The sequence below is a fragment of the Erinaceus europaeus genome, chromosome 12, assembly GCF_950295315.1.
Source record: "Erinaceus europaeus chromosome 12, mEriEur2.1, whole genome shotgun sequence".
Lineage (NCBI taxonomy): Eukaryota > Metazoa > Chordata > Mammalia > Eulipotyphla > Erinaceidae > Erinaceus > Erinaceus europaeus.
The window spans coordinates 60,993,288-61,065,376 of record NC_080173.1 but is presented as its reverse complement, the minus strand read 5'-3'; the positions used below and the strand labels follow the sequence as shown (position 1 = coordinate 61,065,376).

Sequence of the window (72,089 nt, the reverse complement as noted above, 5' to 3'; positions counted from 1 at the left end):
TCACCCTTCTTCAGGGCTCAAATCCTTTTTCTACCTCTTTCCAGGTGTCCTGCTCTGTATTGGCAGCTACTTGTGTTTGGAAAGCTAAAGGCTGTTTTCCAGGCTGTAGAGCTTCCTTTCCACTTCAGTACCCCATTTCATTCCACAAATATTTCATGAGATGTTTTAATGCCAGTCATTGTGCTTGGTTAATACATGAGGTTATAAAACCTAATGAAGGGTCTTAGTTTGGGAAACTCCATAAGGCCAATTTGTCTGACATTACATGAATATAAATGGCAGAGCCAGAATCGGATTATAGGTTTATTTGGAGTAGAAGAGGCGAGCATGCATATAGCTGCAATTGACAAGACAGAACTCAGGACATCAGTTACCATATAGGAAAAACTTGGCATGTCTTATTTATGATACAGGTTTTCAATTTATCTGACTTTTGCCAAGCTGTGCTTCTCCATCTTCCTGAAAATGATACCCACATCCCCAACACATATCAGGTCATGCCTTGTCATTTCTATTTCTGTTCCTTTTCATATATGGGTGTCTTTGCCTCTAAAAAAACTCAGCTGCCTGCTTGTAGGGGAGCTACACTAACTTCAAGACCCAATATAAGAATTACTTCTCCTGCCCCAGACTGTGTTACATCATATTCTGTATATACCTATAACTTAGTATTCATCATATTTATGTCTTCCTTTTTCTACTTCATAAGCCACGACCAGTAAATCATGAATACTTTAAAGGCAGGGGCGATGGTTAGCTGTCTCCTATAATCTCAAGCCCCAGAAGAGTTCTTTATCCAATGTTACTTGAATAATTAATTAATATTTTAGGGTGAGATTTTATGAACAAATATATTTTTCCAATAAGGTAATTTATTAGTGGGAGTTGGGCGGTAGTACAGCGGGTTAAACGCATGTAGCTCAAAGCGCAAGGACCCGCGTATGGATCCTGGTTCGAGCCCCAAGCTCCCCACCTGCAAGGGAGTCACTTCACAGGTGGTGAAGCAGGTCTACAGGTGTCTATGTTTTTCTCCCTTCTCTGTTTTCCCCTTCTCTCTCCATTTCTCTCTGTCCTATCTAACAACAATGACATTAATAACCACTACATCAAGCAACAAGGACAACAAAGGGGAAAATAAATAAAAAATAAAAAGATAATTTATTATTATTGTTTATATATATTTTATCTGATAGGACAGAGAGAAATTCAGAGGAGATGAAGAGTGAAAGAATCCTGTAGATCTGCTTCACCACATGTAAAGTGCCCCCCAGTGAGAATTCAGGGCTCAAACCTGTGTCCTTTTATATGGTAGCCTGTCTGCTCAGCCAGATGTGCCACTGCCTGTCCCCCAGCCCCACCCCCGTTATTATTATCATCATTATCATCATCAGTTCGGCTCCATTGTTCTGTACCAACCTTTTCAGAGAGGCAGAAAGAGAGAGAGAAGTGGGGGAGGGAAAGAGAGAAAGGGGAGAGAGTGAGAGAGAGAGAGAGAGACCATTCTACTTAAGATTTCTCCCAGGCAGTGGGGGGCAAACTCAAACTTGGTTCCTTGCACAGGTGAGCTATCATACTGGCCCTTCTAGTAGGAGTTTTAAACTACTTTTCTACCAAGGTAATGCAACTATGGCAATTTGTTACTGCCTTCCATTCTTGAGGGACAGACTGAAGACTATAAAATCTGAATTTAAAATAATTAAACTACACATGTATGGTACAAAATACAGCTCAGTCACCAGGCCATCATGAGGCAGAGCTCAGATAATAATCCAACATAGGGCCTTGCCATAAACACAGGACAATAGCAGCCTAATGGTCAACCAAGGATCCATTATCATTGCCAGAGATCACCTTTATATTAAAAAGTATAAGCTCCCCAATTCTTCCACTATTGAACAAAATGATAAATTTCAGATTCCACGCCATCTTGGTGAAAATAGGATAGCTAATAAGAAGAGGCCATTTCTGGCTTACTGTGGCAACTCTTATAGAAAAGATTTCACATAACCATCTCTGTCTCCTTCAAAAGAAGCCTGTGAAGTCAGTACCAGGATGACAATGTGTAACAGCCCCCAAAAGGCTGTTGGCATTAATCCTTGCCAATTTCCCTCTAAACCTTGGCACATCTTATGCTGAAGGCACACATGTTATTGTCATTTAAGCATGAATGCTGAACCACTGAGGCTTTTCTTCTTTCTTCTTTTTCTTTATTTTCTTTCTTTCTTTCTTTTTTAACTGGGCGTTCTGTTAACTCTGTGGTTTTATGAAATATTACTCCAGGTCATTTATCTACCAGAACATACTGTGATCTGTAAGCTCCATCTTTCTTGCAGCTTTCACATTCTATTAAAATAGTTTTTTTTTTTCTTACCAGGAAATTTACTCAGGCAGGGGAGTTCATTTGAGGTTGAAACTAAAGTGGCCAATTATCTCTCAGGCATTAGTTGCATATGATCTTCACCCCAAGTTTTGGAAATAAAGACAACGTTTAACAAACATTCTGCTCCAAAGTTAATGTTTTGGAAAGAATAACAGTATGATGGGAATAAATGACATGCTCTTTAGTGAACTTTAGTGTCATTGTCTGTTAACACACACTGTGGTGTGCCAGCCTAAGCAATCCGTTTCTGAACTGTTGAGCTTATGGTGTTTGTGTTGCATCACTGACCAAGTTGAGAATGCAGGGAGTTGTGTCTGTGGGAACTGACCTAGGCAAAGCGGTGAGTCTTTATTTGCTTTTTCATTCTGATAATACCCAGACCATAATTATTCTCTATGAAATAGCACTTGGGCCTTTTTCATCAGAGACTATCTGGTTTCTCACTTGGTTATATTGATCCTAAAACTATATCATTTAATATAACAAATCCAAGGGATTATTTTAATCTTACTCCAAGATGGACTAGGTATGATGTCTTTTGCTAGATTCTGGAAGAACAGTAGGATGCTCACAAAAGAACCTTGACTCCATTTCTGTGAGAGGCCCAGAATAGACAAATCCATAGAGACAAAATGCCCAGTAGTGGTTTCCTAGAATTGGGAGGATGGGCTAATTGAAAATTACTGTCTTAAAAATTGGGGTTTATTTTGAGAATAATAAAACTGTTCTAAAATTGTGATAGCAATTATATACCTGAATATACTTATAACTCTGAGTATACTTATAGCTCTTTAATTGGAAAATTTTTTTAAAGAAATATTGTTTTATTTATTAATTGTTTTATTTTTAATTTCAATGAGACAGGTATATAGAGATAAAGATAAGGGAGAGAGAGGGAGGGAGAGAGAGAGAGGGAGAAAGGGAGACAAAGAGAGAGGGAGAAAGAGAGAGAGAGAGTCGCTACAGCACTACTCTGGGTCACAGTGGTACAGAAGAATGAACCTGGGACTCTGGAGCCTCAGGCACAAAAGTCTTTTATTCAGTTTCTTTATTGGGAATTACAATTGCTTTACAGTCGACAGTAAATGTAATAGTTTGTACATGCATAATATTGCTCAGTTTTCCACACAAAAATACAACCCCCACTATGTCCTCTGCCATCCTATTCCAGGAATGAAAGTCTTTTTTTTTTTTGCATAACCATTATACTGTCTCTTCAACCCTTGAACTGTACACTTGAATTTTTTTGTTTACTTCTTTATTCTATTTGATAAGATAGAAATTGAGAGGGATGGGGGAGATAGTGAGATACCTGCAGACCTGCTTCATCACTCATGAAGCTTCCCCAGCACCCACCCCATCCCCTGTCCTCAGTAGGAAGGGAACAGGGTCTTGAACCTAGGTCCTTAAACATTGTAAGAATTGCACTCAATCGAGTATACGGCCATGCAGCCACGGCCACACAGCTCCAAACTGTACACTTTCAATGGGCACATTGTATGCACATAAATGATACCTCAATAAAGTTCCATAAAAGCAAAAAATTAACATGTCTTCACAGAGAGGAGGAAAGCTAATAATAATTCCAGGTTGGAAACACTCAGGACTAAAAACAGGTAGCACAGCATGCTAACTAAGCTCCCAAACAACTTAGCTCTGAGACTTGTAGGGTGTCCTTTCTCTTGTAACTTTCACAGTTCCAAGGCATGGAAAATCTTGGATGGAGGAGAAAGAAGATTATACTTATGGCAGCAGAGAGGTCTTTAATTATTGAATGCAAATGAGGAAGACTGCAGAAAATGTCTTGGGAACAGGAACCCCAGGATCTTTTGGTGGAATCCCCATGCAAGTGAATATTCTCTTACAGTTGGTTACAAGCAATGGGCTTTTTAAAAAGGGGCAAGAGAGTGGGATAAGTGTCCTTTAAGTTGAAGGGCTGCTTCTCCTCTTAATGCAGTCTCCATTCTAAAGATGACTTCACTAAGACAGCACTGTCCACACGGGGCAGGTGGTGGCGCACCTGGTTGAGTGCACATGTTACAATGTGTAAGGATCCAGGTTCGATCCCCTGGTTCCCAGCTGTAGGGGGAAAGCCTCACAAGTGGTGAAGCAAGGTTGCAGATGTCTCTCTGTCCTTCTCCCTCCCTGTCATCCCCTTCCCTCTCAATTTCTACCTGTCTCTATCCAATAAATAAAGATAATTTAAATAAATAAATAAATAAAAGACAGCACTGTCCCTAGCCCACTCAGTCTCCCATGCTCCTAGCACAAAGGGTTCTGGAATCATGGATGACTACCAAACAAATCAATAAGAACTAGCCTTGTAGCAATCAGTAAGCTAAAATGTTGTCCCATGCGCAAACCTATTTTTCAGATTATGCAGACTGTCCTAGAATTATTAAGGTTGATGAAGTAATTCTATTTCATGTTTAAATGACTTCTCTTTTATCGTTTTTTTTGGGGGTGGACTTTTTCTATTTAAAACAATTCATTACTGGGGACCAGAAAATAGCTCAAATGATAAAGTATATGCTCCATCATGTAGCATAACCCAGGGTCCAGGCCCCTCAAACCACAGGGGAGCATCATGCAGGGCAGGTAATAGATGACAGGGCAAAGAACCTAACATTTCCTCTTCTCTTAGTGGTGCCTGTGACTGGTTGAGACTTTTGCCTATTAATACTGTAATATATATATATATATATATATATATATATATGGAGAGAGAGAGATGGAGAAAGACAGAGATAGGGACAGAGTGAGAGGCAACAGAAACACGCTTTCTTTCAATGGAGTGAGCGCTTGAATTGAACCTGGGCCACACACATGATAAAGCAGAGCACTAAATAAGAGAGCTATCTCATTAGCCCATACTGCACTTTTTTGAAACTTGTGGGTCAACTAGGCTGAGTGATGTGGTGTCATGGCTTGCTTCTCTAATCCTCACTTCGCTAGGAGAAAGAGTTCCTTTTCCCAGTGCAGCTTGCTCTCCACCTTGCATAACAGTGCAAACTTTGGCTTTCGAAAGTGGCCAAATTCCTGTTATGGAACTTGAACCCGTGGTCTCCCAGGCTAAGATAATGGTGCTACCAGCTGAGTGACTCAGACTTATTTCCTGAGTGAATGACTAAATAGATCCAAAGGTATGCGAAGCATTTTTTTCTCTTTACCTCACCCAGCCTTGGCACTGGCTGCTGGCACTGCCAGAGGATCCCACCCCTAGGAGCCACTGCTGGGTGTTCACCAAAACTCCAGAGCACAGGCTGCTTTGTCAGCTCATCAGTGTGTTTCTTCACCCTCAGCTTTCCTAGCTTGAAAATGACTAGCAGGAGCACTCAAGGTAGTGAACAGTTTTGACTCTTCTCTTCTGTCTTCCAAGAGCTGGTTTGTTTATTTATTTATTTATTTATTTATTTATTTATTTATTTATTTAATGAGAGCTTCCTATAGAGGACAGAGTAGGAAATTCACCTCCATCAATTTGGGTCTTCTTCCCCCTCTAGACTAAGTGCATGTAAGTTTGTACTCCAGAGAAAATTTAAAAAATACCAGGGTTTATCAATGAAAGATGGGAAATAAATAATATACTCAGGTCAACAGAAGATTACTTATCTTCTGAAAAGAAATATGTGGCAAATGGAAGAACATTCACTCTAGTCCATAATTATAGTCACATTACAATAGATAGCATTCAGTGGTGCACACCAGAAATATATAGTATTATAATGCAACACTTTAATACAAAATTGATAGAAAAAATTACAATGTATGAACAAATACTGGCAAAGTTAATAAAAGCGCAAAGAAGAATGTGTCCAACAAATAACACACAAAACAATGTACTTCTTTTTAGTTTAGTATGCTAATAATTGAATAAAAATTATTAATATGCTCCTCTCTTTTCTTCTTCTCCTCCACCTTCTCCTCCTTTCTCTCCTCCTCCTCTTTCTCCTCCTCCTCTCCCCCCACCCCCCTGCCAAGCATGAAATTGTTCTTAATTACTGGGAGTAACTTCACTCTCAGGATTTGCTACCCTCTCCTCTGGGTCTCTTATTGGAAGGATTGATAACCCCCTAGGCTGTATGGCACCAGATTCTTTTCAGGAAGGGGTAAGTATCAGATAGCTCTTAGCTCAGTATTAGGTTGTGAACCTCAAAGGCTTAGAAAAGTCTTCAAATTTTCTCCCAGTTTACTGCTAAGAAGATGGGATCAGATAGAGTTGCTGACCTGATGAAAACATATCTCAGATGAAAATATATCTCAATAAGCTCATCATCTGCCTTGGAGTCTGCGTGCAACCATCCTAAATCAGCCTTAGAATGTGAAAATAACAGTTGAGCATTATGACTTTGGTTGAGTGGCTTCCACTAGTAGTTCTGACAATGTTTTCAGTGCCTGGGTTGCATTTCTCTTAGTGTTCTCCCTGACAATCCATGACAAAAGGGTGGGAGGGGTGGGGGGGTATCCAGGCCATTACTCCTACTTGATATATTTATGTACATCTATGACAACAAGTTATAGTGACAAAATGAACTCCAATCTTGAGGGTCTTATCTGTTCACTTGGACTAAATCTCCAAGAGCACTGTTTTCTTTCTTTGTGATATGAGAGAAATATTAGTAGCTACCTAATATTACTGTGAGGATAAAATGAGACCGAGCTTACAAAGTTTCCCCACAGTTGCTAGTGGATAGTGAGAGCTCAGTAAGCATTAGTAGTGTTATAATCATTCTCTTTATTACATTAACCTCTATTCTTCACTTTATCCACCTCAGAGTGAGCTAAAAGCAACTTGATGTAATGGTTAGACAAAGGAGCCTGAATCAGAATTTCCATATGAAAACTGAGTAATTTTTGACAGTTACCTTGATCATCTCATCTATTTCCATATCTAAAAAATGCAACCAGTGATCTTCACAGGATTGTTGGGACTGTCCAGTGTGGTAAGAAACAAGAAAATGTTTAATACATACTCTGTAGGTAGTGGCTGAATCTAAGTTTAGGTCACTCACCCAGTTTGTCCCCCACTTTTTTTTCTTCTTATGCTTGCAGGTATCCCACCCTCTCCTGTGCTCCTTCCAATAAGAGAAGCAGGACAGGAAGCCAAAGCATTAGCAAGCTTTGGCAGGCACTGGACATGGAGTGAAATCATAAGACCACCGTGCAGAACTTCGACAGCCGAATGTGCAAATGATGATTTCCAAGCTGGAATTTCACCCAAATATGTTTTTGGAGCCACGGTGACCACATCCCAGCTGGACTGGGGAAGAAAAATTGTCCAGCCAAGGCTTTTAAAATTATTTTTATTTAAAAGTATGAATCATCAGGCAAGTGGCTCATTCCAGTCAGGTGCTGGATTTAGATTCTATATCACAGCTGCTTCTTGGCACCTGAGCATAACAAACATTCCTGGGTCAGTGGAGGTCAATGGAGGTCATAGATGAACATCTTTTGTGGCTTAACCGAGGAGACCCTGAGAATATCACTTAAATGTTCCATAACTCAGTTTCTCAGTATACAAAATGGGATAATAGTAATAATAATAAGGAGGAGGAGAAGGAATACTGCACAGAGCATTTGTAGGATTAAATAAGTGTGTAAAACATTTTTGAAGAAAGCATAGCATATAGTAAGTATTAAGAGGCTGCTGGCTATAATGACAATGTTATTATACGAAAGCCTTTAATACTTTTCAAAAGACTCATATTTTCACCTTGACTTAAGTACACTTTTATTCTTTTTTTGAGGAAAAAACTGCCTATGAAATGTGAAATGGTGTTACAGAGTTATTTGAAATACATAAGAGCTGATTCTTAAGAGTTTGGGTGATTTGAAATTATTACTCTATGTTGGAGAAAATGTGAGAGCTAATTATCATAGGACATGTAAGACTCAAATTGTGACCATAACATAAAAAAGCACTATACGGAAGGTTAATAGTTTTGGCAAATACTATCTAGTATGGGGTGGAGACATAGGTTAACTAGAAAAGCAGAGGATTTGTATGCAGCAGTTCCTGGTTTGACCCTTAGTGCTACATGGGCTTGGGTATTATTTTGACTTCTAATTCTCTCTTTCTCAAGTGACTATCTCTTGTATGATTTAAATAATAAAGTAGATTTTTTAAGGATACTTAAAAAAATAACTTGCCATGATGTCTTTATAGAATTCTGACACCCTGGTTGCAACTTTGCATACAGAAGAAATAACCAAGATTTTTCTATTTCTTTCTTTTTTAAAAAATCTTTATTTATTTATTGGATAGAGACAGCCAGAAATTGAGAGGGAGGGGAGATAGAGAGGGAGAAAGAGACAGAGAGACACTTGCAGCCTGGCTTCACTACTTGTGAAGCTTTTCCCCTGCAGGTGGGTACTGGGGTCTTGAACCTGGGTCCTTGTGCACTCTTACATGTGCATCCAACCAGGTGCACCACCACCCAGCCCCAAGATTTTTCTTAAACTATCTGATTTTTACTTGCTTTGTACATCAATCCTATTTTCCAGTCTCCTAGTCTCTCAACCACTAATTCTCATAGTCTAGTTGATGACAACTGACATACCCTAGCCATGTACCGTCGGGTCAAGCTATGGTTTGATTTTCTAATATTTTGACCCATGAAGCCTCTTTTGAAAATATCCTAGTAGGTTGATTCAAGTTCTTTTTCTAAATACTGTATTCATAGAGAATTCCAATATAAATAAAATATGGTTAAACTATCACTGACCTTGTTATGTTTTAGAACGATAAGTAACAGAACTACTCCACTTCTGTAATCAAAGCAGTAAGGGTAATACCATCTCATTAAAATCAAACTCGATGAAAGAGATTCTGAAAAACACAGAATATTTAGCAAGTTGTGTTCTCACACAACCTGTGATACAGCCTGTATGTTATAACATTTTCTAGACTTCTTTCTCATCTATTAAGTTGAGGTTGTGTGGTCCAGGAGATGGTGCAGTGGATAAAGCATTAGACTTTCAAGCATGAGATCTTGAGTTCGATCCCCAGCAGCACATTTACCAGATGTGTCTGGTTCTTTCTCTCTCCTCCTATCTTTCTTCTCTTTTTAAAGATTTTATTTATTTATTAATGTGAAACATAGAAGGAGAGAGAAAGAACCAACATCATCCTGTTATGTGTGCTGCCGGGGATTGAACTCAGGACCTCATGCTTGAGAGTCCAATGCTTTATCCACTGTGCCACCTCCCAGACCACTCCTCCTATCTTTCTCATTAAAAAATAATTTTTAAAAAAAATCTTAAAGTTGTCATATATTTCTCCTACTCTAAGGTAAATTGTTAAGAGATTACAGATGTAAAATTATACCTAGATAACCTTTTCAAAGAAAGAAAAAATAAGACTTGATTGAACTTAATCTTTATTAATAAGGATCAATGTATTTTGATGGGAGGCAAGAAAAATTAAAATGGCCACTGTTTTCAAGAGCATAGGAGGGAAATTCTAGTTTTTTTGGTTTTTTCTTTTTTCTTTTTTGTTGTTGTTTTTCTCCCTACAAGACTTATTTTCTCTTTTGGAGACAGAAGACAAAAGAATAGAGTATTATTTTGTATTTTCTTTCCTGAAAAATGCCCTTTTAGACTCAAGATTTGTGGAGACTAGTGATATACCATTCAGGGTTGGCAAAGTTTCTGTTCTCTTTGCATTAAATCACTGCCTTTCAAATTATTAAAGGGAAACATGTTGGAAAAGTTACTCTATATTGGATTGGCTCAAGTATGTTAGTTTTAGTTGAGTTTTTAGAAACTGCATTAACTGTGCCCTGGGGTGTAGGTAGGAGGCTGGAATATGTTTCTTTGTTGTCTTTGAGGAAGTGCAAGCTTTGGCTCATTCTATGACTGACCTCCCGAGCCTCTTCATGTTCTCTTCTCTTCAGACATCTTTCTAAGGGATATTTTACCCCCTATTATTAAGACTAAGGCTTACTACAATGATGCTAAGAGCTTTGAATACAGATAAAAGATTATTAATTGGCACTTAGACTGAATGATTTGGAATGATGAATGTAGTGACATCTAATTTCTGTGAGCCTTGAGGTTAGTTTGCCATTTCTTTCTTTTTTTTTTCTTTTTGTCATTTTGCACTCCTCAAAATTAAGATAAAATATAAGAAATCTAGTGATCAGTGTGGAAAAATGACCCTCCATCTATTGAGTGCCTGCTACTTGCCAGAATTTTCTATACCTTTTAGTTTAACCCATTTTTATTAGTGATTTACAAAATTAAAAAAATAACAGGGATACAATTCCACACCATTCCCGTCACCAGATTTCTGTGTCCCCATTCCCTCCACTGGAAACTGCAATAGTTCTCCCAATGTCACAGATAGGAGTTAACTATTATTCCTGTAACTCTATATATATATATTTGCCTTTTATTCCCTGTGGTCTTGCCTTCTCTTCCTTTCTAAGTCACACCTATACCTATTACTACTTCCAAATGCCTTTCCTTTCTTCCTCTTCTCTCTCTGGGCCCTGATGGACTTGGAGTACAGAGCCCTCTGGTCATCTTTCTCTAACATTTCTCCTCCTCTGAAGGTATGCACTAAATTCTTCATAGGTACAAAAGGTAGAGTTCTGTAATTGCCTCTCTGTTGGACATGGGTATTGACAGGTAAATCCATACCCCCCAGCCTATTTCTATAATTTCTTAATGGGTTTGGACTCTGGTGAGGTGAAGTTCCAAGACACATTGACATGGTCATCCACCCATAGAGTTCAGGATGGAATCACAGTAACATCTACAACTGGAGTTTAATCCATTTTTAAAAATATTTTACTTTATTTATTTATTCACTTTTGTTACCCTTGTTGTTTTATTGTTGTAGTTATTATTGTTGTTGTCGTTGTTGGATAGGACAGAGAGAAATGGAGAGAGGAGGGGAAGACAAAGAGGAGGAGAGAAAGATAGACACCTGCAGACCTGCTTCACCGCCTGTGAAGCAACTCCCCTGCAGGTGGGGAGCCGGGGTTCGAACCGGGATCCTTATGCTGGTCCTTGTGCTTGGCAACACCTGTACTTAACCCGCTGCGCTACAGCCCGACTCCCGAGTTCAATCCATTTTAAAAAAACCTTTTCTCATGCCTGGGCTTCTCACACATGAAATTCCCCTATTCCCACACTCCGTTTTTCTTTCTTTTGATTTCAGATAGAGGCAGAGAGGAGTTTCCTACTGGTGCCATATCTCAAGTCTGGGACCTTGCATATGGTAAGACTCATACCCTAGCAGGTGAGCTCTCTACCCTGGTTTAACTCATTCATTTTTTTTTTTTTTTTGCAATAACTCCTGAGATAAGTAGTGCTATCTCTTTTTGGTGAATAGGTAAACTTACCTTAAATAACTTGCCTAATATCACATGTAAGAAACTCTAATTCCATCTCAGGTGGTTCACTTTCTAACAAAGTCCCAAAACCTAGATATACACCATTTTCTGTGAGAGAAAGCATATCTTCACACGTATGCATACTACTACAAAATATACACCTGAAAGCAGAGGTACACTAGAGTTTGCAGTGAGTACCTCCCTAACACTTCCTCTCCACTATTCCAAGCTTTGGGTCCATGATTGCTCAACAATTTGTTTGGCTTTGTATGTTAACTCTCTTTTCAGTCACCAGGTTCCAGATGTCATCAGGATGCCGGCCAGGCTCCCCTGGACTGAAGACCCCACCAATGTGTCCTGGAGCTCCGCTTCCCCAGAGACCCACCCTACTAGGGAAAGAGAGAGGCAGACTGGGAGTATGGACCGACCAGTCAATGCCCATGTTCAGCGGGGAAGTAATTACAGAAGCCAGACCTTCCACCTTCTACAATCCACAATGACCCTGGGTCCATGTTCCCAGAGGGATAGAGAATGGGAAAGCTATCAGGGGAGGGGATGGGATATGGAGATTGGGTGGTGGGAGTTGTGTGGAGTTGTACCCCTATGATTTTGTTAATTTATTCTTTCTTAAATAAATAAAAAAAAGAAATGATATTCAGGTGGTCTGGGAGGTGGCACACTGCATAAAACATTGGATTCTCAAGCATAAGGTCCTGAGTTCAGTCCCCAGCAGCACATGTACCAGAGTGATGTCTTGTTCTTTCTCTCTCTCTTCCTATCTTTCTCATTAATAAATAAATAAAATCTTTTAAAAAATGTTTCTCAGAGTGGTCTGGGAGGTAGCACAGAGTGGAGCTTTGGATTCTCATGCATGAGGTCCCGAGTTTGATCCCCCGCAGCACATGTGCCAGAGTGATTTCTGGTTCTTTCTCTCTCTTCCTATCTTTCTCATAAATAAATAAAATATTTTTTTAAAAGTGCTACTCAGGGGGAGTCGGGCTGTAGTACAGCGGGCTAAGCACAGTGGCACAAAGCACAAAGACCGGCATAAGGATCCCGGTTCGAACCCCGGCTCCCCACCTGCAGGGGAGTCGCTTCACAGGCGGTGAAGCAGGTCTGCAGGTGTCTATCTTTCTCTCCTCCTCTCTGTCTTCCCCTCCCTCTCTCCATTTCTCTCTGTCCTATCCAACAGCAACAACAACAATAATAACTACAACAATAAAACAACAAGGGCAACAAAAGGGAAAAAATAAATAAAATAAATATATAAAAAAAAAGTGCTACTCAGGGTGAAGCATTTAAGGAATGCTTCTCAGGAGGAAGTAACCAATTCAAATTTAGATAGAGGGAAGATACAGCAAAAATCTTAAGGAAGCCCATATTACTCATAAGATTTGTCAGTATGGAAGTTCATGATTTAAAAAAAAATGTATGACCAGTTAGTAACCAAAAGAGCCATCATTAAAGTATGCTAGTCGATGCCCATATATAGCTTTTGTAGTCCTTACTTTGTCTGATATGGTTAGCATTGGAGTGATTGAGGGAAGTGAAATAGAAATAGGTGAGGAAAGTATCTAGATCTAGGTAGAAACTATTGGATTAAGTATTTTATCTTGTGGCTGTTGTTTTTTTTTATACTCTTTTAATTTTTTTAATCTTTATTTGTTGGATAGAGACTGTCAGAAATTGAGAGAGAAGGGGGTGATAGAGAAGGAGAGAGACAGAGAGACACCTGCAGCACTGCTTCACCACTTGTGAAGCTTTCCCCCTGCAGGTAGGGACCAGGGGCTTGAACCTGGGTCCGTGCACACTATAACATGTATGATCAACCAGGTGCGCCACTAACTGCCCCCACCCCCGTAATTTAGGTCTTCCTACTTGCTTGTTACACTTACTGGGCCACTGCAAAGGATTTAGTACATTTGTAATTATTATTTATTTAAGAAAGGATAAATTAACAAAACCATAGGGTAGGAGGGGTACAACTCCACACAATTCCCACCACCCTAGCTCCATATCAACCCCCTCCCCTGATAGCTTTCCCATTCTCTATCCCTCTGGGAGCAAGGACACAGGGTCATTGTGGGTTGTAGAAGGTGGAAGGTCTGGTGTCTGTAATTACTTCCCCGCTGAACATAGGCGTTGACTGGTCGGTCCATACTCCCAGTCTGCCTCTCTCTTTCCCTAGAAGGGTGGGTCTCTGGGGAAACTGAGCTCCAGGACACATTGGTGGGGTCTTTAGTCCAGGGAAGCCTGGCCGGCATCCTGATGACATAGAGAACCAGGTGACTGAAAAGAGAGTTAACATACAAAGCCAAACAAATTGTTGAGCAATCATAGACACAAAGCTTGGAATAGTGGAGAGGAAGTGTTAGGGGGATATTCACTGCAAACTCTAGTGTTCCAAAAGACAATTGACAGTTAATGTTATCATCACATTATTTGGTAATTGGGTTAACTTTGAAAAATCTTTTTGTTAGGGTTTATTGTACAGTACCCAGTATCTTGTATATAGCTGTGCTATTGGTTGCTTCTGATCTACTTGGTCTAGGCTTTTGAGAGGGTCCACATATCAAATACAGAGCCTATATATTAAAAACTCAGTTGGTGTTTTAAAAAACTTTGAGACATACAATTAATTTTCCCCCTCTCATATTAATTAACTAGTGATTTATATGACTACATTTGACTAGGAATGTACATAAACACCATTCCCACCACCAAAAGACTGTGACCCATCCCTCCCACACACTCCCACCCCCACTGGCCCAGGAAGCTGCATGTCTACCCCTCACCACAGGGTTTTTACTTTGGTGCCCTACTTACAATTTGCTAAGGTCCTGCTTTTAGTTTCCCTTTCACATCTTCTTACTCAACTTCTGTTGATGAGTGGGATCATCCCATACTCATCTTTATCTTTCTGACTTAGCTCACTTAACATAATTCCTTCTAGCTCTGTCCAAGATGGGTCAGAAAAGGTAGGTTCATTGTTCTTGATAGCTGCATAGTATTCCATTGTGTATATATACCACAGCTTTCTCAGCCACTCATCTGTTGTTGGGCACCTGGGTTGCTTCCAGGTTTTAGCGATTATGAATTATGCTGCTATGAACATAGGAGTACACACCTCTTTTTGGTTGGGTATTATGGAGTCTTTGGAGTATAATCCCAGCAGAGGAATTACTGGATCATATGGAAGGTACATGTCTAGCCTTGTGAGAGTTTTCCAGACTTCTCTCCACAGAGGCTGTACCAATTTACATTCCCACCAGCAATGCAAAAGGGTTCCTCTGTCCCCATAGCCTCTCCAGCATTTGTTGCTGCTGTCCTTTTTGATGTATGCCATTCTTACAGGAGTGAGGTGGTATCTTAGTGTTGTCTTAATTTGCATTTCTCTTGACAATCAGTGACCTAGAGCAGTTTTTCATATGTTTGTTAACCTTTTGGATTTACCCTGAGATGAATGTTTTGTTCATATCCTCTGCCCATTTGTGGATGGGGTCATTTGCTTTTTTGGTGCTAGTATGCTGAGCTCTTTATATATTTTGGTGATTAGTTTCTTGTCTGATGTATGGCATGTGAAGATCTTCTCCCATTCTGTGAGGGGTCTCTTTGTTTGTTTAATAGTTTCTTTGGATGTGCAGAAGCTTTTCAATTTGATGTAGTCCCATTGGTTTGTTTCTGCTTTAGTCTTCCTTGCAATTGGGTTTGATTCATCAAAGATGTCCTTGAGGTGTAGGTGGGAAAGTGTTTTACCAATGTTTTCCTCTAAGTATTTGATTGTTTCTGGTCTGACATCCAGGTCTTTGATTCGTTTGGAGTTGATTTTTGTTTCTCGTGAGATAAAGTGGTTCAATTTCTTTCTTCTGCATGTTACAACCCAGTTTTTCTAGCACCATTTATTGAAGATAACCTCCTTCTTCCATTTAATCCTTTGGGCCCCCTAATCAAAGATTAGGTGTCCATAGGTGTGGGGATTTATTTCTGGGCTTTCAATTCTGTTCCACTTGTCTGTGTGCCTATTTTTGTCCCAGTACCATGCTGTTTTGATGATGATGGATTTATAATATAGTTTAAGGTCTGGGAGTGTCATGCCTCCATTTCTGTTTCTTTTCCTTAAGATGGTTTTGGCAATTCTAGGTGTTTTCAGGTTCCAGATAAATGATTGTAGTGTTTGTTCTATTCTCTTAAAGAAGCTTGGTGGAACTTTGATGAGTATTATATTAAATTTGTATATGGCTCTGGGGAGATATTCATTTTGATGATATTTATTCTTCCAATCCATGAGCATGGGATATCTCTCCATTTCTTGGTATCAGTTTCTATTTCCTTGAGTAGCAACTCATAGTTTTCAGCATACAAGTCTTTCACTTCTTTGGTCAACTTTATTCCTAGGTATTTGATTGATTTTGCTGAAACAGTAAACGGGAGTGATTTCTGGATGTCTTCTTCTTCAGATTTAGTGTTTTCATAAAGAAATGCCACTGATTTTTGTACATTGATTTTGTATCCTGATACCTTGCTATATTGCCTAATAACTTCCAGTAGTTTCCTGCTGGAGTCTTTAGGTTTTTCTATATATACTATCATATCATCTACAAATAGTGAGAGCATGACTTCTTCCCTTCCAATCTGTATTCCTTTGATTTATTTCTCTTGCCTGATTGCTATGGCAAGAAGTTCAAACACTATGTTGAAGATTAATGGTGACAGTGGATAGCCCTCTCTCATCCCTGATCTGAGGGGGAATGCGTTCAGCTTCTGTCCATTCAGTATGATGTTGACTGTAGGTTTGCTATATGTAGATTCCACTATCTTGAGGAATTTCCCATCTATTCCCATTTTTTGTAGAGTTTTGAGCATGAGTGTGTGTTGGATTTTGTCAAAGGCTTTCTCTGCATCTATTGAGATAATCATGTGGTTTTTGGCTTTGCTTTTATTGATGTGGTGAATGATATTGATTGACTTATGGATGTTGAACCCACCTTGCATTCCTAGGATGAATCCCAATGGTCATGATAAACAATCTTTTTGATTGTTGCTGTATCCGGTTGGCCAAGATCTTGTTTAATATTTTGGCATCTATGTTCATCAGAGATATTGGTCTGTAGTTTTCCTTTTTGTTCTGTCCGTATCAGCTTTTGGTATCAGGGTGATGTTGGCTTCATAGAAGGTGGAAGGGAGTATTCCTATTTCTTCAGTCTTATGGAAAAGCTTAAGAAGTATGGGTACTAACTGTTTCCTGAAAGTTTTGTAGAATTCGTTTGTGAAGCCATCTGGTCCAGGACTTTTGTTGTTGGGGAGATTCTTAATAACGGTTTCAATTTCTTTGTCTGTGATTGGTGCATTTAGATTTTGTAGTTCTTCTTGGTTCAGTTTTGGAAGCACATATGTTTCTAGGAATTGTTCCATTTCTTCCAGATTCTCTAGCTTGGTGGCATATAGTTCTTCATAGAAGTTTCGCAGGATTCTCTGGATTTCTGTGGTGTCAGTCATGATATCTCCTCCATCATTTACAATTCTATTAATTTGAATCTTCTCTTTTTTTTGTTTGGTGAGTCTGGCCAGGTGTTTGTCAATTTTGTTTAATCTTTCAAAGAAGCAACGTTTGGCTTCATTGATCTTTTGTATGGTTCTTTTATTTTTGATGTTGTTTATTTCTGCTCTAACTTTAGTGATTTCTGTCCTTCTGGTTGCTTTAGGGTTCCTTTGTTCCTCTTCCTCTAAGTCCTTGAGGTGTACAGTAAGGTCACTCATTTGAGCTTCTTCTTGGTGTTTAATATGTGATTGTTTGGCTATAAGTTTCCCTCTCAGTACTGCTTTAGCTGTGTCCCAAATATTTTGATAGGTTGTGTCTTCATTTTCATTAGTTTCCAGGAACATTTGAATTTCCTGCTTGAGTGAGTCTCTGACCCAGTGGTTCTTAAGGAGCATGTTGTTTAGTTTCCAAATTCTGTGTATTTTAATAATTTTCTGTTTGTTGTTAAATGTTAGTTTTACTCCACCGTGGTCTGAGAAGATACTTGGGATGATTTCAATGCTCTTGAATTTATTGATGCTGTCTTTGTGGCCTTACATGTGATCTATCCTTGAGTATGTGTTAAGTGGATTTGAAAAGAAGGTGTATTCCAGGTTTTTGGGGTGAAGGACTCTGAAAATGTCCAAGAGGTCTAGTCTGTCGATCTCTTTATTCAATTCTCTTGTATCTTTATTGGTTCTCTGCTTTGTTGATCTGTTTAAGTGTGAGAGTGGGGTATTGAAGTCTTCCACTATTATTGTATTACTATTGATGTATTTTTGAAATTCTTTCAGTAGGTGCTTAATGTATTTAGATGGTCCCTCATTGGGTGCATAGATGTCAATAATTGTTAAGTCTTCTTGGCTGATTGATCCTCTAATCATTATGTAATGTCCTTGCTATCTTTTATTACTTTATTTAATTTAAAATCTATCGTGTCTGAGATGAGAATGGCTGTTCCTGCCCTTTTTTGTGGTCCGTTCGCCTGTATGATAGTTTTCCATCCTTTCACTTTAAGTCTGTGTTTATCTTGTTGTGACAGATGGGATTCTTGCAAGCAGCATATGGTTGGGTTATGTTTTCTGATCCATCCCCCCACCCTGTGCCTTTTGATGGGTGAGTTTAAGCCATTGACTTTTATTGATATTATGGATTTAATGTATTGTAGTGCCATTGTTAAAAAAATTTGTTTTCTCTGATTTATTGCAAGTATTATAGTTATGTTCTTGTTTATAAGAGGTCTTTCAGAACCTCTTTCATGGCCGGCTTTGTGATGGTTGCCTCCTTTAACTTTTGTTTATCTAAGAAGGTTTTGATCCCTCCATCTAGCTTGAATGAAAGTCTAGCAGGATATATTATCCTTGGTTGAAACCCTTTTTCATTCAGGATCATTAGATATCTTGCCACTTCCTTCTGGCTTTTAGAGTTTGAGTGGAGAAGTCTGCAGATAATCTTATGGGTTTTCCCTTGTATGTGACTTTTTGTTTCTCTCTTGCATCCTTTAGGATTCTTTCTTTATCCTTACTTCTTCTCATTGTGACTATGATGTGTCTTGGTGTCTTCAGGTCTGGGTTGATTCTGTTTGGTACTCTCTGGGCCTCTTGAATCTTGATGTCCTTTCTGTTATTCAGGTCTGTGAAGTTTTCTTCTATTATTTCCTCTAGAATGTTTGCTTCCCCTTCCTCTCTTTCTTCCTCTGGCAGGCCAATTATATGAATGTTACTTCTTTTGATATCATCCCATATGTCTCTGTTGGTGTTTTCAGTGTCTCTCAATCTCTTTTTAAGCTCTTTCATCTCTTTCTTCGTTTTCTCTAACTCATCCACTGTCTGACTAATTCTGTTTTCTGCTTCTGTTAGTCTGCTTTCCCTTGCCTCAGCTTCTTTCCTCATTACAGCTATTTCAACTTTCAGTTCTCTAATTGCCTCAAGATAATGAGTATTTTCCTTGGGGGGTCTCAACTGTTGTTTCCCTAATACTGCCATTCCTTTCCTCCAATGTTGTTTTCATTTCTGTGATTAATAAGTTTATTATTGCTTGCATACTTTTCTTATCTATGGTTACTTCTGGCTGATTTGTAGTTTCTTCTGGGCTCTTGTCTTCATTCATTGGAGTAGCAGTTTTATTTGTTTTTGATCTACCCATTTTTTTTATTTATGTGTTTCCTTTTTTTATGCTCTGTTGTTCCTCAGATGTTGTGTCTTGAGTACAAGTAACACGGTACTAAATACCTTTATGACAATTGCACTCACCAACCTCAGGAATTACAGTAGCAACTGAAGCAAGTATTGAAGTAGTTTAATCGTTACCAGTTAGCCAATTTCTCCAATCCGTGAAAAAATAGTAACCAAATCCCAGTGATAAAAGAGAAAAAAAAAAAAAAGGATAGCAAGAATTGACAGTTATGCAAATCTACTATCCACTGTATATTCTATTGGTAACAAGAGGGGAATGGGTACTAGAGCAGAGATACACACATTGAGAGTCCACTCTGAGTCAGATTTCTTCCCCAAAATAATTCACAAATTCAGAAAGTCCTAGAAGATGGAAGAAATGTATGACAAGATTTAAAAAAAAGAAAAGAGAGAGAGAGAGAGAGACGAGAGAGAGAAAAGGAAAAAGATAAGAAAAAGAGCTGTAATTAAAGAGCAGTGAAAGGAAATTTCCAAATGTGTATCAGTGAATTCAAAAAAGCACACTGTGGTGTGGGGGCTGGGGGCTGTGACTTTGGAAGCTGTAGGATTAAGGAAGAAGGGATGACAAGAATGAGAAAATGAAAAAAAGAAAAAGAAAGAGAGAGAGAGAAAAAAGAAAAAGATAAGAAAAAGAACAGTCATAAAAGGGCAGTGAAAGGAAAGGGGTTTTTTTGTATTTATTTTTAATAATTTATTTAGCTATGCGGGGTGAAGCGGGGGGGTTGGCTACTTAGAAAGAAAAAAGGCCAGACGTCAGAAGGGTATAGACTTAGAATTAATGATACTCCATGGTGGGGCAGGAATTTGGTAAAGAAAAAGAGTTCCCCTCCCCTGCTAGGAGCTGGTCCCCCGGGACTGGTTATGGGGGGGTGGGGCCGGGAAGGAGGTATGCTTGAAAATTAAAAGGAAGAAAAAAAAATTTTTCCCCTTTTTTCCCTACTCTAATTCTTAACCCAAATTAAGTTATCGTCACCTCCTTGGTGTCACCGCTAGGACCCCTTATTGGCTGGCCTGCTAAAGGCAGAAAATCCTACCATTTCCAGGAGATGTGGTCAGAACTCAGCCACTAGCAGCTTCTCAGTCCGCCATCTTCTGGGAAACCCCCCACCCCCCGAAGCTTTTTTAAAAGATTTCTCAAAAATGAAAACTAGATCCAAGTCCTTTTGATCCAATGAGAGCTGTACTCAACAATGACCTCAGTCCGCCCTCAGGGAATAGACTTAGAATGAATGATACTCCCTGGTGGGACAGGAATCTTAGTAAAGAAAGAAGGTCAGCAGGGGAACCTGCTAGGAGCTGGTCCCCAGGGACTGGTTATAGTGGGGGGAAGGGAGAGGAGGTGCGCTTTGGGAATAATAATTTAAAAGAAAAAATTTTTTTTCCTTTCTTTCTACTCTATTTTTTAACCCAAATTCAGTTATAGTGACCTCCTTGGTGTCACCACTAGGACCCCTTATTGACTGGCCTACTAAAGACAGAAAATCCTACCATTTCCAGGAGATGTGGTCAGAGCTCAAGCCACTAGCAGCTTCTTAGTCCGCCATCTTCCGGGAACCCCCTCCCCCGGTGTACTTTTTTTTAAGGTATACATTTTCTCCTAACTTATGGATACAAGTGCACATGTGCTCTGTCTCTTGGGCCTTGGTCCATATCTAGGGGCTATAGCTGTGTTAGGAAGTGTACCACCTGAAATGGAATTACAGAGTCATATAAGCTAGGAATGGTTTCACCAGAGTACTGAAGCTGAAGGGTTGACATGGAAGGCCTGTCCTCTATAACATAGTCTGAAGTGAACATGTTGAGGTAGTACTGCTGGTACTGATCAGCAGATACAGTATCAATTGGTATGAGTCGAGAAAAGACTGCTGAAAAACAAACCTCACTGCTGAGGTTCTAGAACTGGGAGGAATATAGGTTTTCAGAGTCCTGGGATTCCCACACAGATATGATGGGCCTAGACCTCTAACAGATCCTTCTCCACTGTCACTGGTCATCTCCATAAGGAACAACATAATGGACCTTCTTGTGGGCCCCTATATGACTTTGTCCTCAATGTGGTTCAGCAATGGTAGGGACTGCCCCTTTCTCTGAAGGGAGGTTGGACCAAAATACTACTTGAGGAAGATAGGTCTGGCAATGGGTACAGCCTAGAATGCTCCTAGCTATGACCACAGAATATGAGCTCAGACCTACAAGGATGCAGAGGCTACACAGGCTCCTGCACTGAATATAGACCCCAGATCAAATCAATGGGGTTTATAGTTAATGGTATTTATAGACCTTCCCCATATTTGGGAGCTACTCTCTTCCCTCATACAGCTTTCTTGTCCTGTTTCCAACTCTGACACCATCTCCCCAGACAACACCTTTGGTCCACCTGCATGTTGGCTGTCAGGCTCAAGCAAAAATTAATAAAGTCATGGGTCTCTTGGAATATACCTAACATAGACCTACTAGCTTTTACCAAAATGGAGACCCCAAATCTCATCTGCTATATTCTTGCCTTTAGGTTCGTGATTATCGAACAAATTTTAACATTTATTTATAAAATAAAGTATTTAAAATATGTACTTCTTTATAGCTTAATGCTTTTTCAAACACTAAGTTATAGATGCTACCATGATGCCAACCTGACTTACCCATGCAGACAACCTCACCAGTGTACCCTGGAACCCCATCTCTCTGTAGCTCTGTGATACTAGGGGAAGACAGAAACAGGCTGGGAGTATTGACCAACCTGCTAATGCCCATGTTCAGCCAAAAAGCAATTATAGAAGCCAGACATTCCACTTTCTGCACACCATAATGATCCTGGGTCCATGCTTCCAGAGAGATAAAGAATAGGAAAGCTTTCAAGGGAGGGGATGGGATGTGGAATGCTGGTGGTGGGAGTTGTGTGGAATTTTACCCCTCCTATCGTATGGTCTTCTCGATATGTTTTTTATTTAACAAATAAATTTTTAAAATGCATGGCCAGAGCAACAACAAGGGCAACAAAAAGGGGGCAAAATGGCCTCCAGGAGCGGTGGATTCATGGTGCAGGCACCGAGCCCAGCAATAACCCTGGAGGGAAAAAAAAATGCATGGCCAGAAAACACATCACTTAAATTCCAATGGTGATAAGACTTAGGTTCAGTGTTTATTCTGATATGAACGGATGGTGTGTTTTTGAATAAATCACTTCTCATGGGGTCAGCTGAGTGGCAATTCATCTGGTAGAGAACATATGATCCCACGCAAGAGGACCCAGGTTCAAGTGTCCAGTTCCCACTGGGAGTGGGGCCTTTCCACAAGTGGTGAGGCAGTGCTGCAGGTGTCTCTCCTTCTCTTTCTCTCAAAAAGAAGGCCACAGGGAACAGTGGATATTTTCAGGCACCATGCCTCAGCAATAACGCTGGTGGCAAAATAATATTAATAAATAATTTTGCATGTCTGAGTTTTAGCTCTATATTCTTAACATTGTTAGAGATATTAAATGATATAAAATATTAAGGAAGCTATAAAAACAGAAAATAAGAAGCACAAGATTAAATTGTAATTAGCGTCATCAATGTTCCTATCATTATTAAAACCTTTCCATTTTACCAACACTGTAAGTATCATTATCAGCAATATCTGCTTTATTTACTCTTAGTATTTTATGAGGTTATAATGAGATAATTGACACGAAAATGCTTTGTATAGAAAAACTAGAAGCACTTTAAACGTACTAAAATTTTAAAGTCAGGTAGAGCCAAAAAACACAGTTTTCAAATGCAAGAAGCTGCATTCCAGGTAATTATAGTGTGCATTGCAACTGTTTTTGACTCTAGTCTACTTTAGGGACTTCACTCCTGAAAATTCTAAATAAATATTTTAAATTACAAAAGCAAACATGCTTCACAAATGTATGCAGTCTAGGATGTTTGAATTTGTAATGGTCAGTGCTGTATATATATATATATATATATATATATATATATATATATATATATATATGAAATAATCATTTGAAATTTTAACCAGGTCAGTCAAATCTCCTGCACTGAATTCTATCAAAAAGGAAGGTGTGTTGGTCATAGATTTACTATCATATAAAAGGCATGGGAGTACTATATCAATGTATAGAGAGGAAAAACAATAAAGACCCAAGGATTCTTTGTGCTCAGAAGAGATGACTAGAGCCTATCCTCAGCCTAAAGTGTACATATGGTTCTGATATGTATGTCTGTCTTGCCAAGTCATATGGGAGAAGGAGCAGAGACCAAGACATCCCAGAATACTGGTGACTAGTTTCTGCCAGTAGTCATCTATGAGCTGTATTAGTCACGTAAACACTGCTCTTAATGAACACAGCTGCTGCAATCTCAGTGGTTTCCAACTAACAGTTCGGGTGATGATACTGGTGATAAAAAAAAAATCACCATAACCCATCAGCATGATTTTATTGTCTCAAGGAATACACTGTCTTTAACAGTTCATTTTTGTAGACTCTAACATGGCCTGAATTCTTCATAGAAGGGGAATTATGGAAATTAAAAAGATCCTGCCATCATCAAAGTAACTATACCCCATAACTACTCCTTGTATGTTCTGAAAAACTCTTTTTAAAATTTTTTATACTTATTTAATTATTATCCCTTTTTGTTGACTTGTTGTTTTTCATAGTTGCTGTAGTTGTTATTGATGTCATCGTCGTTGGATAGAAGAGAAATGGAGAGAGGAGGGGAAGACAGAGAGGGGGAGACCTGCAGACCTGCTTCACTGCCTGTGAAGTGACCCCTCTGCAGGTGGGGAGCTGGGGGCTTGAACCAGGATCTTTATGCAGGTCCTTGTCCTTTGCACCATGTGAGCTTAATCCGCTGCTACTGCCTGACTCCCTAAAAAACTCTTAAAGAGAAAAAATATATATATATATATAGATATTTGTTACAGAGAAACAAAGATGCAGAGAGAGTAAAAGAAATCACAGAAACTTAGCTTCCTTCAGACCTGGGCTGTGTATATGACAAAGCAGCACATTATCCAACTGAGCTATTTCCTAGCCCCTGATATCCTCTTAATATATATATATATATATATACACACACAATATATATACAATACACATTATAATTAAACATAATTTAATTTGTGTACATAATATAGTTATATATAATATACACACATATATGTAATGCATAAAAGATTTTATTATCGAGGCCAGCAAAATAGCTCACTTGGATAGTGCACTGCTTTGCCATGTACATGACTGAGGTTTGGACTCAGGCCACCACTACATTATAGGAAACTACAATGCTGTGATCTCTCTCTCTCTCTATCTCCCTCTCTCCCTGTCTGCTTCTTAATAAAAAGTTTTCATATTCAATATAGGGAAAGTGCACCAACTGCATTCTGAATAATTTACAGGCTAACAATTATCCATGACCTCTTCTGGATCTTTGGAATACAAGAGACCAATACTTCTCAGGACTCAAATGGAGAACCCTTACTTCTTACACAAACCCAGGGTGTGTGTGTGTGTGTGTGTGTGTGTGTGTGTGTAACAGACATTTTCTTGGTCTTTAAAATATGTGAAGTGAAAACTATTTTATATTACTTATACGCACACAAACATTAAAATGGGGATATCCATACTTCATCTCACATTCACACTATGTTAATATGGTCCCATCCAGTCCCAGATTTTGGTAGAATATTTCCTTCTTGGTCTCCACTATCCTAATTAAGGGAACATGGATTCCCTTGAGGCATGAAGACATCTCTCTCAATAAGGCAAGCTGAGGTCCAGGCAGTGGCACACCTGGTGAAGGGCACACATCATAACCAGGGAACTGGTTCAAGCTCCCAGCTCCCACCTGAAGAGGGAGAACTTCATGAGAAGTGAAGCAGCATTACAGGTGTGTCTCTCCATCTCTCCTGTTTTCTGTCTCCCTACCTCTCAATTTTTCTCTGTCCTATAAAATAGATAAAGTTAAAAAATTAAAAAGAATATACAAGGCAAGGTGGTGTTTGCTACCTTTTACAGAACAGACTAATAGATCAGAATGCAGTCTGGGCACAGGTAGAAAGAGGTTTCCAACTACATAGTGATTTAATAAAATGTAGCTAAAATTCAGTGGAAGAGTAAGCTTTACCAAAAGGCAATGTTTCCCATATAGAACAAAAACTAATAAATAGTTGTTAGACTGAAACAGGTGTGTTTTTTGTGGGCCTCTGCAGTTCCTGGGGGTTAAAATGGTAGTTCTCAGGCAGTAATATACTGGGAAATGTTTATTATTGTTATCATTATCATTCTTATTTAGCTAGAACACTGCTCATCTCTGACTTATCGTAGAGCTGGTGATTGAATCTGGGTTCTGGGAGTCTCAGGCATAAAAACTTTTTGCATAACTATTATATTATGCTATTTCTCTCTCCCTACTGGTAAATGTTTATCAGTCTCCATTAGTAATATTTTTCAATTTGTGTGGTATAAATATTCTTACTAGATGTGATTTCTTTTTTAATCATCAGAGTCATTTTACTGAAGGTAGGGTTGGGGGGGAAAAAACCACAAAGGGTCTTATGAGCCTACAGGAGCTGGGAGTTGAAACACAACACTGCAATAAAGCTCTTCTGGTGCACTAGCTCGGGCACTCTCCTTTGGGGACCACTTTCAAGTATGAGGCACAGATGTCCAGATTTTTAAGTCTAGGTCCTCTTTTTACTCTTTTCCTGAGTGCCTTTCTGAACACATAGTCTTTATTCTGTTTTCATTTACTTTTTTATTGTTGTTATTTTTTCTTTAAAATTTATTTGTTAGCTTTGTTTATTTACTAGATAGAGACAGCCAGATATTGAGAAGAAAGGAGAGCTAGAGAGAGATGGAGATGGAGTGCTAGAGAAATACCTGCAGCACTGCTTCACCACTCCTGAAGCTTTCCTCCTGCAGGTGGGGTCTTTGTGTATTGTAACATGTGTGCTCAGCCAGATGCACCACCACTCTGTGGCCCCTTTATTTATTTTTGTTATTGTATAGAGACAGAGAAAAATTGAGAGGGGTGGGGGAAAGAGGGAAAGAGACAGACAGACACCAGCTGTTCTGCTTTACCACTCATGAAACTTTCGCCTTGCAGGTGGAGACTAGGGGCTTGAACCGCAGACCTTGTGCACTAAAATGTGTGCACTTAACCATGTGCACCACCACCAGGCCCTTTCATATTCTAAAATGGTCTATTTTAAATAATTAATGACAATTTGAAAAGGAAAACAGGCACTTGACTTACTTATTTATCATTCCAGGAAGCTAAGGAGAAACCATGCCCTAGAAACACAATAGCTTCTTTCTTTTTATTTTAAAGAGTATAAAATGCTTGTTTTTAAAGGGTGTATTACTGTCTCCCAAGAAAGAATAAATGTGAAATTTTTCTATATAGAGACAGAGAGTCACAGAGAAAGGGAGATAAATACACTTCATATATAGAGACAGCAGCTTATGACCTTGTCCTCTTTCTAGAGAAATATTCAAGTGGCATTTGTCACTACTCAGTGCTTGAAAAAAAAAAAACTTTATTAGTAATTCGTCTTGAGGTTTATTCTGTATGACATTGCTATAAGCATGATATCTTTATCTAGGATTTTGCTTTCAATATACCTGTATTTAACTTGTGTATTCTAAGATATATATATATATATATATATATATATATATATATATATATATCTGAATTTCTTTTTTTGGTCAAAAATTCTTTGTCTGTTAGTTTGAAAATGAAATATGCTTACACTGCAAATGACTATTGATGCGTTCAGAATTAAATAGATTTCTATGTCCTTTTTCCTTTCTCTTTTTTCTCTCTCCCTTTTTCTCTCTCTCTTTTGTCTTTTCTTTCTTCCTTTCTTTCTCTGTTACACTGGGGCATCCTGCATGCATATTTTCACCACTTCCATACTGATTTTTTTGTTATTTTAATTTCAGGCATATATGGAAATATTAAGCAACCCCACAACACTGTAGCTTTCCTCTTTGTTGTGACATTTTCATGGGATGTCTGTGCTCATACACACACAGGGTACAAGCCATATGATAACCAGGTGAGTTGTCTTCCAATTTCTAAATTTTATCACTTTAAATCAGTGCAAAAGAATATTAACTCTTATGTTAACTTCTGTGCTAGTGTTGTAATTTATTGTCATTATCTAGACATATTTTAAACTTCAAATGGCAAAACTACTGTTGCTTTATACAATCAACACTCATTTACAGCTAAACAAAAAGTATACTTTTTTAATTAAAAATTTTTTAAAACTAAGTACTTATTTTCCTTTAACTGCTTTTCATATTTTATTTTGTTTCATCAATTAATAAGTTTTTTTTTTTTTTGGGCTTGGCATTTGTAATGCTTCTTTAACCTGTGGTACAGGGCTCTTTGGAAAATTCTGAGCTTTTTTTTTTTTTTTTTTTGCCTCCAGGGTTATCGCTGGGGCTTGGTGCCTGCAACACGTATCCACTGCCTTTTTTTTTCCTTCCCATTTTTGTTGTCTTTGTTATTGTTGCCACTGCTGTTGTTGTTGGAAAGGACAGAGAGAAACCAAGAGAGGAGCGGAAAACAGAGGTCCTCCTGAAAGACACTTGCAGACCTGCTTCATGACCTATGAAGGGAACCCCATGCAGGTAGGGAGCGGGGGGGGGGGGGGGGGGGGGGGGGGGGGGGGGGGGGGGCTCGAACTGTGATCCTTACACTGGTCCTTGCACTTCATGCCATGTGTGCTTGACCCGCTGCGCAACAGCCCAGCTCCCAAATTCTGAAAAATTTAAGTCATCATCTCTTGTTGCTTCTTTTTTATTTATCGCTACTCACTTACACTCCAACTAAATGTATTAATTTATAACATACATATCTTAGACTCTTCTCTATATTTTCCTTTTTATTCTTCCTTTTTGGTTCTATCTTTATATTTTCAACCAATGTACTCATTAACCCCCATTCTGTTTCTGTTTAGTCTATTAGCCTCAAAAACTGAGTTTCTTAATTTCAGGATTTTTCATTTTTGAGTGATTTTTTTTTGGGGGGAGGGGGATTCTAGTAGGAGACCATAGCTACTCAGATTTCCTTGACTGAAGACTGATCTATCTCTATTCTAGGAATCTTGTCCTCTTTATTAAATAGAAGTCTGGTAGTTTCAGGAGGGATATACATGGAACAGAGAGGAAGATAGGAGATGCTCTCGTAGTCAGCACGATCAACCGAGTCAACCCTGGCAATCAACAGGGTAACAAATGTTGCAGCTAAGTAGCGTTCACATCTGAGGTTTTACGTTTTTATACTCTTACTTACTTTAAAATATACTTGTGTTTCAGATCCAATCTTGGCTTATTATAGACTTCAGGTCTGAATAACTTTTCCATGTTGAGCAATGAGTTTGTTTTGTTTTGTTTTCCTTCTCTATCTTTATTTTCCTCTGTTGCTTTAAAAGCATATTAAACCTTCCAATCAAATACACTTGTGTTTAACTTTTATAATTATCGAACAAAAATTTTTATGTGTTCAGAAAATATTTTGAACATATATATCCCAATATTAAGAAGTTTACACCTCAGGGGCCCAAAGGTGGACCAGCAGGTTAAGTGCACCCCCCACCCCATCCGCCGCTCCCCACCTGCAGGGGGCGTTACTTCACAAGTGGTGAAGCCACTCTGCAGGTGTCTCTCTTTCCTCTCTCTGTCTCCCCCCTCCTCTCTTGATTTCTCTCTGTCCTATCCAACAATGACAGCAGTAACAATAATAATACCAACAACAATAAACAACGAGGGCAACAAAAGGGAAAAAACAGCCTCCTGGAGCAGTGGATTTCTGGTGTAGGCACTAGCCCCAGTGATAACCCTGGAGGAAAAAAAATGTTTATGTTTCAAGAATTCATTATTTGTATCTCCTTCAGGTCTAGTTCTCTTGTCTGCATTTATTCTTATTTAATTATTGTTATTTAGTCATTATATATTGTAACCTTGCATGCATGGTCAACTTTAATTGGAAGGCATAGTGTTCATGATGGTATGAGTTCCCAGATGTTATTTTCTTCCTCCAGAATGGATGCAATTTTGCTTCTATCAGGCAGCTATGTAAGGACAGATCACAAGACAATTTTTCTGATTTCTCTATTTTTTAAGGTAATCTGTGTAATAAACGATTGATCTTTATCACATACAGCTCACCCTTTAGGTGTTCCAAAATATTCAGGACTATATAATACAATTATATATACTACATAATATAATATTCAGGATATATAATATAATTATCTAATATGCAGGTGCATCCTAAAATTTTGTACCTTACATGCCTAATCTGCTTCACTAACACTCTGGTCCTGGTACCAACTAAAATCTGTGATGTTAACTAGGCATCTTTTTAAAGTCTTTTCTTTGGCAGGTATTTAATTCAGTATTTTGCTTCGCAGACTCCATAGGATTCCATAGGGCTCATTTGGACTTCTCAGATTCTTCAACTTCATCTCTAAATTGCCAAGCAAATAAAAAGTCCTCAAAAATAATAAAAAGCGGGCGCCGGGTGGTAGCGCAGTGGGTTAAGCGCACATGGAGCACAAGGACCTGCATCAGGATCCCAGTTTGAGCCGCTGGCTCCTGACCTGCAGGCTGGTGGCTTCATAGGCAGTGAAGCAAGTCTGCAGATGTCTCTCTTTTTCTCCTCCTCTCTGTCTTCCTCTCCTCTCTCCATTTTTCTCTGTGCTAACATCGACGACGACATCAATAACAATAACAACAATAATAACTACAACAACAATAAAAAGGGCAACTAAACAGAAAATAAATGATAAAATAATAATAATAATAATAAATGAGGACCACTTTGTAGCTCAGTAACAGAGCACTTAAGCAAGACACTGAGTTCTATCTCTAAAACCACATTTAAACAAAATCTATGAGACTCACTGTGCTTACAAAATACTGTAAAACCTCAGTGAATAAGTACATAGGATAGTATATAATTTTATTACTGTGGGAAATGTCAGATTCATTCACCAACATTGAGAAAGTACTCTGATCTATAATGGTAACAATTTCTATAATCAGAAGATCTTTCATATCTCTTCCCATTCTCTATCTGCTTACTTAATCCCTACATACTCTTGTTTTTTTTCTAAACTTGTCTTGGCAAAAATATCTGATCCTTTCTTTGCATCTCCAAAACACATGTATTCCAACTTTAATATAGAACATAACATTCTAATTTGTATCATTATAATTGTTTAGACATATGTCTGGGAGACCATTTCAGGTAATAACAGTACCTTCATTCAATGTGAAACCCCTAAATGGTGCTCAGTTAATCTGTGTTAAGAGAACAAATAGAGCAGGCAGTTGTGCTTTCTCTTTGGAAATAGTGACAAGATTGGTCTCTTCTTCCTATTTCATTTCCAGCTCAATATTTTAAATGATCTGTTATGTTTAATTCAAGTAACATCATGACAGAGATCTGAAATTTTTGCCAAAGTATTACACTGTATGTAAAGTAACAGGAATTAAAGGAGAACCACTTTAAGTAGCTTTAACACAAACATTTCAATCTGTCATGCTCCCTTCCATGGGTGAAGGAACTGTAAATGAAGTAGTTGGCTCTTAGAGAGCTATGGCACAATTCTTGGCTCACTTTGATAAATATTGATCTTGTATAAATTACTCAGAAGAGGCAGTCGATGGTTCTGGGAGCAACATACATAACTCCCATTCCCCTTTATGCAAAGACATAAATCATTTATGAATAGAGCCCCACATGCTCCATGAATAAGTTCCTTAGATTCCAAGATGACTGATACTCAAGTATTTTTCTCATTTGAGTGCCGACCTAAATTTACGCAAGCATTCAGACTACATGAAGTTACAATGCCTTTTTGTTCACTGTAAGGTGAGAGATGCATAATAGGGTTTCATGGGTAAACATCGCATGCTTCAAAATAAACACCATTAAATGCAACTGCACATTTGTGCCTTTAATATAGCTGATGGCAAGAGGATAGATTTTTAGAAATATCTCATGTCATGTTCATTTAATTTTAAGTTATAGTTGCCGGTGGAACTAGGAGGGTTAATGTGTGTGTGTTTGTGTTTGTGTGTCTGTGTGGAATTGTAGAGAATTTGTTTTCTCTGACTGCAGTTGAATTAATCCTTTGGTTTCATCTGGTAAATTGTGAATAGCACAATAAGGGGTCTGTGTGTGGTGAGGAGTCATTAAAATAAAGAACCAAAGGGCAGCAAACATTGGTTTTCAGGGATTCTTGTAGTAAGATTAATAATGAGTGTTTTACCTCTGGGGACTTCATGACTGAAGGGACAAGAGGAAAGATAAAGAGACAGACTGACAAATAGCTTGTGGTCTCTTGGAAGGAGCTGGAATGTATCATTAGAGCTCATACAAAGGGTCAAAATGCTGAGACTTCTTGGGAAAAAACAAAGAAATGTGACATGTTTTTTGGCACCTTTTGTTTTTTTTCTGTGACTTTCCCCACCTTGCAGCTTTTTTGCTCTCCAGTTTGAACTTTTTCACATTCCATGCATTATGGATGTTTGTTTCATAATTTAAATTGTATATGATCCATGACACAAGAAATACATTTTTTAAGATTGACAGACAGCAAATCTTTAATGAAGACTCAGAGACATATATACAGGAAAAAATACTACCAAATTATTAATCAAAGAAGAATGGAAAGCCAAGTAAATACCTGCTATGAAAGATTTATTAAACAAGATGTGGAATACTACTACAAAGAATAAAACATGTACATTAAATATAAACATACCAGATATAAGGTTATCAAAATTTTATTGAGGGTTAAGGGAAGGAAAAGAAGGCTGCAGGACAGACTTTATAATATGAAAACAAAATCACACCACATATATATAGTTTACGATGGTGATATCTTGAGAATGCAAAGAGCGTCAGAGGACGGTAGACTTCTTATGTTGAGTATGTCTGGGTTTCTTGAATTTACTGTAGTGCACAAGAGTCGCTTCTTGGTTTGATTTTGGCCATTGAAAATAATTTTTATTATTTTATTATTATTATTATTTAGTTATTATTTATTATCAGAAAGTTCATTGTCTTTCAGATCCATGATCAGCTGTCGTCAATAAGTCTTTTACTATACATGGTATGTGAGTAAATAGTCAAAATGAGCACACGCTCTTAATTGTGGCTACATAATACGAATGAAAGCTAAGCATGAAAGTAAGCATTTAAATCAGTTGACTATCTCCCTCATTTCAGGAAAGAAGAAACTGAGTTCTGAGGATGATAAACTGCAATCATTCACCACTTTAGGCATACAGAAATTGTCCCACCAAATGTATACTGGTGTTTCCAGTCCAAAGAATATGGTTATTAAAAGATGGAAGTATGGTTTTCTCCAGCTGTATGGTATTCACCACCTCGTGCTCACCTATGTAAGCCAATGTGAGATCTGATGTAGTTAGTGGAGCATCATGAATGAAAGATAGAGGAAAGAATTCAGAGGATTTTCACAGCAGTATATAGTATTGAATTCACTCTTGATTGAGACATGGACCATTAGCAAGTTATAAGGAGAAAGATAACATTGTAGACAGGGCAATCAGGACACACAAACAATAGAAAGCACAATATGTTGAGATGGGAATTGCCAATAAAGCATTTACAACATAACGGAAAATATAGACCACCTGTTCAGGATAGGAGTGGCACTTCCTTAACATTCATCTTACCTGTAACAAAAAAGGAAACTTGAAGTTTATGGATGAATTCATATCCTCTGTTATAGAATTTGCTACATCAAAGAATCTAATAATGTGCTATGGATTTAACTTTCTAAGATATTTAATGTCCTGAAGATTTGTTTGGCCCTAAAGAATAAATAAATAAATAAATAAATAAATAAAACAAAATACCAAAAAAGAAGAAAAAAACGAAAGAAAGAATTTATTTTTTAAAAGGTAAGAGAAAATAGCATGACTGAAGTCAGAATTATATGGAGGGAAATAAGAGCTATGTGTATGGTAGATAAGTGGATAAAATATTGGAAAAGTGTTAAGACATGTTTAAAATATGCTAAGAAATTATGCATAGACATAATTTTATTTCATTTTCACAATGTGAGGCATGAATATGATTTACTTCTCCTTCAGGAATTAGAAAGGCTCAGAAACATTAAGTGGCACATTTTGGGGCACAGAGCCAGCAGTGCTAGGTGTGGGTTTGAGAGCTAATCCTTTTCTGATGCTGGAGTTATTTCTATTGTGTTAGAATTTCTCACAAGATGTCTGGGAGAAAGAGGATGTGGTATCCAGAAAGTCATAAAAAAAAATAAATTAAAACAATCTAAAGAGTTTAAGGGACTGGGTAGTGGCACACTTGGTTGAACTGATACGTTTTTATTTTATTTTATTATTTATTTATTCCTTTTTGTTGCCTTTGTTGTAGTTATTATTGTTGTTATTACTGATGTCATATTGGATAGGACAGAGAGAAATGAAGAGAGGAGGGGAAGACAGAGAGGGGGAGAGAACGATAGACACCTGCAGACCTGCTTTATCACTTGTGAAGCAATGCCCACCACCCCGCAGATGGAGAGCTGGGGGCTTGAACCAGGATCCTTACGTCAGTCCTTGTGCTTTGTGCCCCCTGTACTTAACCCGCTGCACTATTGCCCAACACCCTGAACTGTTACATTACAGTGCACAAGGACTCTGGTTTAAGCCCCTGTCTGCAAGCAGCGCTCCAGGTGTCTGTCTCTCTCTTTCCCACTCTATGTCCCTTTCCAACTCAATTTCTCTCTGTTCTGTCAAATAAATAAGTAAAAGTTTAAGAGGGGCTTGGAAGTGACTTGCACACTGAGAAGAGTGTACATGTTACAGTACACAAGGACTCATATTCAATCTCCTGGCACCTATCTGCAAGGGGAAGCTTCACGAGCAGTGAAGCAGTACTGTAGGTGTCTCTTTCTCCCTGCATCTCCCCCTCTTCTCTCAATTTCTCTCTGTCTCTGTCCAAAGTGAATGAATGAGTAAATACAAACAGGAACAAATTTAAAGGGTGCTTAAAAAATAAAATTGATATGTACGGTCCCATGACTGAGAACAATAAGATATACCAATTGTGGAGAATAGGAAAATTTCCCTCAGCACTTTATTATGGAAAATGTAAAGGAAAATTAAAGAACTGTACATGGAAAACTCTTTACCACCACCCGGATATCATGATTAATATTGTGTTGTTTGTGCTTTATCAAGAGCTGTATTTAAAAAATAATAATAATTAAAATTCTGACTAGGTAATCACTGACAATTATACATAAAATAAATAATTTACAAATAATTATTAAAATACTTCTATAGTGTAAGTTTTTTTTGTTTTGTTTTGTTTTTATTTTTTTATTTAAGAAAGGATTAATTAATAAAACCATAGGGTAGGAGGGGTACAACTCCACCTGAAATGGAATGGGAGTATTATAGTGTAAGTTTTATGAGGTCAAGGACAACCATGTCTGGCTTGGCTCTCAGCACAGTGTTGAGCACAGATAAATAGTTATTGAATGAATGAATAACATAATACCAGTTTGTAAAGAAAATGTGCTTATAGTGAAAAAAGGAACACAGTATATTCTCCAGTGAATTAATAATTAGGAAAACAACCTTCTATGCATAGAAGAAACCATAAATGACTAGTATCAAACCAGAAGATTGTCAATTTAAACTGTTAAACCTTTATGTGCTACACATTCAAATATACACTACAAAAATATATAAAGAGTTGAAACCACCAAAATTTTATTTTAGTTAATGATCATGTACATTAGTAAAAGGCTTGTCTCAAGTGGCCTCCCCCAGGGCTCTGTTCTGGCTCCTACGCTATTTAATATTTACATCAATGACCTCCCAGAAACTTCTTCAAGGAAGTTCATCTACGCCGATGACATCTGCTGTGCAACTCAGGCATCCAAGTTCGACATCCTTGAGGAAACACTCACGAAAGACATGTCTCTGATATCTGATTACTGTAAAAAATGGCAACTAATCCCTAGCACTGCAAAAACGGTATCATCTGTTTTCCATCTACACCATGCCTCGGCCTCACATGAGCTTAATGTGCAGCTTGGCGATACGAGAACCCGGCATGAAGCCCAGCCAGTCTATCTTGGCGTTACTCTCGATCGCACTCTGTCATTTCACAAACATCTCATAAAAACTGCAGCAAAGGTGGACGCGAGGAATAACATCATTGCAAGACTGGCCAGCTCCTCATGGGGTGCGAGCGCTTCCACACTACGATCATCATCTCTGGCATTATTCTATTCTACTGCAGAATACTGTGCCCCAGTATGGTTCCATAGCCCCCATGTCTACTTGGTCGATTCCAAATTATATGCCTCCATGAGGATCATTTCTGGAACCATCCGTTCCACCCCCGTTCCGTGGCTGCCAGTTCTTAGCAACATCGCCCCGCCAGATATTTGTCGGGATGCGGCATCATCTAAGTTCATTTCCCACGTCTACGCTCTACCGGACCTGCCAATATATGCGGATATCTTCGCCCACCCTGTCCAATGCTTGGCGTCTTGTCACCCAATCTGGTCCCCTATGCCTACACTGAACTTCTCTGTTCCAGACTCTTGGAAACAGAGTTGGCAGTCAGCTGAGGTAAAGAACAAACACCTCATCACAGACCTCTGTAAGCGTCAACCCGGCTTTGACCTAGCACGTTATGAATGGGCCCTCCTCAATCGCTATCAAACAGGCCATGGCCGGTGTGCTGCTATGTTTCATCGCTGGGGAGCCAGAGACGACCCGAACTGCCCCTGCGGCTACAGACAGACTATGTCCCACATAGTCAATGACTGCCACCTCTCCAGATTCAAAGGAGGTCTCGAAACTTTACATCAGGCTCAACCTGACACTGTTGACTGGCTACAGAAGAAGGGCAAACGCTAGAAGAAAAAGAAGTAAAAGGCAAGTTGTTGCTAAGTAAATCTGAAGAGTAGATGAGAGGTGGAAAGAACATAGATTGTTATGAACCAGTGGGCTAAGTATTTCATTAAAAAAAAAAAAAAAGAAGCCAAAGCATTCAAATCCTTAGTCTCTACCTGCAGGGGGAAAGCTTCATGAATGGTTGAGCAGACTACAGATGTCTCTATTTCCTCTCTCTCTCTCTCTTCTGTCTCTATCATAATCAAAATGTAAAATGAAATAAAAAGTACAAATTCTTAAAAATGTGGAGGTAACAGATATAGATAGCATTATGGCAGAATAAAAAGTGGGTGGGTTAGAAGTAATGGCCTCACTCCACTATAGTTTACTGAGCAAACTCTCACTGAGGCAACCAAAACAGAGGAGACAGTTTATTTTGATAAGTGAGCCCACGATTACTGTAGACAACAATTATTTAAGGACTAGAGGGGAGGCTGAACTAAGGAAGGAAAACAAAGGGGAATATAATTATATTTAAAAACATTTCAATGATTAACGAAAAAAAGAAGCAGAAATCATGGTTTTAAGGTGGAAGTTAAGGTGATTGTATATACATATATGCATATAAAGTGTAAACATACACTGGTCAATACACTTAATTACAACATAAAGATTATAACGTAAGAATTGGTACACTCTGAGGTCCAGAAACAAATAGAAAATAGGTTAGTTAAAATTCTAAAGAAAGTGGAGGTCAGAACTCATGTGGGAGAATGCAGTTTTAATGCCTGAGGCCAAAAATAATCTATGTTCAGTGGGATTTCAGCTATGGAATATCTGGTAAGAGAAAACAATATCAAAGTCAAATAACCAACACTTACCTTCCTCCCACCCTCACATGAAACATAAACCAGAGGCAGTTATTCTGCCTTGAGATGAAAAGGGAAGTCATCTAATGAGTGTATAACTATAAGTAGTGAATATTTCTTTTTTTAAAGCTTTTTTAAAGATTTTTTTCTTACATTTATTTATTTTCCCTTTTGTTGCCCTTGTTGTTTTAGTAGTGAATATTTCTATGAAGAAAATATGGATAGTTAAAGAGAAAGATAAAGTTTTTGATTGTTTTATTTTGAAGAGAAAACTGCTTCAGTGTAGGAGACATTTAAGTAGTGATGTAATTAAAGGAAAACTGTTTTTTTATTAGTTATTTATCAATTTATAACAAAACACCCTAGGATTTGACTTAAAACAACAATTATTGGGGCAGGACAGTTCACATGTGGAATGACAACCTTTCAGCTTTATTACTCGGGTGAGACCTTTCCTTTCATAGTATACTCTAATTCCATCCCAGGTGTTTCACTTTCTAACAAAGTCCCAAAACCTAGATATACACCAGTTTCTGTGAGAGAGAGCATATGTTCACTACAAAACATATACCTGAAAGCAGAAGTACACTAGAGTTTGCAGTGAGTACCCCCCTAACACTTCCTCTCCACTATTCCAAGCTTTGGGTCCATGATTGCTCAACAATTTGTTTGGCTTTGCATGTTAACTCTCTTTTCATTCACCAGGTTCCAGATGTCATCAGGATGCCGGCCAGGCTTTCCTGGACTGAAGACCCCACCATTGTGTCCTGGAGCTCAGCTTCCCCAGAGACCCACCCTACTAGGGAAAGAGAGAGGCAGACTGGGAGTATGGACTGACCAGTCAACGCCCATGTTCAGCGGGGAAGCAATTACAGAAGCCAGACCTTCCACCTTTTGCAACCCACAATGACCCTGGGTCCATGCTCCCAGAGGGATAGAGAATGGGAAAGCTATCAGGGGAGGGGGTTGGATATGGAGATATCAGGGGGTGGTGGGAATTGTGTGGACTTGTACCCCTCCTACCCTATGGTTTTGTTAATTTATCCTTTCTTAAATTAAAAAAAAAGAATAAAATAAAAAAATAAAAAGGGAAGTCATCTAATAAATGAATGTATAACTGTAAGTAGTGAATATTTCTTTTTAAACTTTTTTAAAGATGTTTTTCTTATATTTATTTATTTTCCCTTTTGTTGCCCTTGTTGTTTTAGTAGTGAATGTTTCTATGAAGAAAATATGGATGGTTAAAGAGAAAGATAAAGTTTTTGCTTGTTTTATTTTGAAGAGAAAACTGCTTCAGAGTAGGAGACATTTAAGTAGTGATGGAATTAAAGGAAAACTGTTTTTTATTAGTTATTTGTCAGTTTATAACAAAACACCCTAGGATTTGACTTAAAACAACTATTATTGGGGCAGGACAGTGGCATTCCCAGTAAAGAACACATTTCTCCATACTTGAGGATCTGTGTTCAAACCCACAGTCCTCAACTACAAGGGGGAATCTTCAAGACAGTAGAGTAGCTGACTCTCTCTCTCTCTCTCTCTCTAGCTCTCCCTCCCTCTCCCTCCATACCTCTCTCAGAAAAAGAAAGGAAAAAGGAAAAGCAAACAAATAGACAAAGGCTGGTGGACTTGTCCAGCAGGTACTGAGCCTTAGTAGTTGATTTTGGTGTGTCTAGATCCTGGCTTAAATTGTCCCAACATTTCTGGCCCAGCATGTCAACAAGAAGGCAATCAAGGTGTCCTCTGGGACTGTGGTCATTGCAAAACCTAACAGAACCTGCTTCCAATATCACTCAGAACATTCTTGGCAGAACTGAATCCCTCTCAGATTGCTAGGGGACTCAGTTCCTCACTTTCCACTGACCAGAAATTAACCCCCAGTTCTTTGACACATCAGCTTCTCTGCAAAGCAATCACAAAAAACAAACTCATCATCTGAACAAGCAAATGAGAAGAGCCAGGAGAGAAGGTAATTAAGAACAAAATCACAGTCTTTTAGAACATAGTCTTAGATGTGCTATATTGCTATATTCTATCCTTTAGAAGCAAGTCACTTGTCCAGCCCACACATAGAGGAGATTACATCAGGCTGTGGATTCCCATAGAAACTATCATCTGAAGTCATGTCAGAAAGCTGTTTAATTCTAGGTAGTGTACTATATGCATACAGACTTAAGGGGTGGGCATTCCATATGTTAAGAACAGCAAATATCAACACCAAGGTATGTTGGAAGAACAGAGGGAGAAGACTGCAAAGGAATAATCCAAGTTGGAGGTAGAGCATGAAAAGTAAGCACAGGCCAGATCCTAGACCATATGGAATGTTTTAGGTCCTAATAGTTTGGATTTAATTATAGTTTTGAAGAAAAGCTCTTGGAAAGTTTTAAGCAGATGAAGTGTTTTTTTGTTTTTTTTTCATGGTTGGTTTTGTTTTGTTTTAAGAGGCAAAGAAGGCAGAGAGAGAAAGAATGAAAGAGACCATAGCACCAAAACTTCTTTTAATGCTGTGGTGGCCAGGCTCAAATCTGGGTCATTCATATGACAAAGCAGCACACTCTCCAAATGAGCTATTTCACTAGTATGGGCAGAGAACATTAAATCAAACTCCTTTATAAAATCATAGTGATAATGATATATTCTTTCACCGCCCCCTATTGTTGCCCTTATTGGTGTAGCCTTGTTGTGATTATTATTGTTGTTGAAGCCATTCGCTGTTGGATAGGATAGAGAGAAATGGAGAGAGGAGGGGAAGACAGAGAGGGGGAGAGAAAGATAGACACTTACAGACCTGCTTCACTGCTTGTGAAGTGACTCCAATGCAGGGGGTGAGCTGGAGGCTCAAACCAGGATACTTACAATGATCCTTTCGCTTTGCGCCACGTGCGTTTAACCCGCTGCACTACCACCCGATCCCCAATAATGATATATTCTGTTTTAATTCATGACCTTTCTAAGGCGAAGTTGGTAATTCCTTCTCAATTTTTCTCTGTATTAAAAAAATTATTTTGTCTTACCAGTTCTTAAGATCCTGAATTTGATAAACTGGTAGCCATAAAAAGACTATTCAAATATAAATGGGGCTATTGGAAAAGTCAAATGCACTTTTCTATATATATATTAAATTATTTTCTTTATTTATTAAATAGAGAAAGCCAGAAATCGAGAAGGAAGGGAGTGGTAGAGAGGGAGAGAGACAGAGAGACACTTGGCACACTGCTTCACCACTCACAACTCAAGAAGCTTTTCCCCTGCAGGTGGGGACCAAGGACCTGAACCCAGGTCCTTGTGCATTGTAACTGGTGTGCTCAACTATGTGTGCCACCACCTGGCCCCTCTTTCTTTATTTTTCTATGCAAATACACATCTTGACTATTCTGACAACTACAACATATAAATTTTGAATTCCCATTTGCTGTCTGGAGAAGAAATTTGAGTTGATTTGTTATTGTGATTATTACTTTAATATTCATTGTAATCAGTTGAGTTTGTACCACTTTAACCTCAAGAAAAAGTTGAAGAGAACAAGGAGTTGGGGTGAGAATTGGTGGTACATCACTATCTTCTAACCATGTGTGTGGAGTCAGTGGTATCCTATCAACCATGGTTTTGTGGGGTCTAGTGTCTACTTCCTCCTGGAGAATAAACATGCTAAAACCGCTGATTCCTTCTCCCTAGTTATCTGGGTCAGTTAATCCCAGCACATAGCTGCCAGCTGAGCTCCGCTTTGGCCAAGTTGCTCTGCTTTGAAATTCTCCCCAGGTTACCTCGCCCAATGATGTCAGCCTGGGTGAGTGCTCCACCAGCCCTCTCTCTCACAAGATGATGTGCAAGGGGAAATGCTGGTTGTCTCTGCTCAGGAAACATCTGGTTGATCCGCTAGTTCTCAAGCGGGCAACTGGCTATTTTATAAGTTAGTGGAATAGAGTAGGATGGGGGAAGACACAGAGATTCAGCGATTACTCAGCCTGGCCAACAAGTCACAAACTGAAGTGAGACTTGAGGAAACAGCCTCCCTGGCAGCCCTCCCCAGGGACCCAGGCTACTGCTGCACTGTCACATTTCCTAGCTTGTAATGGAAAATGAATGCTGTTTACAAGAGCTTAAAGTAGCTGAAATGGGAACATGAGCCAAGCAGTGTAGTGGAGGGCAAACTCCTACTTAGAAGCTTTCAGTAATTACTCAATAGCAGGTCTGAAATACAGCCTCCTAATGAAGAATGTTATTCACTTTCCCTTGGAAAATGTAAAATCTACACTCACTGGTAAACAGAACCCATGACCACTTAAAAACAGATTCTGTCCCTCATAAGCTATTTGACACAGAACAAAAAATGCTGTATGTCCTTCAATATCATTTTTGTCCTATATGAACCAGTAGAAAGGAACCTGGGAGAACAGATAAGAGAAACTAGATTTGCTGTGCTGCCCTAGTCCCCACTAACCTCTTTATCTGTTACAGGGAGATTCTGGTCTGCAAATGAAAAGTTCTTCTCTTCTGTCCCAGCCCTGCCTCCTTTCTTTACTCCTTCAGTTAAATATCTTTCTGGTGTGTAGACTTTTCTGGTGTGAAGTCATTTTTGACTGACTTACTACATTATTCAGGATTTTCTAGATAAAAAGAGCCACAGAATGTGCACATGGTGTGTATGTGTATGCATATACATACTTATATAGAAAGAATACAAGAAATTGGCTCACATAATCATGCAAGCTGATCATTTCAAGGTCTTCCGTTAATGAACTGGAGACCCAAGAGAATCTACGGTATGGTTTCAGCCTCAGGACCAGTGCATTAAAAACAAATAGCCACCTGTGTTTGTTTCTTTTTCTTTTTCTTTTTTACCAGAGCACTGCTCAGTTCTGGCTTATGGTGGTTCAGGGGATTGAACCTGGGACCTTGGAGCCTCAGGCATGAGAATCTGTTTGTATAATCATTATGCTATCTACCACTGCCCTCCACCTGTGTTTCTGCTCAGATCTGAATGAAGGTAGGTTAAGACTGATAGCTCAGCTAGCAGCCAGGCAGAGAGAGTTCCTGCTTACCTACAGAATGGCCAGCCTTTGTCTTCTCTTTGGATTTCCATCTAACTGACTGAGGCCTACTCCCATGAGGCAGCACCATCTGATTGACTCATTCTACTAAATCAAATGTTGGTTTCAAATACACCTAATAGGCAAACTCAGAATGTTTGATCAAATAAGTGAATACATGAGCCCATTAAGTTGACACACAATATTAACAATAACATTTGTTGAAATTCTAATGACAAAACAAAAAAGAAAGAAATTGACCTAACATTAGGAAATGCCCATTGAGTACCAAAGGGTTTATTATTATTGTTGTTGTTGTCTAACTTTATTTTACTTGATAGAGGAAAACTGAGAGAGAAGGGGATTAGAGAAAGAGACAGAGAGACACATGCACCACTGCTTTACCACATGTGAAGCTTTCCTCTTGCAGGTAGAGACTGGGGATTTGAACCTAGGTCGTTATGCATGGCGATTCATACACTTAACCATGTGTGCCTTATCATCTCCAGTTTGTTGATTGTGAGTTTGAGGCCTAGAGAGGCAAATAACCTGCCTTTAGTAGTCCTCCAATGAGGGAGGTTGGGAATTCAAAACTAATCTTTGATCTCCAATTTATGTTTTTCTCTCTTTAGTTGTTCTCTTCTGGTTCCTGAGAGCCTTTTAAGATATTGAGTTCGGCCATCAACACGGCATAATTTCCTGACTGCATCATTTATGTATATGTCTCTCCTTATAATGCCTTCTCCACATGTGTCTGTGCTGAAATCCTACCCCACCCCTACAGAATTAGCTCCAATGTCTCCTCCTCTATAAACTTTTGACCCACTAGTCCAAAGGAACACTTCTCTTTGAACTATTCATTAGTTGCTACTGGTCAAACTGATTTTTAAAAAATCTTATAACTATATTAAGAAGTTTACTTCCTTTTTCCTGAAACAGGGTGGTCAAGATATTTCATCATCTCTAATCTCAGCTTTCATCATTGAATCCAAGGCAGTTAGTTATATCCCAGCTGCATTGAAGGGAATGAGGAGAAGACAGTTTGTAACTTTTCTTATTCATGTCTTGTGCTGTAAGGGCAATATACTATTCAAGCTCATATGACCTTGGCCGGAATTTAGCCTCACTGCCATACCACACTGCAAGGGAAACTGAGAAGTCATGCATTTTCTTCACCCTCAACTACTCTGAAATTAGGAAAATTAGGAACTTTGCAGAACAATTATCCCTTAGCCACAAACTCCAAAACAATATATCTTTTCCTTCCATATAATGATAATCACATTGTCTCGCACAGCTATATACAAGATACTGGGTACTGTCCAGCAAACCATAACAAAGGGACTTTTCAAAGTTAACCCAATTAACAAATAATGTGATGATAATATTAACTATTGATTGTCTTTTTGAACCCTAAGACAGCAGGAACCTCACATCTTCACTATAGAGCCCCTACTTCCCCCAGTCCTGGAACCCTTGGATAGGGCCCACTTTCCCGTATGCATCTCCCAATCCAAACCAAATAACATTGCATCTGCCGATTACAACCTAACCAAAGCAACGATTGCTACCTCAACATGCTTTACCTCAGAATGTATCCAGAGACTTCACGTGTGGAATGACAACCCTTCAGCTTCGTTACTCGGGTGAGACCTTTCCTTTAATAGTACACTCTAATTTCATCTCAGGTAGTTCACTTTCTAACAAAGTCCCATAACCTAGATATACACCAGTTTCTGTGAGAGAGAGCTTATGTGCACACGTATCTATAAACTACTGCAAAATATATACCTGAAAGCAGGACTACACTAGAGTTTGCAGTGAGTACCTCCCTAACACTTCCTCTCCAGTATTCCAAGCTTGGGATCCATGATTGCTCAACAAATTGTTTGGCTTCATATGTTAACTCTCTTTTCAATCACCAGGTTCCAGATGCCACCAGGATGCTGGCTAGGCTTCCCTGGATTGAAGACCCCACCAATGTGTCCTGGAGCTCAGCTTCCCCAGAGTCACACCCTACTAGGGAAAGAGAGAGGCAGACTGGGGGTATGGACCGACCAGTCAACGCCCTTGTTCAGCGGGGAAGCAATTACAGAAGCCAGACCTTCTACCTTCTGCAACCCTCAACGACCCTGGGTCCATGCTCCCAGAGGGCTAGAGAATGGGAAAGCTACCATGGGAGGGGGTGGGTTATGGGGATTGGGTGTTGGGAATTGTGTGGAGTTGTACCCCTCCTACCTTATGCTTTTGTTCACTAATCCTTTCTTAAATAAAAAATTAAAAAAAAAAAAGATGCTGAAAGTGAAAAAAAAAAAATCACATTGTCTCATTAGTATATACTGTGTATGTACTCCATGTCCTCACTAGACTTATTCCCCAGGGGATGAATCCACCTCACCTTTCTGTAGTCACTGTCTACCACTAGTCCTGGCATATTATCCAGAGAACTTAGAGAGTCACTCTCCTGTTGCTTAGTTATTGCTTCATTTTTCAGTTTGTGAAATAAAGCACAGAGTACATCTATCTGAGTATGTACACACAAATATACATTCATATATTAGTAGTATAATTTTTCTGAAGCCCTCTCATTTTGTTGGCTTGAGACTCTGTAAACCTGAGTAACACGATTCTTTTTCTCAAATACAATATATTCTCTTTTTATAGTCAGGAATTAAAGCAGAAAAAAATACTTTGGAGAAAGAAGTTTTTTCAAAAAAATTATTTATAAAAAAGAAACATTGACAAAACCATAAGACAAGAGGGGTACAAATCCACACAATTCCCACCACCAGCTCTCTGTAACCCATCCCCTCCTATGATAGCTTTCCTATTCTTTAACCCTCTGGGAGTATGGACCCAAGGTCATTGTGGGATGCAGAAGGTGGAAGGTCTGGCTTTTGTCAGATTTTTTTTTATGTCTTTCCTTTTTTCTTTCCTTCTCTGGCCCCTGAAGAGAAACTGCTTGACACAGATACATTAGAAAGCATGATCAAAGAGTCGGGCGGCAGTGCACCGGGATAAGCGCAGGTGGCACAAAGCTCAAGTACCTGTGTAAGGATCCTGGTTTGAGCCCCTGGCTTCCCACCTGCAGGGGAGTCGCTTCACAAGCATGAAGCAGGTCTGCAGATGTCTCTTTCTCTCCCCCTCTCTGTCTTCCCCTCCTCTCTCCATTTCTCTCTGTCCTAACAATGATGACATCAATAACAACAACAACAATAAAAAAACAAGGGCAACAAAAGGGAGAATAGATATAAGTTTTTTAAAATCTTTTTTAAAAAAGCAAGCATGTTCAATGAGAAATGGGTAACAGTAAAGAGATGTTCTCTGTCCTCCCTTCTTTCTGATTAAATTTCAGAGACTGATGCTTCACTGTGGAACTTAAATGTGAGTGTAGGATACTCTGCATCCTACCTGACTTTGGGATTGGGTGTGTATGCGGGAGGGGGGTGGATAATGGGAGGCTATAGATGTTAAGAATGAATAAAACTTTTCAGGTCATTCCTCAACCTAAAATCCTTCGAAATCCAAATTCCTTGCCTTGGCTCTCAGACTCCCCCAGGGATGCCCACTTCTCTCTCCACAGATTAGCTGTCACTCCTTCACTGTCACTGCTCCAGCCACTCTCTTTTGGTAGTTCTTTAGCACCACTGCTATTCTCTATGTCAGGGTGATTTTTTGTGAATCCCCCCTCCCCAGCCTTCATTCAGATATCTCCAGGACATTTTTCTCTGACTGCCCTCACCCAAACTTGGCTAGGACTTGCAGTGTTACACCCTCTACCACCCTCTGACTTTTCGGAAACTCTTGCCCCTCCAACAGCTTGTTCCACTGTGTTTGCTTCACTAGACCATTAGCTCCTTGAGAGCTGGAACCAGAGGTTTCATTCACCTCAGGATTCACGGTGGTGTCCAGCCTTTTGTCAGGCAGAAGCCAGACTCATAAGAAGCACCAGATAGGGGCTGGGCAGTGGCACACCAGTAGAGAGCACACATTGGCATGCTCAAAGACCTGGTTTCAAACCCCCACTCCCCACCTACAAAAGGGATGTTTCATGAGTAGTGAAGCAAGGCTGCAGGTGTCTCTCTTTTTCTCTTATTTCCTCCTTCTCTCTCAGTCTCTCTTTGTCTTATCACAGAAAACAGCAACAATAACAAGAAACTGAAGGGTGAATGCATATTCTAAAGCTTTTAAAAATGTTGCCTCAAGTCAAGTGAGTGATGAGAACTAAATAAGCTTTTCTTGCTTCGTCTTGCTTAAGTCCAGCTTGGAAGCAGGTTTGATAGGTAGGCAGTTGAAATGGGGATTCTGGGTGAGGAATCTCAGTCAAGGAAGTAGGCCAAGACTTGCACTGTGAATAAGAACACATTTAAGGGAAGTGATCCTCTACTGGAACTGCTTACCTCACTAACTTTAAATTAATCAGTGTGAATAACTTACCTGTAGAAAAAACTTGGTGCTTCTTCTGTCTTAAAATCCTGAGTTTTCAGGACTAGTGAGGTAACGCACCTGGTGGGTGGCATTGCTATACATTTACCCTCCAATCCTGACTCAGTACACTGAGTACTACAGTACTTAGGGAATCTTTATTGCCACAGTCTCTCTCCCTTGCTACAGTCAGCCTGGAACATTTGCCCTGTTGAAAACAAAAACACATCTGCTGTACACATTACTAGCGGCCACACCATGACAGTCACCCCTTAATAAGGAAATACTCTAGTGTTTTCAGGAAGGGCCAGTGGGGACCTACAGACATCTATAACCATCAAAAATGATGAACTAAGGTAATGATTTGGCTTATGTTAAATACTACAATATTATTTAATGTAACCAAACTGTACCTCTTTATTTGGACATGTTTAATCTTCTGGGTGTGTCAATAGGAAGATCATACCTAGTAATCTTGTACTTATTCATTTAGCTGCTATTTGAGTAGCTACTAAACATTATCCTAGGGCCAGTAAGCAAAGTGAAACAGCTATTTCTGTACTCAAAGATCTTATTGTCTATCCAGAAATCTAGAGGTAGGGAAAGTAAGTGAAACAACTGTTAGAAGAGTGCTACTGTATTAGTAAGTTCCAAATGGTGCCTCCATCCCTGTGGAAAAATATACCTTGAGGAGTCATGTGTAACTTCTAAAGCACTAGTTCTACATTGTTGTCCCTGGAGTGTCTACTGTTGGCTCAGTAGTTCTGTTTCCCACATGCCCTTTAATTTCAGTATTATATAGGATCATCTTCTTTTCCAAATCAGCAAGCATAAGCCAAAAAAAAAACCAAAAAACAATTATAACTCTAACAATTAAAGCAAGCTTTGTTTCTTCCCTCACCCCCCAACCCCCTTGCCTAGGAACTTACATTGCTGGCATTCTCAGAGTTCTTAGCAAATTGTTAAATGACACAGTTTGCATGGCATCCTTGCACAGGGATTCTCTAAAGACTCTATCATCTTAGCACTTGTGTTTTCATGACTTTATACACAAAGTTTTAACTCCACTTTTATTGCAGGAGACCTTTAGACTTCACTTATCCAGTGCTAAATTTTAGCTACTCTACTGATAGTATTATAATAAACTGATGAGGTATTTGATCATCTACATAATTCTATTCATATGACAGTGACTGGAACTTTCATGTTTAGAGATGCCATGGGTTAGTATGGAATTTACTTGAAGATAACATTTTCTTTCTCTTCATGTGATCCTAGGAAAATATAGGTCTCTATATTTTTGTCTGCCCCCAAATACAGCTTAACATCAAAGATAATTTGTAAAAGAACAGAAATTAGTTCTAATTAGTTTAAATACCTATATTGAACCTTCCTAAGACTACATTGCACTTGGTTCTACATTGAGTGTGCCTAGAATTCTATTTTATAGTCAAGTCCATGAATTAGGTTGGTGGAGACTTGCAAATAAAAGAGACCTGGAAGCCACAAACCACAAACAGACCCAGTGTAAGTCATTCAGCATTTATTAAATATACAACACACATTTCTTTTATAGAGAGAAAACATAATCTGAAGCAACTCATTTTTTTACAAAAAAACCATTATTTTAATTTGATAGGACAGAGTAAAATTATAAGATAAATTTAGATAGAGAAGGGGGAGAAGTAGGGGGGAAGAGAGAGAGGGAGAGAGGGAGAGATAGAGAGAGAAAGAGAGAGAGACACTTGCAACACTGCTTCCCTGCTTATAAAGCCTCTGCAGGTAAGGACTTGAGCCTGGGCTTGTGCCTGGCAATGTGCTTACTGAATGAAGTACACCACTGCCCAGTGGTCGCTGAGATATCCCGTTTTATTTGATTTTCCTTTCTATCTTCATTTGACAGGACAGAGAAATATTGAGATAGGAAGGGAGAAAGACAGACACCTGCAGGTCTGCTTCACTGCTCATGAAGTATTCTCCTTGCAGGTGTGGAGCGGGGGCTCAAACTCAGGTCTAGATGTGTCACTGCAAGGCCCCTGGAGTATCCCATTTTAATAAATCATGTACTTCTTGTTTTTCTATGCTTATTAATCAAGTCTTAGAATTGTCATTACAAACAGAGTAGTTAAATAATTTTCTCTGAGATTACAAAGGCTCTTTCTTTGGCCACAAAGCATCTTGCCATACCAAAATTTAGAAGAAAACATACGAAACTAGATATAATTCGTAGTGGAAGGGTCAGGCAACTTAGGTAAAATTCCTGAGAAAAAGGTACACGGTCAACTAAGTTATAAATTCATAATTCCCTGCCTATGAGTGGTTATCATTTCAATGTCTCCAGACACTGTGGAGAGGAAATTTGTATTATTGCATAGAAAGAAAGACACCTGATTATGGTACAATGCACCAAGAAGCTGTGCTTTGGCTAAGTGCCAGAGTCATCACGATCTCTTAGTTTGCAGTAAAGTGCAGAGCTAGTGAGGTATGGGCAGCCTTTCTTTAGTAGAAGGTAGGCAAAACAAAAACCTAGACATAGGTTAAGAAAAATCAGTCATTACATTATGAGCTCATTCAGACCTGCAATAGTTTGCAAAAATGGTATGCTATCATAACAGTTAGTGGTCCTTCAAAGTAGGAGTGGGAGAAAGCTTGCTGGATTATCACCTAAAATCCCAGCCCAATCAAGTCACCAAGGCAAAGCCCAAGGCAAGTGGATACTGCATCTATCTTTCAGTCTTGTTACACACTGAGAGTCAATTCTGAAGGAGCGCAACTTCAAGTGAGACTATCTTTGCTGGTAAGAAATCACATTCTGGGAAGGAGCCAGCTTGCCAGGGATCAGCCAGTCTATGTTTTGTTGTTGTCCCTTCACCCGCCCCCCATTCCCTTAAAATAGCACAATGGAATGATTGTGTTCCCTATTGAGGACTTCCCTTTTTAAAAATAAATAAGCAAAGGTTTTCCCAATCTGACCCATAGTCAATAGTGCAAGAAGGCAGCCTGTCCCCAGGCAGGGAGATTGGGAAAGGAAGCAGGAGGGCGAGTCGTGCAAACACACACAGGAACGACGTGCTGTATCATGTGCAGGCCTCTGAGTGTGGGAGGGAGTGGCTGTGGCGCTTCTGAAGATATCATTCCACAGATACAGGTTTGGAAGTCCTTTTCTTAGGTTTTCTTGCGGTAATTACGACAGGCTTTTTCCACCTCATTTATAAAGGTGGTAACATCATGCTGCAAAGCAAAAGAGATGGTCACAACTAGAAGTAATAAACTCTCCCTAAGCCTTTGTGAGAATTATGGTGGTTATCCTTTAAAGTGGTGGGTGTGATGTGGAAATTTACCTTGTAATCTTATAAACTTGTAAACCACTATAAATTACAAATTTAAGAAAATGGCAAAAAAGTGTTACTGTATAACATGCTGACAATAGTTGATAACATTGTTTTGCATAATAAAAAAATAAGAGTAAAAGTTATATGATCTTGCAAAAAAAAAAGATATATGAGAAAGACATTTCTCTGCTCACAGAAGAACTACTTATGATTCTCTGAGATGTGGCAATAGGTAAATAAAGATGATTTGGGGAATAATGAAATAGAGCCTTTGACCCAATTACAAAAGAGTATTGCCACAGATAAAGACAAAATTAAGATCCAAGCTATAGGTGAATCCAAACTGTAAGTCGGTGTGTTATATTTTTGTCTTTTGCTCATAAAAATTAAAGACATGTCTGAGACACTGTTTTTTGAAAAGAGAAAGAAAACATTTTTCCTGTGGGATGTAGGTAGGATTGGGATGTGCTGTGGGATTCTTCCAAAGAAATGGGAAGTGAAGGGGATGAGACAATATTCTATTTGTCTTACTGAATTCAAAAGTGGTAAGGATTTGGAGGCAAGAAAGGGGTATATTATCACTTAGTAATAAGCACTATGTATGATTTTCTCCCAAAACTATCTAATTTATTCCTATTCTATGAGATAACTAATACCCCTCCTAATTTTAAGAATGGAAGAAGAATTAATGGTAATACAGGCAGTTAGAAGCAGGCCAGGATACAAAATTTTGTGTGTTTGATTCCCTGGGGATGTAGTGAGGCCTCCAATCAGTAAATAGGTAGGACTTGGACAAAGCAGTTCCCCAGGCAATCAGTCTCCTATGACCCAAGATACCACTGCAGGTCTTTTTCCATGCATATGCTTGCACGCATTTGTGCTCTCACACACACCAAAACAAACAAACACACACACACAAATAAGCCATGATAAACAATAGGTATCTACCAGGCATGGATTCATCTGCTATTCCCTAAGCCAGTTCAATCTGTTTTACTCCACATAAGCAGATACATGGTCCAAAGGCATCATTGTTCCTAGGAGGAGCGGACAATTGTTAGATCACTACAGAGAGTGATCCTGGCAGGGTCTCTAGGCATTAGCAGGGAGGGGCTGGCATTCCAGCTAAGAATTCTTTGTCTTTTGTCCCAGCCTCCATCCTGGGTGTTGGCAACCCCAACCCTTACTATAGTCACTCAGTCAAGCTGTTTCATAAAAGAGTCTCATTAGGCCTGTGACAGCCTGCGTCTTCAGCCTGAAAGCCCTGTGGCCTAAGTCAACATATATCAAACACACTTCCCCTCCTACCTCTAGGGATCTCACCTTAGTAAGATAGGTAATGTTCGGGGACGACGGAATACCCGGATAACCCGGGATATTGGAGTAATGTATGAAAACTAGAGGGAAAAAGAAAGGGCAATTTAGAAAGAGGAAAAATGTTAAAAGATTGAACAAAAAACTCTGAACTTTCAGAAGACCCAGAAAATAAGACTCTAACATATAATTCAAGTGGTCTTTCCTTAGTAACTTAACGTGTATATTTTTAAAAATATAGCTATCAACACATTTTGCTATTTATTAAAGAACAAGCAAGTGCTACTTGAGAGTTTTCTAGAAAAACAAGTGGTTATATGTTCTTCTCTCAGAATTTCTCAGGGTGGGGGAGAGTAGGGGTGGAAATCAAGGCAGACAGATTCTCAATCTCTGGATTTATAGTGAGTCAAATCAGTGTCCTCACAAATAATCAAATCTATTCTCTCATCCACCCTCACCTGAAGTGAATTTCTAACCCCCCTGATTCACTGAGCTGTCCTGGTTTCATTTGAACAATGTAAGAGTCTGTAAAGATGAGGCTAAGTTGGATTGAAATACCCATCTTACAACAAAAGTTCTGGACCAGAGGGCTTCCCAAACAAATTCTACAAAACCTTCAGGTAACAGCTAATACTATACTTCTAAAGCTCTTCCACAAGATCGAAGAAACAGGAACACTCCCTTCCAACTTCTATGAAGCCAACATCACCCTGATACCAAAAACAAATAGGGACACAACAAAAAAGGAAAACTACAGACAAATTTCTCTGATGATCATAGATGCCAAAACATTAAACAAGATCCTGGCCAACCGGATACAGCAGTATATCAAAGAGACTGTTTATCACAACCAAGTGGAATGCAAGGCTGGTTCAACATACGTAAATCAATCAATGTCATTCACCACATCAATAAAAGCAAAACCAAACACCATATGATTATCTCAATAGATGCAGAGAAAGCCTTTGACAAAATCCAACACCAATTCATGCTCAAAACCCTACAAAAATGGGAATAGATGGGAAATTACTCAAGATAGTGGAGTCCATATATAGCAAACATACAGCCAACATCATACTCAATGGACAGAAGCTGAAAACATTCACCTTCAGATACAGGACTAGACAGGGCTGTCCATTATCACCATTACTCTTCAACATACTATTGGAAGTACTTGCCATAGCAATCAGGCAAGAGAAAGAAATCAAAGAAATACAGATTGGAAGGGAAGAACTCAAGCTCTCACTATTTGCAGATGATATGATAGTATACATAGAAAAACCTAAAGAATCCAGCAGGAAACTACTGGAAGTTATTAGGCAATATAGCAAGGTAACAGGCTACAAATCAATGTATAAAAATCAGTGGCATTTCCTAATGCAAACACTGTATCTGAAGAAGAAGACATCCAGAAATCACTCCCATTTACTGTTGCAGCAAAATCAATAAAATACCTAGGATTAAAGCTGATTAAAGAAGTGAAAGACTTATATACTGACAACTATGAGTCACTATTCAAGGAAATAGAAACTGATACCAAGAAATGGAAAGACATTCTATGCTCATGGATTGGAAGAATATCAACAAATTGAATATTCTCCCCAGAGCCATATACATATGTAATGCAATATCCATCAAAGTTCCACCAAGCTTCTTTAAGAGAATAGAACAAACACTACAATCATTTATCTGGAACCATAAAACACCTAGAATTGCCAAAACCATCTTGAGGAAAAGAAACAGAAATGGAGGCATCATATTCCCAGACCTCAAACTATATTTTAAGGCCATTATCATCAAAACAGCCTGGTGATGTTGGGTATGATACACCAAATCCTAACAAAGGCCCCAGATCACATCAAATTGATTGGGTTTACAGTTAACTATTTATATACCTTTCTTACATTTGGGACCTACTGTCTCCACTGATACAGCTTTCTGGTCCTTCTGGTACTGGAACAAAAATAGGCACACAGTCCAGTGGAACAGAATTGAAAGCCCAGAACTAAACCCCCACACCGATGGACATTTAATCTTTGATAAGGGGGCCCAAAGTATTAAATGGAGAAAGGAAACTCTCTTCAATAAATGGTGCTGGGAAAACTGGGTTGAAACATGCGTAAGAATGAAACTGAACCACTTTATCTCACCAGAAACAAAAATCAGCTCCAGATGGATCAAGGACATGGATGTTAGACCAGAAACTAACAAATACTTAGAGGAAAACATTGGTGGAACCCTTCCCACCTACACCTCAAGGACACCTTTGATGAAACAAACCCAGTTGCAAGGAAGAGTAAAGCAGAAATAAACCAATGGGACTACATCAAATTGAAAAGCTTCTGCACAGCCAAAGAAACTATCACACAAACAAAGAGACCTCTCAGAGAATGGGAGAATATCTTCACATTCATACATCAGGCAAGAGACTAATAACCAAAATATACAAAGAGCTCAGCAAACTTAGCAACAAAAACGCAAATGACCCCATCCAGAAATGGGCAGAGAATATGAACAGAACATTCACTACAGAAGAGATCCAAAAGGCTAACAAACACATAAAAAATAGCTCCAGGTCGCTGATTATCAGACAAATGCAAATAAAGACAACATTGAGATGCTACCTCACCCCTATGAGAATGGCATACATCTAAAAGGACAGCAGCAATGAATGCTGGAGAGGCTGTGGGGACAGAGGAACCCTTCTGCACAGCTTGTGGGAATGTAAATTAGTCCAGTATCTGTGGAGAGCAGTCTGGAGAATTCTCACAAGGCTAGACATGGACCTTCCATAGGACCCAGTAATTCCTCTCCTAGGGATATACCTCAAGGACTCCATGACACCCAACCAAAGAGATATGTGTACACCTATGTTCATAGCAGCACAATTCATAATAGCTAAAACATTGAAGGAACCCAGGTGCCCAACAACAGATGAGTGGCTGAGGAAGCTGTGGTATATATACACAATGGAATACTATGCAGCTATTAAGAGCAGTGAACACACCTTCTCTGACCCATCTTGGACAGAGCTAGAAGAAATTATGTTAAGTGAGCTAAGTCAGAAAGATAAAGATGAGTATGGGACGATCCTACTCATCAGTAGAAGCTGAGAAAGTAGACAGAAAGGGAAACTATAAGAAAGATTTGACTAAATCTGGAGTAGGACATCAAAGTAAAAACCCTGGGGTGAGGGTGAGGGTGGATATTCGGCTTCCTGGGGCAGCAGAGGGGTATAGGGGTGGGATGGGACACAGTCATTTGGTGGTGGGAATGGTGTTTATGTACATTCCTATTATTTTGTAGTCACATGAATCACTAATTAATATGAGAAGGAAAAAATTTATTGTATGTCTCAAATTTTTTAAAGCAAAGACTGAGTCTTTTTAATACATAGGCTGAGGCTATGATATGTTGACTCTGTCAAAAGCCTAGACCAGGGAGAACAGAAGCAACCAGTGGCACAGCTATATACAAATAATGTCAAAGGACAAATTATGGTGATGTTGGGTATGATACACCAAATCCTAACGAAGGCCCCAGATCACATCAAATTGATTGGGTTTACAGTTAACAATATTTATATACCTTTCTTACATTTGGGACCTACTGTCTCCATTGATACAGCTTTCTGGTCCTTCTGACAGCCATGACATCATTTCCCCAGACAATAACTTGGATCCACCTGCATATCTGATTTCAGGTTCATAAAAACAAACGAACAAACAAAACCCCACAAAAAGTATAGCCACAGGCCCTTTGGAATATAACTAAAATATGCCTACTAGCTCTCTACAAAATGGAGGTACCCTACCCCCCATCTCTTCATCTACACTATTCAAGCCTTTAGGTCCATGATTCCTCAACAATTTGTTTGGCTTTGTATGCTAACTCTCTTTTCAGACACCAAGTTCCAGATTCTAGTATGATGCCGACCAGACTTCCCTGGACAGACAACCCCACCAATGTGTCCTGGACCTCCGCTTCCCTGAGCCCCACCATACTAGGGGAAGAGAGAGGCAGGCTGGGAGTATGGATCAACCAGTCAACACCAGTGTTCAGTGGGGAAGCAATTACAGAAGCCAGACCTCCCACCTTCTGCATCCCACAATGACCTTGAGTCTATATTCCCAGAGTGATAAAGAATAGGAAAGTTATCAGGGGAGGGGATGGGATACGGAGATCTGGTTGTGGGAATTGTGTGGAGTTGTACCCCATTTATCCTAAGGTTTTGTCAAAGTCTCCTTTTTATAAATAAAAAAGAAAAAATTAAGAAAAGAAATACCCACCTTGCTCTCCAGCTAAGTTTCTGGGAGATGAAATAAGACCCTTCCTAGGTATTCACTGGTTTATGTTGTGCCCCATACCCATTCTTTGATCTCTGGGATAAGCTTCAGATATTGAACATGCTTCAGAGTTAACAAAGCCTTCAAGGGAATAGCCTTGACTTACCTCTGCTCCCCTTCTTGCCATCACTCACAAGTGCCAAGCTCTGCTTATACTGCTTCACCCTGACCACACCTGATTTCTCTGGAAACTGTGGCATCTCAACGCTCTTTGCCAGGACCACATAAACCTTCTGTCCGTCCCAGTCCAGCTCTCGACGCTCCCGCATGTAGACATACTGCATGGCTAGTCAAGGACATCACCAGCAACGTTGCATGCCCCCAGAAGGAAAGATGCTCCTATCAGGAGCAGAGGGAGGTGGTTCAATAAAGTTTTCTTTGCACCTACTCCCTTACTCACCATCCCAATGTCCTCACCTCACACTGCCAGGTATTGTCAATATGAATTATGCCTAAATTATGAGTCTCTGATGCTTTTAGTCATGCGAAAGAAACCATTATTCCCCCAGACCCCATCATTCTTTCTCTCTCTCTCTTCTCCCACCACTCCTCTTTCACTCTCTCTCACAAAAGATTTATTAAGGCACACCATACATACATTTGCTTGTATATTACTCCAGGCTGAATTTTATAGACAGAAGGACAGAAATAGAGAAAGAACTTGGGTCACACTTGTGGTAAAGGAATTCCACAATCCAAGTGAGTTATCTTGCCAACCAGGAATTCCAGTTAGTGCCCTAATAGGTTGAGCTGTCACTCCTGCTTCTTTCTCCTTGGAGGCTCTACTGCATATTGCATAGTTGGTCATTAATCAGCTGGGTGACACATGCTAGTTAATCACCCAAGGATATTTTCCCTACCTAGGAGGGAAGCGACACTACATACTAGACAGGTTTAGAAGGACTATGAAAGAAAGCCTGAAGCAGAATAAGTATTTAAGAAGCATGAAACTCCTTTCATTTTGTTCTGCCCTCACCCCAATTTCTAAATACTAACATCTGGGCAGAGGTCTTGTTTGTTACATGGAAGCCATAAGCCATGAGAAGACAAATGCGTACTTGATTAAATAGGACTAGGGTAGTTCAAAGTTAGAGCACACGGTTTTCATGCTTGAGGGACCAGAGGCCCCAGATTCCAACTCTGGCACCATGGTAAGGCAGAGCCAAGTGGTTGTTCTAGTGAGCTGTCTTATCTCGCAGAGCAACTGAAGTGAAGGAATCTCTTCATTCCATTCAACTACTTCATTTGATAAGTTTGAAACTGAGAAGAAATATATACTCCTTGTGAAGAGCTGGTAGTCAAGAAAGGATTGCTTTTAAGCCAAAGGAGGGGTTGACTAAAACTTAGTGGCAGGGGGGTGGTGGTAAAAGGTGTAAAAGTGGGATTCTTGAGTTCCACTTCTCCCTATCTCAACATTCTCTATCATAGTCACTTTTGGGGTCCACATTTATCCCTCTAAAGATTTTGAGTATATAGTAAATGTCTTTTATAAAGATTCTTCATAGACCACCCCAATTCAGTGACCCAGCAATTCCAAAATCTAGAAGATATCTCAGAAAAGTAAGAGCTCTCCTCCAGTGGCCAACATGTTCACAGACTCTCCGTATGGGGCTAGTTTAGAAAAAGCACTCTGACATCTCATAAAGTCACATAAGAAGCAACAGATTTTATCAGATTCTTCTGCAAGACTCAAATACCTATATGGACAGTCCAGTCCAGTCCTGCTGGAAGTCCAGTTCTATTGCATTAGTGATATCTGGGAAAGGATACATCTCTATTGGACATGGGAAATGGGTAATTGACTTCCCAGTAGACCACATTCTTTCCATCACATTCTTCTTCATAGAGTTCTAAGGAGGACAAAAACAGTTAGTGAATCTGAAATGCTTTTGCTTCAATTAACAAGAAGTCTAGTGACCTCTAGGGAAATTACTAACTCCTAAGGCACAGGATTCAAGGAAAAGTTAGGTGGGTTTTGTAAGTATCAAAAGCTAGATGCCCAGAGGTGAGTATAGTAGTTATAAGAAAACAATAAAAATGAAAGAAGTCATCAAATCTTCTCCATCATATAGCACAAACAAAACTTTCACATAAAATGCAATGAGGTGAAATCAGGCAGGAGAAAATACATTTTTTCAGAGGTTTTTTAAAATCAAGGTGGCCACCAGATGGCACTACAGTACCAATAGTTGTGTTGCCTAACTCTTAAGATTTCTTCCTTGAGACAATATTTGTTCTAAGGAAGGGCAGGAAGAAGGGAGGGAGGGTGGGTGGGAGGGAGTGAGAGCTTGGTGAGTCACTTCACCAGCTACTAAGTTTCTTGACACATTGATATTTCACAGCTACCTTTAGATTTCAGTTACCTAGTACTACACACTCAGGTGGGAATGAAGGTTTCAGAGAGGGGGGTAAGCTTTCTAAACCCTAGAACACGTCATAACTGTAGCATACTCTGTTTCTTCCTTCTTTCCCATGTTTAATTTCTTTTTTTTTTTTTTATCATTATTGGACAAAGACAGAAAAAAAGGGAAGAGGGAGAGATAGGGAGAGTGACACAGAGAGAACTGCAGCCCTGCTTCAACACTCATGAAGCTTTCCTCCTGCAGGTGGGGATCAGGGGCTTAAACCCAGGTCCTTGTGCACTGTAATGTCAATGCTTAACCAGGTGCACCACGACCTGCCCCTCTCTCCCATGTTTCTTTATACCAGACCATAGCTACAGCGACCAAATTTCCTTCATCATGTTATAATATACAAATAATAGCCAAACTCTTAGAGAGGTGGGGGGTGGGTGGTGAGGAAGATAGCAAAGAAATTCAATGACAAGCACACCCTCTAATGTTGAGCTGTGCAGAAAGTTTCTGCATGGTCATTTAAGGGATTTGACAAGGCTCAAACAACCAATAGAGTTCTGAGGAGATATTATGGGACCAATGTACTATTTAGTTAGGCTTTGAAAGAAATTCTATTAAAAGCAGATCGTGAGTAACTAAACTGGCCAGTCTACTGGTGCCTGCCACAGGAGGCTGGAGACAGTCTTTGAAAGGAAGGAAGGAAGGAAGGAAGGAAGGAAGGAAGGAAGGAAGGAAGGAAGGAAGGAAGGAAGGAAGGAAGGAATTGAGGAATGGAGGGAAGAAAAGAGGGAGGAAGGAGTGAGTACTTCCGTTCAACACTGAATCTCTAGTTCTCAAACCAGAATCTCAATGTTTTTGAGAATCCCACCCACCCCCAGACCCTCCATCCTTCCCTCTTCTTTACTGCATGCTAGGAGAAGATGAGCTCAGCATGAATTTCAGGATGGAGCAAATGAGCAGAGCAGGGCCATGGTGACTAGTTCTGGAATAGCTCTGGCATGGTGTATCTGGACACTTTAGAAGTTTAGACTGAAAAGTGGTTCAGTAAAGACTCTCAAGGAACTCAAAGAACATACAACAGTAGAGTTAGCTTTAGAACATCTGTTCTGTTTTATAAAAGCCAAACTGTGGTTGCCACTGGGCTAGCCACCCACCACAGGTTGGAGTCAAGCACAACTCACCAGAAACCCTGTAAGTACCCCCACGCCCCAAAGTCAGATGCCTTAGCCATGACTGTGACTGGAAAAGGGATGTTTAGGCTGCCTGCTTCCTCACATTACTCTCTCCCAAATAAAAGCCACATGTGTAGCTAGCGGGCAACATCTGTATCTCATGACAGAACCAAGGCCCTCCTCACTAAGGAAGGTGTCACCATCCTCCTAGATGGGAAAGATATTCAGAATTACCAACATGGCCCCAACTTATGAAAGACATCCATGAGAAGTGTCCAGATACCACTGACTTTACTGCTATGAACCTCTGCATTCTTTTTCCTTTTCCTATTTTAGCATTGGTTTACTCCATCTTGTGCCTACAAATTCTGGTACAGTAGGGGTTCTTCAGAGTGTATGTAACCCTTTGATAGCTCTGCAGTTTGATTTCACTAGGGCTGAGGTCGCTGAGGTCACATGCAGCTTAAGAGGTTCAAGGATCCACTACTTAATGCCCTCACTTACAGCATGATGACTACAGTTTGATAGTCATTCCAGTCCCAAGGGAGCTGGGTATTCCTTCCATTCTAACTTCAGATAACAAACCAGCAACACTAAATCACTAACAGTTCATCTTTGTTTTGTGTTAGCGTATTATTCCAGTCTATGTGTTTTGACTCTATTCATGATATTTCCCCAGTCTAGAATGCTTTTGAGTTGCTTCTGACACCCAACATAAATGTGTTCTTGCTGGAGCTAGGTAGTGGTGCACCCGGTGAAGAACTCACATTACAATGCACAAGATCCCAGGTTCAAGCCCCCAGTTCCCACCTACAGGGAAGAAGCTTCTTGAGTGGTGAAGCAGGTGTGCAGGTATCTCTCTCCTTCTCTACCCCACCTTCCCTCTGAATTTCTGTTTCAGTGAATAAATAAAAATAAAGTTAAAAAAACACATATTTGTCTTGCTAAAACTTTGACCCAATTTCCCAAATAAAGCTTCCACACTACTTTCAAGGAGTCTTCCATGATCCCCTAGGTGCATGGGGTAAGAATCAACTTATAGGGAGAACAAAATAGACCTCACCTAAACAGAAGAGTAGATTTAAGAGTAAATATAGAAGGAGCTAACCCTAGAAATAGCAGAGACAGTCTCTCAGACAAATATTAAAGATGTTTTTGGCACATTTAAAAATAAAATGTAATGTATGAGAAATTAAACAACACTCTATAGAACTAATAGCAGACTCTACTTTCTGATGGATTTTGTAAAAATCATAGATATCATTTACCTTTAACACATGGGTCCTACTGTTTTCTGTAGTTTAAGTCCATGTAGACATCTGCTAGCACATCAGGACGGCAATCTTCCAGAACACCACAGACTTTACAGTCATAAAGTCCAGACTGTTGTAAAAAAAAAAAAAAAGAAAAGAAAAAAACAGGCAGAAAGAACCTATGAATCTTCCCACTGAAAGAAAGCTGACTCCCACAGCCTATGAAAAAACAACTGGGGTTCTGATGGATGCACTACCACCCACTGAGTAGTTTTGGTGACACAGGAAGAAAAAGCAAATGAAATTTGCCACCAGGGTTCTCGTTGGGGCGTGGTGCCCGCAATGTGTTTCCACTGCTCCTGGAGGCCATCTTTATCATTTTGTTGCCCTTGTTGTTACTGTTAGTTGTTGGATAGGACAGAGAGAAATTGGGAGAGGAGGGGAAGACAGAAAGGTGGAGGTCTTACATTTGGCTGTAGGCATCAGTGGTAGTGACAGAAATGTTATCCAGTATTTAAGTAGGATAAAGGAAGGGCTGTATGTAGACCAGCAAAATAGCTCACTTCAGTAGTGTACCACTGCCGGTAGGATAGCAACCCAGGTTCAAGTCCTGCCCCCACTATATTAAAGGAGGCTCTGGTACTGTAGTTTATTTCCCTCTCTCTCTGCTTCACTGTTTTTCTCTAAAACTGCCATCCAGGAACAGTGAAGTCTCAGAGATAACTTCACTCCTATCAAGATAAATAAATAAATAAATTGTAGAAGCTGAGCTGAAAAATAAATGTAAAATGGTGATTAAAAGATAGGTAATAGGTCTGATTGTCAGAGAAATGCTAATTAAGACAACACTAAGATACCACCTCACTCCTGTAAGAATGGCATACATCAAAAAGGACAGCAGCAACAAATGCTGGAGAGGTTGTGGGGACAGAGGAACCCTTTAACATTGCTGGTGGGAATGTAAATTGGCACAGCCTCTGTGGAGATAGGTCTGGAAAACTCTCAGAAGGCTAGACATGGACCTTCCATATGATCCAGTAATTCCTCTCCTGGGGTTATACCCCAAGGACTCCATAACACCCAACCAAAAAGAGGTGTGTACTCCTATGTTCATAGCAGCACAATTCATAATAGCTAAAACCTGGAAGCAACCCAGGTGCCCAACAACAGATGAGTGGCTGAGAAAGCTGTGGTATATATACACAATGGAATACTATGCAGCTATCAAGAACAATGAACCCACCTTCTCTGACCCATCTTGGACAGAGCTAGAAGGAATTATGTTAAGTGAGCTAAGTCAGAAAGATAAAGATGAGTATGGGATGATCCCACTCATCAACAGAAGTTGAGTAAGAAGATCTGAAAGGGAAACTTAAAGCAGGACCTGACCAAATTGTAAGTAGGGCACCAAAGTAAAAACCCTGTGGTGAGGGGTAGACATGCAGCTTCCTGGGCCAGTGGGGGGTGGGAGTGGGTGGGAGGGATGGGTCACAGTCTTTTGGTGGTGGGAATGGTGTTTATGTACACTCCTAGTAAAATGTAGTCATATAAATCACTAGTTAATTAATATGAGAGGGGGGAAATTAATTGTATGTCTCGAAGTTTTTTACAACACAAACTGAATCTTTTCAATATATAGGCTGTGTAATTGATATGCAGACTCTCTCAAAAGCCTAGACCAAGTAGATCAGAAGCAACCAATAGCACAGCTATATACAAGATACTGGGTACTGTACAGCAAACCCTTACAAAAGGACTTTTCAAAGTTAACCCAATTACCAAATAATGTGATGATAACATTAACTATCGATTGTCTTTTGGAACCCTAAGACAGCAGGAAACTCACATCTCCACTATAGAGCCTCTACTTCCCCAGTCCTGGAACCCTGGGATAGGGCCCACTTTCCTGTAAGCCTCTCCCAATCTATATCAAATAATATTGCATCTGCCGATCGCAACCTAATCAATGCAACGATGGCCACCTCAACATGCTTCACTTCAGACTGTGTCCAGAGACTTCACATGTGGAATGACAACCTTTCAGCTTTATTACTCGGGTGAGACCTTTCCTTTCATAGTATACTCTAATTCCATCCCAGGTGTTTCACTTTCTAACAAAGTTCCAAAACCTAGATATACACCAGTTTCTGTGAGAGAGAGCATATTTTCACACATATCCATAAACTACTGCAAGATACATACCTGAAAGCAGAAGTACACTAGAGTTTGCAGTGAGTACCCCCCTAACACTTCCTCTCCACTATTCCAAGCTTTGGGTCCATGATTGCTCAACAATTTGTTTGGCTTTGTATGTTAACTCTCTTTTCAGTCACCAGGTTCCAGATGTCATCAGGATGCCAGCCAGGCTTCCCTGGACTGAAGACCCCACCAATGTGTCCTGGAGCTCTGCTTCCTCAGAGACCCACCCTACTAGGGAAAGAGAGAGGCAGACTGGGAGTATGGACTGACCAGTCAACTCCCCTGTTCAGCGGGGAAGCAATTACAGAAGCCAGACCTTCCACCTTCTACAACCCACAATGACACTGGGTCAATGCTCCCAGAGGGATAGAGAGTGAGAAAGCTATCAGGGGAGGGGGTAGGATATGGAGATTGGTTGGTGGGAATTGTGTGGAGTTGTACCCTTCCTACCCTTTGGTTTTGTTAATTAATCCTTTCTTAAAAAAAAAAAAAAAAAAAGATAGGTAAGCCTAGACTCTAGTAACTCAAGGGTTAAGTAAGCAATTACAAGACAGACTCTGAGCCTGGGGAGAAAGAGATAACCACAGGACCAGATGGTGGAAAAAAAAAAAAAAAACCTCCCCAGAGCCTGAAGTCAAGAAGAGAGATAATCACAATACCCTGAAAAAAACCTCCCATACTTCCCCCATATGCAGGTAACCACAACTGTAAAACTATCATGCAGTTACTTTGTAGACCTGAGCTTTGTCACTTAGACTATTCATTCTGATCCCTATATAAGCCTTAACAGAGCTGCTGCATCGGCCACTCAGTCTTTTCAGCCCTAGCCTGGCTAGAACAATAAAGGCTCTTTGTATTTTTACATCACTCTGGTCTCTTGGTGTCTTCCTTGGATTCCAGAACCTAACAAAATGAGTTATGTGAGGAAAATGCTGGAAGTGAGGAGAGAGTTTGTATATAATCAGGTGGTCAGGAAAGGTCTCTTGTTGAATCCAACATTTATTAGAACATTTTTCTCTAAATTTTAGGAGAAGCTAGTTATGGGAAAGTGAGAAAAGCCTATTTCTGGTATTGGAAAATTCCCAGCTTGCTAGATTAGCATGTTCTAAGAACAGAAAACCAGGGGGTCCACAGATCTGTGTATAGAGTGAATGGAGTGGTGGGAACTGAGGTCACAGAGGGCATTGCAGCTGGACTCCAAAGAGCTCTCTTAAACAGGATAAATGGTACAGAATTTATTCCAACTGCTATAGAAAAATCAATGAATAAACTTAAACAAGTAAGATATTTAAACCAGGCACAACTTTTAAGAGACAGTGTGCTTTTCTGGTAGAAACTAATTGTATGACGGAAATGAAATAAGTCAAAAGGTCAGAGCAATAGTCCAAATAAAAGATGATAGTGGAAGATAAATATGAAATCAAACTCAATAGATCTATCATCTAAAACTAGCCAGTTCTAAAATTATGACTATTCTAAAGATTTTCAACCAGCAAATGACAATATAGTAGAACTGAATCCCTTATTAAGGACATGCAGTGGGTGTCTCAATGAGTGGACAAAACTTGGCACAAACATCTCCTTATAGAAAGGAAATTGTGAGGGTTATTTATACCCATATATTTACATTGATCTGTTTTAGTCCTTTTGGAAGAAATCTAATTAGCTCCCTATTCACAAATATTGGGGCTCTATTTTTTAAACACACCAAGCAAAAGGGATCATTATTTGTTAAGATAATCACCCTACCCTTAGCCTTCCAAGAAGTAGCGTTGGCTATCCAGATACACTAAGATAAACCAGTTCCTCAAACTGGTTCCCTTTTCTTCCTGATTGTAGTTAAAAGCCTTAGTGGCCTCAGCCCTATTCATGTCACAGGAAAGAAAGACAGAAAACCCTCTAGGAAAAGAAAAATAGAACTGTGTCTCAAGTGAATGTAGAAAAATGAACTATTGTGACAACTTCCTTTAAGTACATTCTCCATGGCAGGACTAAGAAATGCCAGAACTCCAGCTGAACAAAATGCTGGGTAACACCTTTCCTAGCTTATCAATAACATGTTCTTTTCAGGTACTGAGAAGTCCCACCCAAATTCTTGGATCAAATAGTTTTTTTTCCTGTTATTTTTCTGTAAAAAAGATCTTTGCAAATATTTACATGTATTGTTTGAAAAAAAAAGTGATTTTTTTGCAATTAAGAAATTGTAGTCAAGGGGGGTCGGGCGGTGGTGGAGTGTTTAAGCGCATGTGGTGCAATGCGCAAGGACCAGCATAAGAATCCCGGTTCGAGCCCCGGCTCCCCACCTGCAGGGGAGTCGTTTCACAGGCGGTGAAGCAGGTCTGTAGGTGTCTATCTTTCTCTCCCCCTCTGTCTTCCCCTCCTCTCTCCATTTCTCTCTGTCCTATCCAACAACGAACAACATCAACAATGGCAATAATAATATCCACAAGGAGGCTACAACAAGTGCAGCAAAAGGGGAAAAAAATGACCTCCAGGAGCAGTGGATTCATGGTGCAGGCACTGAACCCAGCAATAACCCTGGAGGAAAATAAATAAATCAATTAACTAATTAAAAAAATTGTAGTCACTATAAAAAATTAGAAAATTCCAAAAAGAATAGAGAATGACATATGCCCTCATGATCCATAAATACCTGCTGGTAGTATGTAGTAAATATTTTTTTCCAGTAAATAGTCTCTTTTATATGTTATAAAATGGAAATAGTATGATAAAAATTTACATGCTTACAATATTATACTGAAGCTATGGAAATATCACACCTCATCTAGTTATTCTCATTGTGTTATTACACCATCCAAATATTTTGATAAGTCTGAGGAGTTTTGAAATAATATATCACTTCATGTATTTCTGTGGGTCTAATGTGTGTTTGAGCATGGATTGCTGACCCCCAGGAAGTTCGTCTATCAGGCTCCCCTTGGTAGGCCAGCCTTGTGGTCGAGCAAGATGTGGCCAGAGTATGCCAGGGAATTCCAACCTTCCTATCAGCCAAACCGCATTGCCCCTCCTCCCTCTGGTGGGCTTCATCTTCCTTAAATTTCTATTTCCCTGTTCTTGCATCACCATCCATACCTTCTCACTGCCTTTCTCTCTTTTCCCTTAGAAGGAGATATTGGTCTCACTGGCAGCTTGGCTACTTCCCCTGCACAGCTACCCCTTTATAAACTTGTAACTGTGTTAATAAAAGGTCCTGTCCCCTGCCACTGTACCCTAAGGAGGTTTGTATATCATTCTCTGCCACGGTACGCTGGAAGACCCCTTAGCTAACTCATTCCTGCCTCTGCTAGCCTGAGATTCCCCGCTCTCCACCTGTCTCCTGGTGGCCAACAAGCCAGAGAGAGAAGTGGGAGCCAGTATGGCTCGTTCCTGCAAAGAAACCCTGACGTATTTCAATTTGGTCCATACTTTAAACTCGTCAAAAAAAAATCCCTTCAAGGAATTTCAGAGTAAAGGGTACTAATAGTTTAAAGGTCTTTTTTTTTTTTTTTTTTTTTGCTTCCAGGGTTATTGCTGGGGCTCAGTGCTAGCACTATGAATCCACTGCTGCTGGAGGCTATTTTTCCCATTTTGTTTCCCTTATTGTGGTTGTTGTAGCTGTGTTGTTGGATAGGACAGAGAAACTGAGAGAGGAGGGGAAGACAGAGAAGAGGGGAGAAAGATAGACACCTGCAGACCTGCTTCTCCTCTCATGAAGCAACCTCCCCTGCAGGTGGGGAGCCGGGGACTCAAACCTGGATCCTTACTCTGGTCCTTGCTCCAGTCCTTGCACTTTGCACCATGTGTGCTTAGCCCGCTGTGCTACCGCCCAGCCCCCAGGTCTATTTTTAATATACCCTATAAAATTTATGTATTGACTTATACTCTTATGAGGAATAAAGAAACTTCTCACCAGGATTGGGTAGTTGGTTGGCTTATATAAATACTTTGATAAAATAAAGCCCAAATATAAGTTTGATTTGAGCAATATTTTATTATCTTTATGTAGAATCTATTCAACATTAGAAATATAAGCTCTGCAATATTTCTTTCAGATGTGCTCTGAAATTAACATGTTGTTTACTTTTTTGGTTTTTTAATTTATTTAATTTATTTTGGATAGTGACACAGAGACAAATTGAGAGGGTCAGGGGACATAAAAAAGTGAGAGAGGAAGAGAAACACTGAAACATTGCTTCATTATTTATGAAGCATCCCCCCTCCCCTGCAGGTGGGGTCTGGGGCTTGAGCAGTGGTCCTTGAACATTATAAAATGTGCACTCTAAATGGTGTGCCACCACCCAGCCCCTGAACCTAACATTTTAATAAATGATTTCAATCATTGTTCTAAACTACAAAGGTAAAGGAGACCCATTACAAGTGATCTTAGAGTTAGAAGGGACTCTGGGTCCTCTATGTAAAAGGTATCAGCAATTTAGATTCATCTGCTGATGATTTTCATGACAAAACCTGGATTAGAACATATTCCTTCTGGACCGTAACCTTGTGTTCCTATCTAGACTAATCAGGATCTACTTCCCACTGAGATTCTTCCCTGAATCTCTTAAATCTTGTGTGTTTCTCCAAGAGGTCACCAAACATTTAGACTAAATATTTTTTACATGTTATTTTGGGGATTTCTGACAAAAACCAGAGGAAAGGCAGAGATGGCAAAAGAATGAATATTATTATTTTCAATGGACTAAGTGTTGTGCTATCTTTCCTATTATTGTTATTTTATTTATTTATTGGATAGAGATAGCCTGAAATCGAGAGGGAAGGGGGTGATAGAGAGGAAAAGAGACACAGAGAGACACCTGCAGCCCTGCTTCACCACTCGTGAAGCTTCCCCCCTGCAGGTGGGGTTCAGGGGCTTGAACCTGGGTGTTTGTGCACTGTAATGTGAGCACATAACCAGGTGTGCCACCACCTGGCCCCCATCGTTCCTATTATTCTAAAGAGTCACTTTAAATATCCCGTGTACAGGAAATACAGCATGGTGGTTACAGCATAAGCTCAGAGTCACATTCTGAGCTGGAACTGGGCCCATCTACCACTAGCTGCAAACTGGGCCTAATGAGAATTTATACCTCAAAGTTATTATGAGTATTTAGTCAGATAATGCATCTAAAGTTCCCACTTTGGTCAAAACTACACAAGTACTTAAATATAATTTTCATTGACAAGTATGATGATCTTCACCCCCCCCCCAAAAAAAAAAATAGAGTAAAGAAGTCAGAATCACTCTGGGGCAGGGCGGTGGGGGCTTGGTGGGAGTAGTGAGAGTGTTCATGTCCTGGAACATGATGGCAGAGCAGGTCCTAGGTGTGGGGAGGGGGTGTTAAGTGTTATGTGGAAAACTGAAAAATGTTCATATGTATCAACTACTGTATTTTACTGTCAAATGTAAACCATTAATCCCCCTCCAATAAAGGAAAAACTAAAAGGAAAAGAAAAGAACCACAACATACTGCACACTTAAGGGACACTGTGACATCCGTATACTAACTGCTCTAATTTAGGCATTGTGTTTGGTAATTAGCAGTCTTGTGAAATAAGCATATTCACATTATCAATAAAGATGTTTTAGGGTCAGGTGGTGATGCACCTGGTTGAGTGCAAATGTTACAGCATGCAAGGACCCTGGATCAAGGCCTTGGTCTCCACCTGCAGAAAGAAAACTTTGTGAGTGGTGAAGCAGTGCTGCAGGTGTCTCTCTGTCTCCCCCCCCCCCCATCTTCCCCTTTCCTCTCGATTTCTGGCTGTCTCTATCCAATAAAGATAATATAAAAAAAAAAGAAAAGAAAAATGTTTTAACAACAACAATGAAAGATGTTCTGGGGAAATGGGATCAGTTATGTCTATGGTCATGAGTAGAAACTAAACTTTTGTTAATGACCATAGTGTAATATGTATAGGAGTTGAACAGCAATGTTGTACACCTGAAACCAATGCTACTTCAATATATTTTTTAAGTGAAAAGAAGGATGTTGTGGTCCAGGAGGTGGTGCAGTGGATAAAGCGTTTGAATCTCCAGTGTGAGGTCCCGAGTTCAGTCCCTGGCAGCACATATACCAGAGTGATTCTGGCTCTTTCTCTCTCCTATCTTTCTCATAAACAAATAAATAAATTTTTTTAAAAAGTAAAAATGAAGGTTGAAGCATGGTTCAACATATTGTTACTGATACCATTAATTAATTTTGAAAATGCTGTTATGCTGGATAACTTGTCTAAGCATGAAACTGCTATACTTCTCAGCAAATGCGATTCAAAATACATTGGACAGGGAGTCAGACGGTAGTGCAGCGGGCTAAGTAGATGTGGCACAAAGTGCAAGAACTGGCATAAGGATCCCTGTTCAAGACCCCAGCTTCTCACCTGCAGAGGAATTGCTTCACAAATGGTGACACAGGTCTGCAGGTGTCTATCTTTCCTCCTCTCTGTCTTCCCCTCTTGTCTCCATTCCTCTCTGTCTTATCCAACAACAACAATAACAATAACTACAACAATAAAACAACAAGGGCAACAAAAGGGAATAAATAAATATTTTTTAAAAGTTAAAAATACATTGGACAAAACCCCTGAAATTTATTTTCAACTGCCATTACAGGGTTAAAATATCTCAAGGAACATTACTGCTAATTGTGTATTTATTGGTCCTAAAGAGAATAAATTCTCTTAAGAGCTAATATATTTACACATAACATATGTCTGTCATAAAGTCTGTATCTGATATTTGCAGTTTTCACAGAGCAGCCAGACCTTCATTGCTCTTACCCACCTACCCCCACCTGACCTCATTCATGCTCTTCCATTTATGGTGTTTATCTCTGCATTTACAGCACTAACTATAAGACAAACTTGATTAATTGCATTTTGCTAATCCTGTAAACATACCCTTAAGCGTGCACTGAATTTTCTGTGTCTCTCACAGAAGAGTTCATTTCTAGCCCTCCCCAGTCTTCTATGGTAGCTGTCCAATATATATCCACATGCCTGTGTGGCAAGCAACAGACTCAGATTTAAGAAAAGTAAGCTTTTGTCAACCAAAAAGAATCAGTTCTAATGAGGGGTCAGAACTGCAGCAGCCCTCAAAAGTGTCCTACAATGCTATAGAGAGAAAGATAGTGGACTAAATCTGATTTAATATATCAGATCTTTCTAAAGAATGTGGTAGATTTAATTCTTAAGAAATAAAAATGGTTAGATAAAATAATGACAGCTAATCCCTGAGTATAACTGAATACTGGGCACCGGGCTCAGGGTTTCATGTGAAATATATCACCTAGTTCACACAAGTTTAATATGAAATATAATATAAAGCCATTTTACAGACAAAGAAACTGAGATGTAAGAAAGTTCTGAAAACTACACAGAAAATGCAAATCTATAGAGGCAAAAATCATATTAGTGGATATGCATATTATCTGGATTTGGGAGTGGGACTAGGAAGTAATTGCAAATTACCAAGAGGTTTCTCTTGGGGACAAGTAACACTAATATGCCACTTGTGGGGCAGTCAGCATCACTCCATAAATTTACTGATTACTGAGCTGTATGTACACTTAAACTGAGAAAATTTCATGGCATATAAACTATACCTCCATATAATTTCATTCGGTGACCTTGGGTGAATAAGTGTTTTAAGTTTAGCAGAATTATACAGAAAAGTAACAAGTAAAAGACTGAATTTTAAAAATTTATAGGTGCCACAGTAGGATGTATGTTCTGTGGTACATGAAGTCCTGGGTTGGAGCCCTAGCACTTTGTGGGAGCTCCAAGCGATCTCCATAAATGGTGGAGTCAACTAACTGTTGTTGGGTATTTCTCCTCTGTCTGTTTGTCTCTCTCTTTCTCTTTCTCTGAAAATTACTGGAGAATAGAAAACTAGGCTAGAGTGTCTGCTCAGCACTGCTGCAGAGGGCAAGGCCCTGGATTCTTTTTCTGATGCTGTATTTAAAAAAGGGAGTGAGGTCATGAAGTTCACCCAAGGCCATCCAATTAATAGTGGCAGAAGCTCAACCTGTAGCTAATGACCTGACAGCAGAGTTCATGCTCTATGATACCACCTCCAGATTGTCACTGACCTCTTTGAACATATCATCAGGTAGATAATAAGTTGTTAGAGTGCATATAACTATAACTAGGGTGACCATAGAACATATCCCAACCTGTATACTTTGGAAAGTGAAAAGGGTGTTATAAAACTTTTCAGTTGAAGAGGGCCGGGCAGTGGCACACCTGGTCAATTGCACAAATTACCAAGGACAAGCCCCCTCTCTTCCTCGCCTGCAGGAGATCAGCTTCAAGAGGGGTGAAGCAGATCTACATGTCTCTGTCTCTCTGTCTATCCTTTCTCAATTTCTCTCTGCCCTATCTAATAAAAATTAAGAAATAAAAAAGCATCAATTAAACAAGTGTGTAAATCAGGACTGTGGTTAAAAATAAAATCAGGACAAACTAGGATGTTTATATTGGGACACATGGCCACCCACAGTGTAGCTAACAAAACATTTAATTTAGAAGGTGTTCTAAATGCAGCCTCTCAATGGATAACTATACAACTCTGGCAATACAAGAATTTTTCCCAGTTTATAGACAGAGAAACTAATACTTCAGAGAGGATCCTGGTGGTCCGGGAGGTGGCACAGTGGATAAAGCTTTGGACTCTCAAGTGTGGTATCCTGAGTTCAATCCTCGGCAGCACATGTACCAGAGTGATGTCTGGTTCTTTCTCTCTCTCTTCCTATTTTTCTCATTAATAAGTAAATTTAGAAAAGAGAGAGAGAGGATCCTGAGCTCATATAATCTAAAATTACAGAGAAAATATGTATTGTAACTATAATTCAGAGAAGAAGCTGCCAAATCTGTTGTACTGGCTATTTTTAACAGCCATCAAGCTAAGGTGGCTTTTCATATTTTATTTTATTTTATTTTTAAATTTTTATTCTTATTACACTTTTTGTTTTATTTTTCTAAAGAAATTATTATCTCTATTTATTGAAGAGACAGACAGAAATTTAGAGGGAAGGGGAGAGAGAGAGAGATACTGAGAGACACCTGCAGCCCTCCTTCACCACTCATGAATCTTTCCCCCTGCAGGTGGGGACCAGGAGCTTGAACCCACATCCTTGTGCACTGTAATATGTGCATTCAACCAGGTGCACCACTACCTGGCCCCACTTTTTACATTTTAGATAGCTATACAAATATCTATATTCTCCATTTGCATCTTGACCTGCAAAGTCTAAAAATGTTTACTATTTTAATTTTTACAAAAAAAAGTTTTGCTATATATCCCTGCTACTATCATTTATAAAACATGTAAGCCAGGAAACACTGAATTACTATAATGTTATATTGCAATTGTGGATATGAAAAAAATAGTTTCAGAAGTTCCAAATATATTTACTTTATTTTGAATGAGTATGTGGGCTGACTATATA

The 72,089-nt window shown here is 39.4% G+C and overlaps 1 long non-coding RNA gene and 1 pseudogene across 1 annotated transcript in view; both read right to left on the bottom strand.

Annotated features, from left to right (window-relative positions):
* Nucleotides 1-5,918, bottom strand: part of LOC132541735 (uncharacterized) — a 10,104-nt gene extending 4,186 nt beyond the window's left edge. Inside the window, exons 1-3 of the long non-coding RNA XR_009552832.1 lie at nucleotides 5,852-5,918; nucleotides 4,028-4,095; nucleotides 2,372-2,455 (exon numbers count right to left, since the gene is read on the bottom strand). This is a non-coding gene — a long non-coding RNA (uncharacterized LOC132541735). The remainder of the gene's footprint in view (nucleotides 1-2,371; nucleotides 2,456-4,027; nucleotides 4,096-5,851) is intronic.
* A 16,639-nt stretch (nucleotides 5,919-22,557) lies between these two features.
* On the bottom strand, nucleotides 22,558-60,708 carry LOC132541974 (phosphatidylcholine transfer protein-like; annotated as a pseudogene).
* Nucleotides 60,709-72,089: the final 11,381 nt, after the last annotated feature.